The sequence below is a fragment of the Lactuca virosa genome, chromosome 7, assembly GCF_052849685.1.
Source record: "Lactuca virosa cultivar CGN04683 chromosome 7, Lactuca_virosa_CGN04683_v6, whole genome shotgun sequence".
Lineage (NCBI taxonomy): Eukaryota > Viridiplantae > Streptophyta > Magnoliopsida > Asterales > Asteraceae > Lactuca > Lactuca virosa.
In genome coordinates, this window is record NC_136432.1 from 95,450,142 (window position 1) to 95,522,230 (window position 72,089).

The 72,089-nt window shown below is 38.7% G+C and overlaps 1 protein-coding gene and 1 pseudogene across 1 annotated transcript; one reads left to right on the top strand and one right to left on the bottom strand.

Moving 5' to 3' along the window:
• Positions 1-20,370: 20,370 nt before the first annotated feature.
• Positions 20,371-21,771, bottom strand: LOC145123675 (protein IQ-DOMAIN 19 pseudogene; annotated as a pseudogene).
• Positions 21,772-35,295: 13,524 nt separating this feature from the next.
• Positions 35,296-36,093, top strand: LOC145126947 (uncharacterized). Its single transcript, XM_079062211.1, has 2 exons — positions 35,296-35,693; positions 35,757-36,093. Exons 1-2 carry the CDS (start codon positions 35,296-35,298, stop codon positions 36,091-36,093), a joined length of 735 nt encoding a protein of 244 aa, XP_078918337.1.
• The last annotated feature ends 35,996 nt before the right edge of the window (positions 36,094-72,089 follow it).

The following is a 72,089-nucleotide window of genomic DNA, read 5'->3' on the forward strand; positions in this document are numbered from 1 at the left end:
CTAGCCTAATTAACCTTGTTGGGCCATAACTAATCTAATTAGCCCTAATGGGCCACAAACCTAATCTTTTATGCTAATTGGGCCATGAACCACCCTAAGGGCCCAATGGGCCAAAAACTTCTTCTACTCTCGGCCGAGAGCATCAACACACACACACACACACTTAATTCACTTCCAAATACTTCCAAATCCTCTCAAGAACACCTTCATTCTTCCATCAAAATTCCGAGATTTGCAAGCATTCCAAGAAGGTTCTTCACTCATATCACAAATCCTTGGTAAGTTTTTACTTAGATCCATGGATTAACTTCTATATATTTTAAAAAATCTACTCTTAATTCATTCAAATTCATGATCATGCTTCTTAGAACCCATCTAAGCCCAAAGATTTCTCAAAAAGCTTGCTAGGGCCGAGAATCACCTCAACCCCTTCCATTTCTTCTTCAAAACCGTGAGCAACAAAGCAAGGTGAGTTCATACCCCCTTGTTTTTGGTTTTTACTTGTTTTTGGGGGAGAATGCAAGTACTATTTGTTTATCTATGTGTGTATGCTTGTTATATGTGATTTCTTTGGTTTATGTTGTGAAAATATGATATTATTTGCTAAATCTTGAAATCTATGGCTAAAGTGTGAAGAATACATAAACAATGTACATAATAAACAACTTACTTCAAAGATCAAAGGATCTTTAGGCTTAAGAAGTGAAAACAAAGTCAAAATCCTTATAAGTGTCATTTTTGCAAAAATAAGCAAAGTTTGGGTAAAATATGATATTTTCGGTTTTATAAGGACAAAATAGTATTATTTACATAGAAATCTAACTTTTATGAAAATAACACTTATCTAGGGGTCAAAAACATAAATTTTAGCTTAATGGGCTTTAAATTTGGGCCTCACGAGTTTTGGGCCCAAAGTTGCAAAAAATGAAGTATTTGAGGGGCTAAAATGGAAAAGTTAACGAACTATGAGTTTAAAACGTGAATAAAACTGTTTTAAGGGCTGAAAATGACTTTGATGTAACAATTGGACTAAAAATGCAAAGTTTTCGACTTTGGGGTCAAAATTGTAAAACTTACGAAAATTGAGCCAAAAATGTAAACTTTTTTCAACTAAGGGCTTGAAATGGCAAATACAATAGTTTTGGGCTGAATTTATTATTTCAAATAAAGTTTGGGTCTAAAACGTCAAGAAAAACGGTTTAAGGACCAAAAATGTCAATTTTCATAAAAGGGGACTAAAAGTGCCATTTTTATAGATAAAGGAGCTGAAATGGTCAAACTAAATGTTTTTGGGCCAATTAGACGAATATTAAATTATTGGGTTAAAAATATTAAGTTTATAACGCATGGTTTTAAATATATATATATATATATATATATATATATATATATATATATATATATATATATATACGTATAACCAAAGCTTCGTTATAAATCAAACGTCAGAGTATTTTAATACCTCGAATAAACATTTCGCTTACAACAAATAGCTACATTACGAACTTAAGATCAATAAATTATAAATGATTCAATGGTTGAGCTCAAATATCTTCTATTCGTGCTATTGGGCCTTTATGACCCAATATCATGATTATTGGGCCCAATATAATCACACATGTTTATTGGGCTTCCGGTGATCCAATTACATACCGAGTGGGCCTTTATCAGCTTTAATATGCTATTAGGCCTTAATGGTCCATTTGCATTGCTAATAAGACCCTAAACATTCATAATATGCTTAATGGGCTATAACGTGTCCGTAGCATACTCGACAGCCTGTAATAACATACAAAGTTAGTGGTCCTCTGTTGTCCTCTTTTCTTTGCCTGTTAGGCTTACCTTATATTCAAGTAAACATAAATCGGGTTGTAAAACGATGTTATTCAATTTCATTTGGATTTAGTGAGAAATAACGGGTGACACCAATAAGTGTCGGTCGTAGTCTGTAGTTATAATCAAAGTCTCCTGGAGGGAGAGCGAGAGTTTGTGTATAGATCTATATGGGGGTGACTCCCCCACACCTAAGCTGTTTGCTACAGTTAGACTCGGCCAGTCTAGGGTGACAAAATCTTAATTCAAGACCGGTATTCAATAAAATGCCAAGACAGGCGAATTAGTCATAATTATGCATGGTTATAACGACTCACATAGAGATCCATTACCATCTAAGTAATCATTGTGAAATCATGTTCATATGCTGTGACGATACAATAATACAAAACTATCATACTATTTATATCGGAAAACATCGGGTTTTCCGGGGGAACGACATTATTCACTTTTACTTACAACAACTATAATACAAGAAACTATTATGAAAAACATTTCATTTTTACATGTTTTGAAATCATTCACACGTATACTTATGGATCATCACACCTTTTTCGTAAACAATTTCTGTTTCATAAAATATCGGCTTTTCTGTGTTTTACAAACAATGCAAAACATTTTCATATCAAACCTGCTTATGAACTCACCAACATTATATATGTTGACCGTTTTCAAAATAACTTGTGTTCTCAGGTAACCGTTAGAATGAAGAATTATCAAACGTGTGTCTGAATGTCTTTTGTGTGATGTCATTTGATAAACAATTTATGTTTGGGATTATGTAATGTAAACAATGTACTTGATGTGAACAATGACAGTTGTAATGTATTAATGCATGGTGATGTTTATGTTATGTTTCATGTATAGTCATTGTGATGATATTTCAATTTAAGTCACACGAGCCCTCAGACGTTTCCGCCGTCTGGTTCGGGGGTGTGACAGGTTGGTATCAGAGCTTTGTTTATAGTGAACTAGCATATCTAACCATACATGATATGCAACTATAAACACAATGGGGCTAAATAACTCTGAACAGAGTAAATAAAATACTTACCTATATGCGCGTTTTAGAATAACAACATAATACTAAACAATAAAAGTCTTTGGGGGATTTAAACGTTGCGATTTAACCTGGGCAGTTATGTAATCGTATTGGGGATCAATGTAGCCTGATCAACTACATTCATTCAAAGTAAGATCAACATATGTTTGGGAATAATCGTGATGGTCAATAAACCGAAAACTTACCATCTAACTATTCAAATAGGTTAGAGGAACTAAACCTAAGAAAAATAAACATTGTAAGAGTATTTTAAGAATACTATCCTTATACACCCCAATGCACACACTTTTCACACCTACACTTCCTACGCAGGCGATATGGCAGGAATGCAGCAAGACGGCCCCTACTATCAATCTCTAGTAGTCTATGGGGAGATTGAGGTGGGTCTAGATGACAATCCTGAAGAAAACCCTGAAGGAGGCCCTGCAATGGGTCAGGAGGTGGGACCCAGAATGGAACTGGAAGAGTACGTGGTAACTGATTACGAATATGACGAATCTGACTGGGAGTCAGATGAAGGAAAGGACGTTAAGGAGACACCTAGTGAACCCCACCCATCGGAAGCCCTATCAGACCCACACACGATTCAGGAAAGTGATACAGACTACATACGCTCTCTTGAGAAAGAAATAGCCAATCTCAAGCGTCAACTCTTTGTGGCCGAAGCTAGAGCCGTTCGAGTCGAGCAAAGGGAATAAGTAATCACCCAGGAGGTGAATGAACTGGCTGAACTCCTGATACGCCAGCTTGACGATTGAGTGTCATCTTCATCATAACTGATAGAACGCACTCTAATACTTGTTATTATAGGTCCTACAGTATGTAGAACCAGCTGTATCTCCTACTAGTATTGTGTTTCTATGGATATTATGTCGTAATACTGTCAGATCGTACATTTTCCCATGGAATGTATGCCCTTCAGGCAAATTTTCCTGTATTAAAAATGGTTATTTCTAGTAAGAAATGCTATGTGTTTCAATATGGGGTTTCACTTATGTGCACAAACAAACCATCGAAACCGTTAGATACTCAAGAACCTTGAAACCAAAATAACCAATGAACTCTATGAATAAGACTTAATATTCGTGACAAGTTTACAAATTATCTACTATCATAAACACACCACAGGGATATAGATCGAAACATTGTGAATCATACGACAGAACGCGAAAGTTACAGAGTACCACCGGAAATGACCGTCGTTACTTACGATCCTGCTTATCATCATGCCGCAGAAGATGTCATTCCATAGAAATAACAAGCACACCCGTGAAGCACCACTCTTGCAGATGGACTTTACTACATTCCAAGTTGCTATCACCGCTGCCGTAACCGCTGCTATGGCACAAATCAACACAAACAACACCAACAGAGGTGGAAATAGCGGCGACAACACCAGTCGAAGTAACAACCCCGAAAACCAACGAATGACAGCTTATCAAGGCACTCCAAACCCCAAACCTAAGAGCAGGAAGCGAAAGTATGGGGGTAAGAGAAAGGGGCAGCCAACCCAAGAATCCTCAAAGAAACGACGTTCTGTAGCTGTCCCTATGACTATGACACCTGCTACATTGAAACCAGCAAGACCATATGCTGGGAGCCTTCCGAAATGCAACAAGTGCAATCTCCATCATCAGGGAGCCTATCTAAAGCCGTATTGTAATAGCTGTAACAAGAAAGGACACACCACCCAATACTGCAGATCTCGACCACAACAGAACCAACAGCCAAACAACAACAACAACATCAACCGCAATACTGGGGCTAGCCACACCTGCTATGGGTGTGGGAGAACCGGACATTTCCGCCGAAACTGCCCCAACATTTATAACCAAGGAAATGGAGGAGCGGAAAGGGTTCTGGCTATGGGTCAAGGCGAGAAAATTCAAGACCCAACGGTTGTTACTAGTACGTTCTCACTTAACAACTCTTTCCCCTCGCATCTTACTCGATAGTGGAGCTGAGCGAAGCTTCGTTAGTAACAAATTCGAACACACACTAAAACAACAATCCCAGAAGCTAAACGAAACCTTTATGGTGGAGAGGGCTAATGGGAAAAACCGAATCAACCAAAGATACTTATGTAGGGTACACCTTTACACTAAATAATCATTCATTTCAAATAGAGTTGATACTAGTAAATATTAGGAGTTTTGATGCTGATACTATGTGTCGCGAGAAGGCCGTTTGCCTTCGCCTCCCTAATCACGAAACTCTAATAATCTATGGTGATAAACCTGACGCCAATCCTCGTCCTATCTCGTGCATCAAGGCACAGAAGTGCCTGCACCAGAAGAACTACGTTTTCCTCGCTCATGTTGTGGACAAGACCAAGGAAGAGGTAAGCATACAAGGTATTCCAGTGGCATGCGATTTTCTGGATGTATTTCCCGAAGAACTTCCGGGAATACCCCAGAGAGACAGGTCGAATTTCGAATCGACCTCATACCGGGAACCACATCAATTGCCAATTCACCCTATAGGTTGGCTCCTGCGGAGATGCAGGATTATCAAGCCAATTAAGCGAACTCTTGAGCAAAGGATTCATCACACCCAGCTTCTCACCATGGGGAGCTCCGATTCTTTTCGTTAAGAAGAAATACGGATCCTTCAGGATGTGCATCGACTGTAGAGAGCTGAATAAGCTCACTATCAAAAATCGCTACCTACTCTCTCGGATTAACGACCTATTCGACCAACTTCGAGGAGCAAATTACTTCTCTAAGATAGATCTGCGATCCGGCTATCATCAACTCAAGGTCCGGGATGAGGATATTTCCAAGACCGCTTTCCGAACTCGCTATGGACATTATGAATTTGTTGTAATGCCCTTCGGTCTAACAAATTCCCCTGTCGTATTTATGGACCTGATGAATCGAGTTTGCCGTCCATTCCTTGACAACTTTGTAATCGTTTTCATCGACGATATACTGGTCTACTCTCGAAGCGAAGAAGAATATAGTCGACATCTCCGACAAATTTTGGAAACCCTGCGAAGTGAAAAGTTGTACGCGAAACTCTCTAAGTGTGAGTTCTGGCTCCGTAGCGTAAACTTTTTAGGTCATGTTATCAGCCAAGAAGGGATACATGTGGACCCTTCCAAGGTTAAAACCATTGAAGGATGGGCAGTCCCAACGACACCCACAGAAATTCGTCAATTTCTGGGTCTCGCATACAGAAGATTCATCCAGAACTTCTCTAGGACAGCCAAGCCTCTTACCACACTTACACAAAAGGGCGTACCATTTGAATGGACCGAAAAGCAAGAGGTTGCCTTCCGAACTCTGAAATGAGCTCTCTGTAGTGCACCAGTACTATCATTACCAGAGGGAACTGAGGACTTCGTAGTTTACTGCGATGCTTCAAATCAGGGTTTAGGCTGTGTACTCATGCAACGTGGGAAGGTGATAGCTTATGCATCCTGACAACTAAAGACACATGAGCTGAATTATACCACCCATGATCTCGAATTGGGAGCTGTGGTCTTTGCTTTGAAGATTTGGAGGCACTACCTTTATGGTACAAAGTGCACCATTTTCACTGACCACAAGAGCCTCCAACACATTCTAAATCAAAAGGAGTTAAACATGAGGCAGCGAAGATGGGTTGAGCTGCTAAACGATTACGAGTGCAAAATCAAGTACCACCCAGGCAAGGCTAACGTGGTAGCTGATGCCTTGAGTCGGAAAGAATACTTAAATCGTTGTGTGAAAACTCTTTCAATAACCATTCAATCCCATCTGTCCTCGCAAATCAAAGAAGCCCAGTTTGATGCCATGAAGACAGAAAACAGAACAAGCGAGGCGTTACGTGGAATGGAAAAGAACTTCGAAGTCAAGGAGGATGGAGCATATTATTTCATGAACCGAATTTGGGTTCCTAAACGTGGGGGATTCAGAGAGGTAGTCAAGAATGAGGCCCATAATACACGATACTCCATCCATACGGGTTCAGATAAAATGTACCTGGATATCAAGCAACATTATTAGTGGCCTAACATGAAGACAGAAATTGACATTTACGTTAGCAAGTGCCTCACTTGCACTAAAGTGAAGGTAGAATATCAGAAGCCCTCAGGACTATTACAACAACCGGTAATACCCGAGTGGAAATGGGAAAGGATTACCATGGACTTTGTGACCAAATTACCCAAGACAACTGATGGATTGGATGCTATATGGGTAATAGTTGATAGGTTGACAAAATCCACTCATATCCTGCCAATAAAGGAATCATACAAGATGGAACGATTGACGAGAATCTACATCAAATAAATTGTGAGACTCCATGGAGTACCAATATCTATCATCTCAGATCGAGATAGTAGATTCACTTCACGCTTTTGGCAATCACTTCAGAAAGCTATGGGAACACAACTCGACATGAGCACTGCTTACCACCCACAAAAAGATGGTCAAAGTGAGCGAACCATTCAAACGCTTGAGGATATGCTTCGAGCATGTGTGATAGGCTTCGGAAGGTCGTGGGATACCCACTTACCTTTAATTGAGTTTTCGTACAACAACAGTTATCACACATGCATCAAAGTTGCTCCTTTTGAAGCATTATATGGGCGTAAATGTAGATCACCGTTGTGTTGGGATGAGGTAGGTGACACTCAGCTAGCAAGAGGACAGACACCAAACAATGCATTAACAGGACCAGAAATCATATGTGAGACGACAGAGAAGATGGTTCAAATCAGAGCTCGACTTCAAGCATCACGAGACCGACAGAAGAGCTATACTGATAAACGGCGAAAGCCCTTGGAATTTCATGTCGGGGATCAGGTGTTGCTAAAGGTCTCTCACTGGAAAGGGGTGATTCGTTTCGGGAAACGGGGAAAACTAAACCCACGGTACATTGGGCCATTCGAGATTCTTTCCCGAATCGGTCCAGTGGCCTATAGGCTGCAGCTACCTGGTGAGCTCAGCAGTGTACACCCCATGTTCCATGTTTCCAATTTGAAGAAGTGCTTATCCGACGAAACTCTTGTCATCCCATTGGAAAAATCGAAATCAACGAGAATCTCATGTTCATCGAGGAACCAGTTAAAATCATGGACAGGGAAGTGAAGCGTACTAAGCAAAGTCGCATTCCGATTGTGAAAGTTCGGTGGAACGCAAAACGTGGACCAGAATTCACATGGGAACGCGAAGACCAGATGAAGCAAAAGTACCCTCACCTATTCTCACATTCTCAAATCCAGCTTCAAAAAGAATTTCGGGACGAAATTCCCTCTAACGGGGGGATGATATCACAACTAGGAATTCTAATGATTTTGTAAACATTAACAATGATAACATTTGTGACTAAAACTTGAAAGTATGCATGATGTTTATTCAATAACACCAAAGTTCCATTAATCACCCTATGCAAACACTTCAAATAGTCAACAAAAGATTGGAAAACCTAAAAATACCGGTTTAAGTCCATTATGGACTAGGATTTCCTTATTGGGCCTTGTGGACCAATAAGTTTCCAATTTGACTAGTTTTGTCTTAGAACCCTTAATTGGGCTCTAATTCAACCCACCTTCATGAGATTTGACATTTTTGGGCCATATTGGGCCTAAAATGGAAATAAACTACTCCAATAAGCCTTATTGGGCCATAACTAGCCTAATTAACCTTGTTGGGCCATAACTAATCTAATTAGCCCTAATGGGCCACAAACCTAATCTTTTATGCTAATTGGGCCGTGAACCACCCTAAGGGCCCAATGGGCCGAAAACTTCTTTATGGACCTCATGATTTCAAGTAAGGATCAAGAATTGGGCCAAAATGAATCGTCTTCCCTTCTTAATGCAATTCTCGGCCCATTTAAAAAGAAAGAAAAGATTAGAAGAAGAATTAAGATAAAATGGATTAAGGAGGAAAATTGTGAGCATGCCACCTCCTTATTGCATGGTGGACATCCATGCAATGTCACCTCACCCTCGCTCCCCTCTTCTTCTTCTACTCTCGGCTGAGAGCATCAACACACACACATACACACACTTAATTCACTTCCAAATACTTCCAAATCCTCTCAAGAACACCTTCATTCTTCCATCAAAATTTCGAGATTTGCAAGCATTCCAAGAAGGTTCTTCACTCATATCCCAAATCCTTGGTAAGTTTTTACTTAGATCCATGGATTAACTTCTATATCTTATCAAAAATCTTTTCTTAATTCATTCAAATTCATGATCATGCTTCTTAGAACCCATCTAAGCCCAAAGATTTCTCAAAAAGCTTGCTAGGGCCGAGAATTACCTCAACCCCTTCCATTTCTTCTTCAAAACCGTGAGCAACAAAGCAAGGCGAGTTCATACCCCCTTGTTTTCGGTTTTTACTTATTTTTGGGTGAGAATACAAGTACTATGTGTTGATCTATGTGTGTATGTTTGTTATATGTGATTTCTTTGGTTTATGTTGTGAAAATACGATATTATTTGCTAAATCTCGAAATCTATGGCTAAAGTGTGAAGAATACATAAACAATGTACATAATAAACAACTTACTTCAAAGATGTAAGGATCTTTAGGCTTAAGAAGTGAAAACAAAGTCAAAATCCTTATAAGTGTCATTTTTGCAAAAATAAGCAAAGTTTAGGTAAAATATGATATTTTCGGTTTTATAAGGACAAAATAGTATTATTTCCATAGAAATCCAACTTTTATGAAAATAACACTTGTCTAGGGGTCAAAAATATAAATTTTAGCTTAATGGGCTTTAAATTTGGGCCTTACGAGTTTTGGACCCAAAGTTGCGAAAAATGAAGTATTTGAAGGGCTAAAATGGAAAAGTTAACAAACTATGAGTTTAAAACGTGAATAAAACTGTTTTAAGGGCTGAAAGTGACTTTGAAGTAAAAATTGGACTAAAAATGCAAAGTTTTCGACTTTGGGGTCAAAATGGTAAAACTTACGGAAATTGAGCCAAAAATGTAAACTTTTTTCAACTAAGGGCTGGAAATGGCAAATACAATAGTTTTGGGCTGAATTTATTATTTCAAATAAAGTTTGGGTCAAAAAAGTCAAGAAAAACGGTTTAAGGACCAAAAATGTCAATTTTCATAAAAGGGGACTAAAAGTGCCATTTTTATAGATAAAGGGGCTGAAATGGTCAAACTAAATGTTTTTGGGCCAATTAGACGAATATTAAATTATTGGGTTAAAAATATTAAGTTTATAACGCATGGTTTTAAAAATACATACATATATATATATATATATATATATATATATATATATATATATATATATATATATATATATATATATATATATATATATATATATAACCAAAGCTTCGTTATAAATCAAACGTCAGAGTATTTTAATACCTCGAATAAACATTTCGCTTACAACAAATAGCTACATTACGAACTTAAGATCAATAAATTATAAATGATTCAATGGTTGGGCTCAAATATCTTCTATTCGTGCTATTGGGCCTTTATGACCCAATATCATGATTATTGGGCCCAATATAATCACACATGTTTATTGGTCTTCCGGTGACCCAATTACATACCCAGTGGGCCTTTATCAGCTTTAATATGCTATTAGGCCTTAATGGTCCATTTGCATTGCTAATAAGACCCTAAACATTCATAATACACTTAATGGGCTATAACGTGTCCGTAGCATACTCGACAGCCTGTAATAACATACAAAGTTAGTGGGCCTCCGTTGTCCTCTTTTCTTTGCCTGTTAGGCTTACCTTATATTCAAGTAAACATAAATCGGGTTGTAAAACAATGTTATTCAATTTCATTTGGATTTAGTGAGAAATAACGGGTGACACCAATAAGTGTCGGTCGTAGTCTGTAGTTATAATTAAAGTCTCCTGGAGGGAGAGCGAGAGTTTGTGTATAGATCTATACGGGGGTGACTCCCCCACACCTAAGCTGTTTGCTACAGTTAAACTCGGCCAGTCTAGGGTGACAAAATCTTAATTCAAGACCGTTATTCAATAAAATGCCAAGACTGACGAATTATTCATAATTATGCATGGTTATAACGACTCACATAGAGATCCATTACCATCTAAGTAATCACTGGGAAATCATGTTCATATGCTGTGACGATACAATAATACAAAGCTATCATAATATTTATATTGGAAAACATCGGGTTTTCCGGGGGAACGACATTATTTACTTTTACTTACAACAACTATAATACAAGAAACTATTATGAAAAACATTTCACTTTTACATGATCATTCACATGTATACTTATGGATCATCACACCTTTTTCATAAACAATTTCTGTTTCAGAAAATATCGGATTTTCTGGGTTTTACAAACAATACAAAACATTTTCATATCAAACCTGCTTATGAACTCTCCAACATTATATATGTTGACCGTTTTCAAAATAACTTGTGTTCTCAGGTAATCGTTAGAATGAAGAATTATCAAGCGTGTGTCTGAATGTCTTTTGTGTGATGTCATTTGATAAACAGTTTATGTTTGGGATTATGTAATGTAAACAATGTACTTGATGTGAACAATGACGGTTGTAATGTATTAATGCATGGTGATGTTTATGTTATATTTCATGTATATTCATTATTAATGATATTTCAATTTAAGTCACACGAGCCCTCGGACGTTTCCGCCGTCTGGTTCGGGGGTGTGACACATCATGGTATACAACGCGTAACGAGATTGCCCCGAATTCCCTTTCTGATGAAGCTGCGTATGCGGGGCGTAATGGATGGGTACGCATGGCGTACTCATGAGAAATCCTTTTGGGTCATTTTTGGGCCTTGGTTCATTTTAGGTTTGGCTCATGGTTAGATGGGTCAAGTAAGGGAAGGGTAAAATAGTCTTTTACCCCCTTAGCATGATGAAATATGATTGGACCTTGGATTATGGGTGATTACCCTAAATATTTATTAGAATGATTTTGGTTATGTTCAGTGTGAGGAGCCTTGTAGCAGCAGTGTGTGTGTGTTTCAGTTATCTTTAGATTAAGGTGAGTCTCCTCACTGTATGTCACAACTAACATTTTTAGCTAGGAAATTCTATTTTCATGTAAAAATCAGCTATTGTAAGGCTTGTACTCTAAGTGAATATCATGCTATATGCAAAAATGAAATCATCCATTTGAATCCAAACTCCTGAGTGAAGTTCAAAACCAAATACAATACATCTCATATATTCAACTATGAGTTGAAAACCCTAAAAATCCCGGTTCAAGTTTATAGTGGACTAGGATCCTCTTATTGGGCCTAATGGACCAATAAACTTTCAATTTGGCTATTTTGGGCCAAGGAACCCTATTTGGGCTGTAGTTGGACCCACACTCATGAAACTAAAGTATTTTGGGTCATGTGGGCCTAGAATGACTCATCTTATCCCTCATAGGCCATGATGGGCTGTAAATGGTTTCATAAGCCCTAATGGGCCGTAAACTATTTTCTCGGGCTTCATTGGGCCGTAAACCCTTTTCCTTACCACTAATTGGCAGTGAACCCTCATAAGGGCCCAATGGACCAAAAATCTTCATCTTGGGCCTCATAATTTCGAACTAAATCAAGAAAAGGCCCAAACTCTTTCATTCCCTTTTTCCTTTTCCCCATTCTCGACCCAATTAAAAAAAAGGAAGAGATAATAAGAGGATTGAAACCATGACACCTCAGTGTTGCATGGTGGTCATCCATGCACAATAACCACCATACAACAATGTAAAATCACATACTTCTAAGCACTTACATCTTGAACCACCATGTATTAACTAATTTAATCACCTCTCTTTTCTTCTTATTATTCTCGACCAAGACTTCAATTCCCCCCATTCATTACATCAATTTTCTTCAAGCACTCTCTTATACTCCCTCTCAAACACAAGAATATTTCATTCATCCAACCTTTGCAATTTTCGTGATCTTGTATGTGATACCAAGGATCTTACATCAAGTATCATCTACTTAGTAAGTTATCATCTTACATAAGTTATTGTTTTCATTATATGCTAAGAATACTTCCTTACAAGGCTTCATTTCTTGTTCTAAGCTCCCTAGAACCATCAAGTGTCGAAAACCTCTTCAAGAGGTTTGGTAAGGCTGAAATCTCCTCAAATCTTCTCATCAAACCCGAAACCATCACCCCAAAGTGAGTTCATACCCCTATTTTCGATTTTTACTTTGTTTTGGGGGAGAATACAAGTTGTTTTGTGTAGATCTATGTATGCATGCATGATTTGGTGTGCTTTTCTAGTTATGTATGCGTTTATGTGTTATAAACTTCATGGACTTAAGGATCTACTAAAAGATGATGATATTGGTTTGACATAACACTTATTTCAACTCATCTCACATGAAAAGGTTTAAAATACATTTAGTTTACTTGAAGCTAAGAAAAACTTTATGAAAGGGGCTAAAAGCGACAAAATGACAAAAGTATGGGTTATTTATGTAACTCACGGCTAGTAAGGGGTTCAAAAGGAAACTTTTGCTAAACAAGGCTAACCTCGACATTTGAGACCTTACAAGGACTAAAAATGTAAACATTTTTATAAATGGGCCTTATTTGGGCTTCTCACGGTTTTGGGCCCAAAAATTGTAATTTTTGATCTTTTGTGGGCTTAAATGTCATTTTCAAGAAAGTTGTGCCAAAAACATAAATTTTTGATAAGAAGGGTTAAAGTTGTGAAAATATAAAAATTTGGACCAAAAAGATAAAATTTTCTATAATGGGCCGAATATGTATATTTTCATAAAAATCAAGCCAAAAATGATATTTTTGACAAAAGCGAGTTAAAAATGTTATTTTTACAAAAACTAGCCTTAAATACAAGTTTTGTCCAAAAAAGGGGCCTAAAATGTTATTTTTACAAAATCGGGCCTTATTGGTAAATTTTTGGCTTAATGGGCTAAGAATGTCATTTTTACAAAAAGTGGACTTTTATGCCATTTTGGTAAATAATTGAACTAATACTAGCAATATAATAACAAACAGACTAATTTTGCCATTCTCATATTATTGGGCCTTAGTGGCCCGTTTTTATGCTTGATAGGTCCTGAATACTATTTATACGTTTATTGGGCCTCATTAACCCATTAACATGCTCGACGGACCATGGATACTCTTTGCGTGCTGTTTGGGACTGTAAATACCTTACATGTGAAATGGGCCTTAGTTGTCCTTTTACATATATTTTGGGCCCATGTTATATAATCTTATTCCTTTCGGTCCTGGAAATGACTTACATGTTTAGTGAGCCTTAGTTGTTCACTTACATGGTTCATTGGGCCTGGAATGTGTTTTATATGTTTCTCTTCACGTATATTCGATTAAGGATCTAGTGAGACGTGTCGGTTGACACCTATTGAGTGTACGATCGTAGCCTATAGTTATAACTAGAGTCTTTTGGAGGGAGAGCGGGGGTTTGTGTATAGATCTATACGGGGATGACACCCCACACCTGAGCTGTTCGCTACAGTTAGACTAAACCAGTCTAGGGTGACGAAAACCTTATTCTATTTTCCGTCGGCACCCATAAACGCAAAGACAGGCGAAATTGTCATTATCTAGTATGGTTATAATGGCTCACTTAGAGGAATTAACATTATGAAATTTATGGGAGACCATTCTCTTTTCTCTTTGGATTACTCGGGAACATTCTCGCGCCGGTACTCAACCCTGGGGTTTGATATACCAACATTCTCTTTACAGGCAACATAGGGTTGTCTGGGGGCATTCTCTTTACATTCTGTTCATTCAATTTTGACATTCTATTCATTCAATTTTGACATTCTATTAAACAATAACATACATGCATTAATACAAGATCGGAAACAAACATACCAAACTATTTTAAGAAAATACAAGATTTTCATGTGATTACAAAGTTATACAAATCATTTTCTCAAACATGCTTATGAACTCACCAACATTTCTATGTTGACCCTTTTAAATTAACTTGTATTCTCAGGAAACCGTTGAAGCAGGTTGGGCTGAACAAACTAATGGATGTTTTGTTATATTTTGTTTCATCATACTTTAATTATTTTGGCATGTAATATTCAAACACAATACTCAATGTAAACAATGTATGTTGTTATATTACATGTGTGATGATGATGATGTTATGTTTCAATTATATACTATGTGATGATACTACAAGGATGAAGTCACGCACAAGCCCCCAGACGTTTCCGTCGTCTGGTTCGGGGGTGGGACACTATACTTGTGGGTCGAAGGCACCAATGTCGGCCCACTGGAATGTGTTAGGTAGAATGTTAGCTGTCTTTGTGACTCTTGCATTGTATGTTGGGCTGGGCCCATGGACATGCATGTAGGGCTAGGCCCAATTTCATGAGAGGGTTGGGCCCATTGTATGTTGGAATATGCCTATTTTATGACAGGCTAGGCTCAAATATATGTTGGGTTGGGCCTATTATTTAGGAAGGGATAGGCCCATTATTATGGGTTGGCCCAATGTGCGGGCTAGGTCCAATGTTATGTATGATATGTAGTAGTTTATGGAACCCACTAAGCTTTGTGCTTACAGTTTTATGGTTATTGTTTCAGGTACTTCTAGTTCGAAAGGGAAGGGCCCGACGTGACTGCACAACATTCCCCACAGTTTTGTTCCGCAGTAGCGGTTTATGACTTTTACTCTAATGTTTAAATACTATTTTTTACCTTGAATGATTTTGGGAACAAATTATTATGTGGATTAATGTTTTAAAAATGAAAATTTTTCCATGGATTTTTGGGACGTTTCATATAATCAATTATTCAACTATTTGTTTGATTCGATGTTGTGAATAGTTTAGATATTCATGTTGTAACTAGCCCTACTTTGAACATGCATGAGTTAGAATGTTAAAATGAGTATAGGTTATACCAACAAAGGAATTATGGAACACTAAATTACTTATAGTGGTACGGTTGTGTAAACGTGTTAGGAATATATATGACTGGTAAACGGATAAACATACAATTATGACAGTCAGATATATGTTAGGATAAACAATGGAACTAGGTCACTTAGTGGTGAAATTGAGGTCGTTATAATTTTTTTTAATACAAATTATGAATAAAATGATCAATAAAACGTATAACAGATGCTTACATGAATGTAATTTACGAAAGGTATTATGCATGCCAGGAGAAGTTCTGTAGGCCATTGATCATGTGCCCCATACAAGGATAATAAAGTTAATGGAGCCTTGATAGCATAATGAGCTATTATAAATGAAGATCAGATCGTGTAATCAAAACCATATTATCAGCTTCTAAAAAATCTTTTGTGCAATATGTTCTACCAAGGGAAAAATTGTCCATATTTGTAGTGTGAGCATCTCAACCAAACAAAGTAGAACCATTCGTATTAAGAAGACCCATATAAATTCTTCCTACCACCTCCTGTGGCAACTTCATTGCTTTTTATACTCCATAAGCACTTATATAAAAGGATGATAGGAATATGAACATCGTTGATGAATTTAACCTCTAAAGTTTCGCCGCATCAACAACACGCTCGGGATGAAGTGGCTTACAGGCGGCACGATACGTGAGAGGTAAGTTTTGCAGTGTTCAGTCCATGAAAAGAGATGAATGTTTCTTAAACAGTTTGACTGACATTTTGACCAAAGTTGTTTGTTTGCAACGAGTTTTAGGCTATGAGGAGTGGTTATACCCAAACCACTCAAAAAGTGCTGCCAACTCAGCGTCACGTCAGCTACACTACAAACTCTCCACCAAACCACTAGACATTGGAAATTGTTACAACTCCACAATATTTATCTTTTTTTAACATTAAATTAAATAAAAAAACATATTTTAAAACATAAATAAATCTTTTACATTAATTAAAACCATATTACATTAATTAAAAACATTGAATTTTAAAACCTAAATTACTAAAAAAACATAAAAAACATAGAAAAATAAACCTAAATTACTAAAAAAAACATATAATCTAGTTGCTATATTTTTCGTTAACTTGTTGTTGAATTTTTAAAAACGCAGCCATATTTTCTGGGTCGAGATTCGGTTGCGACTTTGTGTTTAAAATTTGAAGATCGGTAAGTGCTATTTTTCGACGACGAGCTTCCTCCGTTGATTCAATTTTTGTTTCTAAAAAACTTAGAGTTTTGTCTATTTTTTCCGCTAGTGTATAATGTATGTAAAATAAGTGTTATTTATAGTTCTAGTATATGGTTTTTAAATTGAAATTTTTTTTTTGGGTCCAACGGTAAAAAAGAAAAAAAGGAACAAAGGAACCGGTCAAAATTTTGACCGTTGTTGTTGCCCTCCTTCTTCCTATTGGTTGTCTTCGAGCATCTTCCCATACCCATCACAGCCAAGCCAACGGACACTGAGGCGGTGTTCATGCATGAGTTGGTTGTCCATGTCAGCATCACGCGTCTTCTTCTACCCCCATTCCGAATAGTCTTAATAAAGCGTTTAGGATTGATTTTTGGTCATGGGGATCGATGAGTAAACCGTTGCCGAGTACCTGCAATAATAACGGGCTGACCTTTAGGTTGACCAAGATAAAAAGGTCGACTTTGTTTAAAAGAAAAAAAGTTTAGACTTTGTTGAATAAGTTGGAAACTTAAATAATGGTTTAAATTTTAGAATGAAACTCTAACACAACGTAACACCTTTAATTAAAGAGACTGAAAATCGCAACCCAGGTTGTTAATTTTTTGCTGAGTTTTTTTTTTGTGAAGTCTAATAATAATAAGTATTTATTAAAAGAATGTGACTGGCACGATTAATGTCTACCGGGCCTCCATTTTTTTGTAGCAACCATTGGTAACCCATGAGCAACGACCTCTTTGATGAAAAACAATGAGTTAAGGTAATGGTTTTATACTTTTATATACTTATTTGTGCATATTTTGATTAGGGATTTTGGCACCAAAACCCTACAAACTTTTACTTTTGTGTTTAAATGGTTACTCAAGTTAATTTTTAATCTCATACACTATCAAACTTAAAAATAACCTGTTAAAAAAGTCAATGTATACTATATCTACCGATTACCATGTGGACATGTGGGAAATGAAGGGACATGGAAAAAAATAGTTGAAGTGGATTGCTTACTCATCTCTATAAAAAACGGGTAAGGGTTTGAAGAGATCAAACCTATAAAATTTGTTCCCCTTTTACGCTCTAAGCCTTCTCCTTAGAACAACTATGTCGAGTTCAAGCTCATCTCGTTCTCTCGATATGGAGGTCTTACCTCCTGTTGAAAAATGCAAATGCATTAACCCCGTACAAGCGAAGTTGTGCGAGTCATGAAGTAGCGATAACCCAACTTGAAGATTTGTAAACTGGCTAAATCCATGGTAAGGGTTGATTTCTTCTTATCATTCTTATATGCCGATTATAGTGTATGTTTTCCCTTTCTATTTAGTAAGTGCATCAGTACAATCATCGATTTGAGCATGCCCTTGTTGTGCGAAACCCTAACTATGTGAAACCCTAATTGACTAAAAAAGGAAGTCGATGGGATTAACTGCTTTTAGCTGTGAAGCGTATTCATTTGATGTTGTTTAATGATATGATAATCGCCAAAATCACAATGTAGCAGCCAATGTTGATTTTGATTACTTTCTTTAGCATGATCAAGATTTCTTAGCAATGTTTAATGTTTGATTTGGTTTAATTTAGATAACAAAAAATTCTTACAAATATGTTAGGTGGATTGACCCTGAAGTGATCATGCATTATAAGGAAACATTATTGAAACTTCACGCGGATTGACCCTCATACATAAAACTGGTTTTGTTACTTCCAATGATAGGCATGATTAAAAATAAAATGGACTACAACATTTGCATTCACTCCCTCCTCACGATTGTCCATGACTAGATCCTCATTTGTGTCATTGTACTACCTATCTGGACACAATTTATTCAAGAAGTCATCATCAATAGTCTTGTTTAAAGGAATAAAATCGTCTGGAATGATTTCATCTTCCAAACCAATATCTTCAAACATAAGATCTATTTTATAAAGTTCTTTATCCTCACCCTAGATTACAGAACCAATTTCATCACTACCTGATTTGATTTGAACTGATACTCTAAATCATCCCCTATAAGGTCAAAATATATGGATATTAGTATTTCTGTCTTCATAAGTTGTATCTATAAAGTGGGCGCAATCCATTTTGTTTTATATGAACCTAATGCCAGTCGCTAAAGGACGATTACGTAAGGAGTAATATAAATTCTCAAAGTCTACTCCAGTAAATCGTTCTAGGAAAGTCACACATCTAGCCAAGTCCATTTCAACAAAATCGACATCAATAAACAAGTAATGATCACCTCCAACATAAGAACATGGGTGGCGCACCGATCTACAAGAAGAAGAAAATAAACACCAACCGGAGAAAGCTTACTCTAACCAGAGAGAATATCATCTTGGAAAAAGCCCTAGGTATCACCGATCTTCTTCGCTTGACACTTCACTTCATCATTTTGACTAATTTAAGAGGGATATCAACAACTATTATCTTTTTTTATACACCCAAAACACACGTGGAAAAGCTTACTAGGATAGTCAATAACAATAGGAAGTCAAGGGCCACATCATCGATAACCGGGTAACCGACCAACTAAAGTAGACATTAATAGGTTATTTTTTGACTTTGATGGTCTATGAGGTCTAAAATTAACTTAAATAACCATTTAAACATAAAAAGTAAAAGTTTGTAGGATTTTGATGTTAAAAACCTATTCCATTATATTTGTAGTGTAAAAGTTCACTGTCTTCGCTTCGGATTAAATCCTTATTCTAATAAATGAATAACTTTATTTTCATATTGACAAGTGTCAAACTATTAGAGTTTGCCATTAATAATATATGTTACATATCATGCCACTTGTCAATCTATTAATTATGAATTTCAAATTTCAAAATTTAAATTTTCTTACTCTAATTACATTAAATTAATAATTGATTCTCCATTTTAAATTTCAAATTTTAAAATTTTTCACTCTAATAATATTAAATTAATAACATTAGATTAAAAAACAAAATAAAACTAATACATATTATATGGTGATATAACTTTATGTATTTATTTAAATAAACGATTATAATTTTATATACCTAAAAAAATTGATTAATAATTTAAATAAACGTATTTATTTAATTTATTTAAATAAATGATTAAGAATTTTGATTTTTTAATATAAAAGCTTAATTAATTTTATAACCGTGGTTCTCACGGTTATAAACTAGTTAATAATATATAAGTTTACAAGCGACACCACCTTATGCATACTATCATAGTCTAGAGACTTCTTGACACGTATAAATTTCAATTATAAAAGTAATGGTGTCGTGGATGTTTTTGGTGCTATTTTCCTAACCCACTCTCCGCACAATTTCAGCTCATTTGACGTATGATTCGCTTGTTTTAAGAACCTCTTCATTAATTTCCTTTTGTACCATCAATATCTTTTTCATTTTAAAAAAAGTTACAAGGATAGAAAATGATGAAAATAAATAAATAACATTATCTTTTAGATTAGATCAGTTCCACATCACAAATCAAAACGTTTATTTTTTTGTTTTTGAAATATCACTAACATGATGGAAATGCTTTTAATTAACACTTATCTACTGACACACAAACGATACTCTTTCAACATGGTCGTTGAAGCTACATGATTTCACATGGATTAACTGCTAATGATGTCTTCAATATCCATATCCAACCACTGACTTGCTATAATAGCCATTGGTTAGAACAGTACTCGTGGAGCCACATTCACTTTCCATAAGAGAAACACTTGACCTGTCGAGCTTGATTGACCACGGATAGTGATTTGTGTTAGCACCCGCACCAACATGAGACGATGACCGTTGCATCCTGATAGCTCGTGGCACATTCCTCCCCTCAAGAGAAGGTCTCCTCTTAATACTACTTGTAGACTGTCTCCCGTGGGCCCAAGTCTGATCCACAGGACGCTGTTTAGGAGCACTCTGGGATCGAACTTTGGCCCTCGAGGACTGGGTGTTAGCCATATAACTTGGGCACACACCCAAATCATTGATAGTTTCCGTATAATCAGCAATAGAATATGTGGAATGTGGTCTAGAATGATCGGGTTTCGAGTAGTATAGTTGACCAGATTGGTCAAAGTCTTCCGGAGGCTCCGGGGAGACACACGGCCATGCATGAGCATGACCCATATCCATTTCAACAATCTTGATGTTTTCTTCCATTAGTTCTTGATTATAGACACCTTGAAGAGATCTATGATCTTTGGTTCTTCTTTGAGCACGAGCTCTAGCTTGAACCATCACTAGTGCATGCATGCACCGAAGGGTTTCAGCTGCCTGTTTTCGCACTAGGTGACCTCTAACTAACGCTTGCAGCTTCACTAGTCCTCTCAATGCATGTAAAGCTTTTCTTGCTAAGTAAGAGCGGAAAACTGATTGAATCTTTATGGCGGAAGTAGCCTCCTTGACATCAATGTTGGTGAGACGTATCATGGTGGTTGCCTCACCTTGTGGTGCTGCCATTGCCGGAGCATGGTTCTTGTGTTCAAAATTTTCAGGTTGGAAAGAGGGGAGTGTAGTGGATGCAATGTCGGTGGAGTTGGGAGTTGTGGTGGAGGTAGCGGATGATCGCCGGAAGCTCCATCTGCTCTTCTCCTTGGGAGTTGTGGGATGGGTGGAGATGGGGGTTCGTGGGGTTCGATCTTGGGTGGCGATTGGTGGCTGATTGGTGGTTCTGTCTTTCTTTCCGGCCAACAAATTCTTGATCCATTTGGTCGTCTTCCCCATTCCTAAACTGTCATTGGATCACCAAAAGTCAATAATTTGTAGATCTGGATCTATATTTCTCATTGATTTCTTGTTCTCAAAATCACCCACCTATCTATTCAATTATTTGTAGATCCCAAGGGAATACTTATATGTTTTCTTCAACCACCTTCTTTCTTCTTTTTGTCATATTTTAGGTTTATTTAAATCTTGGGCATTTTTGCACTAGTCTAAAATATTTTAGTTTAATATTTATGTACTTTTCTTTTGCTTTCTTTGTTTTATACCAAACTTATTTTACTTCTATTTTATGGTCCGTTTCCCATAAACGTTTTTAAAATTTGCACATAGAATATGTGTTTGCTTAAAATTAGAGTAGTAATTTTAGGATTGTAAACGAACATAAAGTTTGATAAATTATTCAGACATCACCTTTATTTACAAATATAAACAATATCTTTTTGTTTGTTCACCAATAATAGGTCTCGTATATACGTTTATTTATGTTTGTTTATTAATGTTCATTTATTTCGTTTATTTATGTTTGTTTATATTTGTTTGTTAACGTTGATTTATGTGTGTTTATGATAATATATATGTTGTTTGCTAGCGTTTATTTATTTATGTTTGTTTGTTAATGTTTATTTAACATTTTTTAAATTATTGATATGATATTAGTGTTAATAAGTGGTCTAATAATAGATTATGAATTTATACACGACAAGCCTAAGGTGTGAAAATTTTTAAGTTTAATTTTTTGTGTAAAATATTATGATAAATATGATATTTAGACTTTATTTTTGAGTTATTTTTAGATTTTGGACGTTTTACATTCTAGGATTCACATATAATTTTTTTATGTATGGTTATTTGTTTGAATGATTATGTATTGTCTATTCTTTTATGTTCATTGGTATTCGTTTGTTAATGTTCATCGATGGTCGATCTTTTGTGTTCATCCATTTACGTTTGTTAATTTGTTTATGTTTGTTCCCGTTTAACATCTTGATGAATAAATACAAGCACAAACAAGAAAATATGATTGTTTATGTGTTCGTGTTCATTTATTAGTTCAGTTGAACTTAGAGAGTTTTTTTTTCTAGTAACTCCATGTCTAATTAGTTTTTATATCTGAGTTCTTTATAACTTTAAAAATCAACAAAAGCTAGCAAAACCATTTTAATTAAACAACACCAAATTAAATGTTACTACTTCAAGTAATAATAATTATTTTCATGATACATACAAAGATTCTTATAATTTTGTAGAAATCGAAAACTTGTATTTAAATAGGCGAGGCTTTTGTTTATGTTTTTACTGAAAGTACATATACAAAAATTTTAATCATGAAGATAGTTGAAAGAGGGAATATGCAATGTATTTCCAACGAAGGGTGGAAAATAAAAATAAAACTAAAATAATAAATTTTATTTTATTGATATTGCCAGCCTCAAGATGCATGTACGTAGGTAGCTTGGGCTAGATAACATGCCCATGTTCTTCACTAAGCCATCTACAAAGAGATATAAAAAAAATTCACTACTCTATGTCGTATACAAAAACAAGTAAGTACGAATAGATCTCGATATATAGTCATAAAACCGGTAGATAGAATTATGACCGTATTAAATAGAACTAGAACCATATATATTCAACCTATACTCTCTTTTCGTTATAGTAGAATTATGACCGTATTAAATAGAACTAGAACCATATATATTCAACCTATACTCTCTTTTCGTTATAGCAAAAAAAAAAAGATTCTTTGTTGTGAAAGAAAAAAAATAGGTTGTGCTTCCTATGTAACTTATTAGGCGTATTTTTGGTGCGCTGCGTAGCAAAACAAATATATGGTTAAAACATATTGACATTTATAATTTTGTCCATGGTTTTTGGTCATTTTTTATATATAGGCCTTTTAAAATTGGAACCTACGACTCTAGAATATTGGAACCGATATTCGAACATGTTATGTCGGTTTTCAATATTTCAAAACCTCTCCTAAAATTGTCGATATTCGGGTTTTAATTTTTTATTACGGAATAAATTGATTGACTATTACAACATATGAAAATTTAATTAACCATATAAATTATTGATAACGTAAATACAACGAATTAAAGGAAAAGTTAAAATTATAAATAAAATATGTTTAAAATTGATGTCAAAATAATTATAAAATCAAAAATGAGTTTTAGCCCTCCTATGTTATTAGCATAACATAAAATTAGAGGTGCAAATTGTGCTTTTCATTAGCATAACATAAACGATTTGTATTTTGTGAGAGTCTCATGCCATTGTGCTTTTCATTAGCATAACATAAAATTAGAGGTGCAAATTGCAATGACTAAATCTTATTTCACTTTTAATTACCTTACAGTTAAATCATAAATGTCTTGTTTAAAAAGATCATGAATGATTAAATGATTTATAATCAAATAATAGTTTGTAATGATATATCAACAACTCAAATTTACCATTTTTATGGAATATAACAAAATCAATTTTAATAAGCTTTATCAACTACATAATTGTTATCTACAGGAACATTTTCATGTAAGCAATTGTGAACATCCAACAAAACATGAAGACCTAAAAAATTAAACGACGACATGCACTTCATTACAACATCCTAGAAATTACACCCAATGAATATTTTTAAAAGTCTAGTTATACAATTTGAAGTGGAATGAACATTAACACCTGCACCATTTTGCAAACTCCATTATAATTTATACGACATGGATCGTTGGGTTTAGACTTTAGACGGTTAGTTGCATAGTTTCGTTTTGGGACCCCGCTGAACATGATTATAACTTTTGTAACACCCATAATTTTTTTTCAAAATTTAACTTTCACACTCATTTCAAATTCATCAAAAACATTACATACTGGTTTTCAAAACGTATAATATCAGAGTTTTCCCAGAAACATAAACAAAACATGAGGAGCTGTACGATCACTCATTCGCCTTGCCGCGATCCCCTGATGTACCTGAAACAATAAACTGAAACTGTAAGCCCGAGAGCTTAGTGAGTTCCCCCAAAATACCGATACACTTCACATTACACATATATAAACAACAGCATGTACTGGGTCCACAACTTTACAGACTGGATTACCCCCTGGGCCCACAGTGTGAGTCTGGATTGCCTTACGGGCCCACAGCTCACATCTGGCTTGCCATCGAGCCCACAATACGAGTCTCCCTTAGCTCGTAACTGGAATGCTCCCGAGCCCACAGTACGAGTATCCCTTAGCCCGTAACTGGAACGCTCCTAGGGTTTGTTGGCTACCGCACGGAGCAGTAAAACCTCAACCCATCCCACATAACATATATCATACAACATCACCACTGAGCATGCAATAATCATATAACATCACAGGTAGTCCTACAGGTCTACCTAACTGGCATAAATACTAGCATGCAACACTAACTCATTTTCAACATCTAACACTGCTAGGATAACATATCCAATGGGCCGACCTTGGTGCCTTAGACCCCTTAGTATAGTGAGGATAACTCACCTCGCAACTGTCGTCTGAAACTAGAAAGCTCAACTCCCGGATCACCAACACGAACTCCACCACCTAGAATTACCATAAAACCCTTTTTCATAAATTTCCAAATTACCAAAATACCCTCAGAAGTCAACTGGTCAACTCTTGGTCAAAGTCAAAGTCAATAGTCCATGTTGACTAGACTCGTTGAGTGCAGTTCACCGACTCGTCGAGTCCTTCCTGAACTCGAGATGTCGTGAAATCCTTGGTTGACTCGTCGAGTTTCCTCGCAACTCGCCGAGTTCACGCGTATCAAAGGGTTTTGGAAAAACCCTAGCCGACTCGCCGAGTCATACATCTGACTCGCCGAGCCCAAGGCAATCTTCATCGGACTCGCCGAGTTGTTCATCCAACTCGTCGAGTACATGGCTATCTTCATATGACTCGCCGAGTCGACCTTGCGACTCGCCGAGTCCCTTCAATCCTTTAACCATACAAATGCTTTTTAAGTCATGCAAAGGCTCCATATTGCAGATCCACCTTCCCAAGGCATGTTTATCACGTAAAGTTGCAAACTTTACGTGCATGCATGGCTCTAAAGGCTCTTAATGACGAATCCAAGCTTACAATGGAGTTTTTCACTCAAGGAGGGCTTTAAACATGACCAAGCTCGAAACTTTATGAACCTAAAAGCCAAGAAGGGTCCAAATCTGAAGTTGCAACTTCAGATCTAACTCATACACCACAATATAATCATAACCAAGCCAAAACAACCCTAAACCTCACCCAAATGAGATCTAGAAAGAAATGAGGTAAATGTGACGACTTGATACCTTCAAATGATGCTAACTAAGGTATATTTCTGATCCCCCACACTTTCCTTGCTTCTAGTCTCTTGTCCTCCAAGTTCTTCTATCAAAGATCCACTTTCCAAAGCTTAAAACACACAAGAATGAAGCACTACACGGATTAGGGTTTTCTGGACTCTCAAGGGACTGTAAAGAGGCCGAAGGAGGCTTATGATTCTTTAAAGAGGGTGCAAAACCCCGAGATTTAGGGTTTCATCTGCCAGCTCCTACTCGTTGAGTCCCTTCTTGGACTCGGCGAGTTGGTCACTAAATTACATGGACCAATCCGCTGCTACTCGACGAGTAGGGCAACCAACTCGTCGAGTAGACCTTGAAATCAAAGAAATTCTTATTTAATCAATACTTGAGAATCGGGGCGTTATAATTCTCCCCCACTTGAACTAGATTTCGTCCTCGAAGTCTGCCGTGGCGAACAGTTCCGGATAGTGCTCCCGCATCTCTGCCTCTGGCTCCCACGTCCACTCGGACCCCCTACGATGCTCCCACTGTACCTTTACCAAAGGTATCTCCTTGTTCCTCAAAACTTTCATCTTCATCTCCAGTATGGCCACAGGCCTCTCGACATAATTCAGGCGTTCATTGACCTGAATATCATCCAGCGACACCACTGCCTCCTGATCCATAATGCACTTTTGCAACTGCGAAACGTGGAAAGTGCTGTGGATCCGACTAAGCTCCTCCGGTAGCTCTAGCCTATACCTTGCCAACCCTGCCAATGATCCTGAACGACCCAATGTAACGGGGACCAAATTTCCCCCTCTTCCTGAAGCGGATCACACCCTTCCTGGGTGAGACCTTCAGGAGAACCATATCACCCACCTAAAATTCTAACTCAGATCGACGTCTGTCGGCGTAACTCTTCTGCCGACTCTGAGCGGTCTGCAATTGCTGCCTAATCTGCTGAATCTTCTCAGTAGTCTGCAAGACTACTTCTGTCCGCCCCATCACCCTTTCTCCCACCTCACCCCAACAAATCGGGGTGCAGCATCTCCGTCCATACAGCAGCTCGAAAGGCGGGGCGCCAATGCTGGAATGATAGCTGTTGTTGTAGGCGAACTCAGCAAGCGGTAGGTGGGAATCCTAGCTCCCACCGAAGTCAATGACACACGCCCTCAACATGTCCTCGAGGGTCTGAATGGTCCGCTCGCTCTGACCGTCAGTCTGCGGATGGAATGTTGTGCTGAAGTGCAACCGCGTGCCCAACTCCTCGTGAAACTTCTGCCAGAAACGGGAGGTAAACCTAACATCTCGGTCGGAGACAATGGAGACGGGAACCCCATGGCGAGACACGATCTTGCGAACATACAGGTCGGCCAACTTCTCGGCCGACGAACTCTCCCGAATAGCCAAGAAATGGGCACTCTTGGTCAATCGATCCACGATGACCCATATAGCATCAAATCCCTTCGCCGTCCTCGGCAAATTGGTAATGAAATCCATCGTGATATGTTCCCATTTCCACATGGGAATCTCTAGAGGTTGCAGCTTACCATGCGGCCTTTGATGTTCGGCCTTGACCATCCTGCAGGTCAAGCACCTCTCGACATACCAAGCGATTTCTCACTTCATACATGGCCACCAGTAACTCAAACTCAGGTCTCTATACATCTTGGTGGCCCCCGGGTGAATAGAAAAATGAGACTTATGAGCCTCCTCCATTACTGTCTTCCTGACCCCACCAGACATCGGAACCCAGAACCAACCGCATCGGGGCAATAATCCCCGACTATCCTGCACAAACCGGGTATTCTCACCCTTGATCCTCTCCAGCTTCTAATTCTCCGGTCGCATGCCCTCAACCTGGGCATCTCTGATCAAACTCACAAGCGGAGAATCCACCAATATCCTCATACAGACTGCTGGGGTGGAAGACCCAGCTGACTTGCGGCTCAAATCATCCGCAACCACATTCGCTTTACCTGGGTGGTAAAGGATCTCACAATCGTAGTCCTTGACTACATCCAACCACCTGCGCTGCCTCATGTTCAGGTTCGGCTGATCCATGATATGTCTCAAGCTCTTGTGATCCATGTAAATGGTACATCGGACCCCATAAATGTAATGTCTCCATATCTTGAGGGCGAATACCACCGCTCCCAGCTCCAAATCATGCGTAGGGTATCGCGTCTCATGCGGCTTCAACTGCCGCGACGCATAAGCTATCACTCGTCCCCTCTGCATGAGGACTGCCCCTAGACCTGTGATGGATGCATCACAGAACACCACAAAGTCCTCAACTCCTTCCGGGAGTGTCAAAACTGGGGCCTCACACAACCGCTGCCGGAGGGTCTCGAACGCCCTCTGCTGCTCAGAGCCCCACCGGAAATCCACCCCCTTCCTCATCAGACGAGTGAGGGGTACTGCAATCTTGGAGAAATCCTGAATGAATCTCCGGTAGTATCCCGCTAATCCCAAAAAGCTCCTGATGTCCGAGGGAGATTTCGGAACCTCCCACTGCATGACCGCCTCGATTTTGGCTGGAGCGACCAAAATCCCCTCCTGGTTAACGAGGTGTCCAAGGAACTGGACCTCCCGTAACCAAAACTCACACTTCGAGAACTTGGCATATAGCCGCTCTTGTCTCAGAACTCCCAATAGCTCCCTGAGATGCTCCTCGTGCTGCTCTCGGGTCTTGGAATACACCAAGATATCATCTATAAACACGATGACCGAGCGATCCAACATCGGTCTGCAGACCTGATTCATCAGGTCCATGAATATCGCTGGCGCGTTGGTGAGCCCAAACGGCATCACCACAAACTCATAATGTCCATAACGGGTTCGAAACGCAGTCTTCTCTACGTCCTCCTCTCTGACCCTGACCTGATGATACCCGGACCTCAAATCGATCTTGGAAAACCAAGATGCGCCCTGCAACTGATCAAAGAGATCATCTATCCTCGGGAGTGGGTCACGGTTCTTCACCGTTAACTTATTCAACTCCTGGTAATCAATGCACATCTGGTGCGAACTGTCCTTCTTTCGGACAAAAAGAATCGGTGCTCCCCATGGAGAACTGCTTGGTCGAATGAATGCTTGCCCAACAATTCCTGTAGCTGTGACGACAGCTCCTGCATATCTGGTGGTGCCAATCGGTAAGACGCCTTAGCGATAGGGGCCGCACCTGTCACCAGGTCGATCCTGAACTCGACCTGCCTCTCCGGAGGTACTCCGGGTAATTCCTCCGGGAACACATCAGCAAACTCTCTAACCACGGGGACCTCTAAAACTGGAGTCTGATCCCTGTCCCGCGTATCCATCACATATGCTAAATAACCCGCACACCCGTGCTGAATGTACTGCCGAGCCCTGGCAGCCGAACAAAACCCTGATCCCGCTCTAGTGCCCTCGCCATATATAATCAACTCTCCCCCACTTGGGGTTCGAACCACTACCCGCTGACCCTCACAATCAATCATGGCACCGAAACGACTGAGCCAGTCCATCCCCACAATCACACATACATCCCCCATGGGGATCGGAATCAAGTCTATCGGAAAAGGTACCCCGAAGATCTCTATCTCGCACCCTCGGTAGGTCGAAGAAGCAGAAACCCCGTGTGCGTTGGCGATAGAAACTCGCAACGGACACTCTAGCTCGCCTACTGGCACTCTGAACTCCCTACTAAATGTCTGAGATACAAAAGACCGACTCGCCCCCGAGTCAAATAAAACCAATGCAGGTAAGGAGTTCACTAGGAACGTACCTAATCACAAGTATAACGGATAAGCATACAAAATATATAACTAATGGGAGTAAGGATAGAAACATATCAGCAACTACATCCGGTGCTGCCCTGGCCTCCTCGGCTGTAAGCTGGAAGGCACGACCCTGAGTCTTCGGAGGCTCTGCCCTGACTGGTCTCCTATCCGTGATCCTTAAGGTAGTCGGCGCTGGAGTATGCGCCGGCTTGGCGGCTAGCAATGGACAGTTGGCCTTAACGTGGCTAACCTGATCGCAGTGATAACATAACCTCATACCCTGAATTGGGATTGCCTGGCGACAGTCCTTCGCGTAATGCCCCTCCTTGCCACACCTGTGGCACCCACTACCAGCTCGACACACCAAAATGACCCTTGCCACACTTCCCACAAGTGCGGCTCTGCTGACCCCCGGTCCTAGTATCAGCGGTCTTAGACCGATTCGGCGCCGGCTGAGACTGTGCTGGGGCCTGCCGCTGCTCTTTCAACTGCAGCTCAATCTCCAACTCACGCCGTCTGGCAGCCTCCTGCAGCTCTAGAAGAGTATCACATCGCTGGGTAGACACAAACTGACGGATATCCGTCTTGAGCATGCTCAGATAACGGGTCATCTGAGCATGCTCGGAAGCAAACTCCGGGCAAAACATCGCCTTCTCAGTGAACATACGAGTGATCTCCGTCACTGACTCCCCATCCTGTCTCAAACTCAGAAACTCCTATGCCAAACGTTCCCACTCAACCCGCGGAATGTAACAGGCGCGGAACATGTCCCTGAACTGCTCCCAAGTAACACCATCTCTCTGATCATCAGTGTACGACCCAGTCGCAAGTCTCCACCAGTACTTGGCCCCGGACCTTAGCAGGTTCAGAGCACACCTGACCTTTTGGTCAGTAGGACACGAGCAGGTGAAGAAACACCCCTCCACATCTGAAATCCACCTCATAGCCTTGATGGGATCCTGTGTCCCATCAAAAGTAGGGGGCTTCGTGTTATCGAAGTCCCTGTACTGAAAGCCCCTACCAACTCCTCCCCCTGCCGCGGATACAGCTGATGCAGCTGTTGCGGCAGCTGTCTCTGCAAGGGCTGAGTAGTGCTCATCAAAATAATCTACCATGGTGGTCTTAATCGACCCGAACATCTCCGACAACTGTGCCCGGAACATAGCAACAACCTAATCATGCAAGATCTCTCGAATCCTGGCATCCAACTCCTCTGTACCCATCTGCACCACCGACTCAGGTGCTGTTGGCCCCTCCTGGCCTCTGTCCCCTGATCCTGATCTCGAACCGGATCCAACCACAAAGCGTATCGTCATCACCATTCTAAACCATACCACAAGATATCAGATAATCCATATAAATAACTGGGAGCCAACTCCCGACTAACCCTAGGGATTGTGACTTACTTGACACGTGTATGGGTCCTGTGCTTTTAGTAGTACGGGCCCATACTACCTTCCACACCTACCCATTTTTGTCTGAAGTATCACCACAACGCCCTAACTGAATACACAACATGGCGAGCGCTCAATCCTCACTCCTAGAGGAATGCTAAATATCTCATAACTGGCCTCTCGGCCTCACACAACCCACCTATCCAAGAAACTTCCACGAACCCTGCAACACTAGTGTATGCTAGCCATACATAACGTTGGACCCTATAGACTTTTGAATATCCAATCCTACCCTAAGCTCCCAATCAAACAAGAACAAAACATAAGGCGAAATCGAACATTCTCAGGCTATAAGATCTTAATTATGTATAACCGTGATGCATACACTAAGTAACTATAGTAATGATGTCAATCTCATTTAAAGGAAACCCTAGGCTAGCAGGCATCACGTAATCAGACAATTCTATCATACCATTCCTGAAGATCCTTAGCCTAGTACTAACATGCTGTTCTAACATATCTCATAATCAAATAACCTGTATGGTATTTTGGGGTCTACTTACTGGCTTCGGCTGATCGTACACCCTGCATCCTCCTTTACTTATTTTGAAAACCTTTTTGAAAAATTATTTTGAAAACCTTTCCTTGATTTGAGACTGGAGTTACACTAGTGTTCCTCCAATTCACTCAAACCAAGGCTCTGATACCAACTTGTAACACCCATAAAATTTTTTCAAAATTTAACTTTCACACTCATTCCAAATTCATCAAAAACATTACACACTGGTTTTCAAAATGTATAATATTAGATTTTTCCCAGAAACATAAACAAAACAGGAGGAGCTGTACGATCACGCCTTCGCCTTGCCGCGATCCCCTGATGTACCTGAAACAATAAACTGAAACTGTAAGCCCGAGAGCTTAGTGAGTTCCCCAAAATACCGATACACTTCACATAACACATATATAAACAACAGCATGTACTGGGTCCATAACTTTACAGACTGGATTACCCCCTGGGCCCACAGTGTGAGTCTGGATTGCCTGACGGGCCCACATCTCACATCTGGCTTGTCATCGAGCCCACAGTACGAGTCTCCCTTAGCTCGTAACTGGAATGCTCCCAAGCCCACAGTACGAGTCTCCCTTAGCCCGTAACTGGAATGCTCCTAGGGTTTGTTGGCTACCGCACGGAGCAGTACAACCTCAACCCATCCCACATAACATATATCATACAACATCACCACTGAGAATGCAATAATCATATAACATCACAGGTAGTCCTACAGGTCTACCTAACTGGCATAACCACTAGCATGCAACACTAGCACATTTTCAACATTTAACACTGCTAGGATAACATATCCAATGGGCCGGCCTTGGTGCCTTAGACCCCTTAGTATAGTGAGGATAACTCACCTCGCAACTGTCGTCTGAAACTAGAAAGCTCAACTCCCGGATCACCAACACGAACTCCACCACCTAGAGTTACCATAAAACCCTTTTTCATAAATTTCAAAATTACCAAAATACCCTCAGAAGTCTACTGGTCAACTCTTGGTCAAATTCAAAGTCCTCAGTCAAAATCAACAGTCCATGTTGACTCGACTCGTCGAGTGCAGTTCACCGACTCGTCGAGTCCTTCCTGAACTCGAGATGTCGTGAAATCCTTGGTTGACTCGTCGAGTTTCCTCGCAACTCGCCGAGGTCACGCGTATCAAAGGGTTGTGGAAAAACTCTAGCCGACTCGCCGAGTCATATATCTGACTCGCCGAGCCCAAGGCAATCTTCATCGGACTCGCCGAGTTGTTCATCCAACTCGTCGAGTACATGACTATCTTCATATCACTCGCCGAGTCGACCTTGCGACTCGCCGAGTCCCTTCAATCCTTTAACCATACTGATGCTTTTTAAGTCATGCAAAGGCTCCATATTGCAGATCCAGCTTCCCAAGGCATGTTTATCACGTAAAGTTGCAAACTTTACGTGCATGCATGGCTCTAAAGGCTCTTAATGACGAATCCAAGCTTACAGTGGAGTTTTTCACTCAAGGAAGGCTTCAAACATGACCAAGCTCGAAACTTTATGAACCTAGAAGCCAAGAAGGGTCCAGATCTGAAGTTGCAACTTCAGATCTAGCTCATACACCACAATATAATCATAACCAAGCCAAAACAACCCTAAACCTCACCCAAATGAGATCTAGAAAGAAATGAGGTAAAGGTGACCACTTGATACCTTCAAATGATGCTAACTGAGGTAGATTTATGATCCCCCACACTTTCCTTGCTTCTAGTCTCTTGTCCTCTAAGTTCTTCTTTCAAAGATCCACTTTCCAAAGCTTAAAACACACAAGAATGAAGCACTACACGGATTATTTTTTACTGGACTCTCAAGGGACTGTAAAGAGGCTGAAGGAGGCTTATGATTCTTTAAATAGGGTGCAAAAACCCGGGATTTAGGGTTTCATCTGCCAGCTCCTACTCGTCGAGTCCCTTCTTGGACTCGACGAGTAGGTCACTAAATTACGTGGACCAATCCGATGCTACTCAACGAGTAGGGCAACCAACTCGTCGAGTAGACCTTGAAATCAAAGAAATTCTTATTTAATCAATACCTGAGAATCGGGGCGTTACAACTTTAATGAAAAGAAAATGAAAACTTTAAAATAAATTGAATCACCAAAGTTTTAAAATCAAGAAGCTTGAACTACACTAGTTGTATCCATTCTTGTTTTCTATTGTTGTGAAGTAGGCTTGTTGCTCATGTGAATCTAAAGGAAAAATTAGAGCATCTTCATATATAATATTTTTCATTCCAACCAAAATCATAATTATATAGTATAAATTTGGATAATAAGAAAGAAGAAAATGAAGCAATATTTCTTACCATAAACTTTTATATTTCCTTCTCATCGCCATCTTCCTCTTTCTTATTACTTATGCTCTCCATCGACAATCTTTTTATATGAAGTTTCTAATCTACCTCTCAACCACTCATGCAACTCTTTAAACCATTCTAATAAAAATCTACCATTGTATATATATATATATATATATATATATATATATATATATATATATATATATATATATATACAATTTAATCAATTGGTGTCATAAGAACCATTAAGTATCATAAGTTAAAAAACTATTGACTGTTAGTTGTTAATTGGATGCTACTGAAAAGTTATATAAGTTTAAATAGATATTAGGCCGGACGGAGTGGTGAGCGGGGAAGCCACGGGAAACAATCCCACACGAAGAAACACCGCACCGGGGGTGCGGGAAAGGAAACGCAGGAATAAGATGGGGGGAGGGAGTCCCGCACTCTCTCTCTTCACATGATTGGTTGTTTATTTATTTTTCTTTTTTTTGATTCCAAACGGTTATATAGCAGTTATATATATATATATATATATATATATATATATATATATATATATATATATATATATATATATATATATATATATATATATATATATTCTTTCCCTTTTCTTAACCTATAAATACTACAACATTCTATCTTATTTTTAACCCATAACCTATATTTCTCTCCAAAAAATATTATTCAAAATGTCATCATCTTCATCATCCGATTCGACGGCTATAGAGGAGGCTATGTTTATTGGTTTTGTCATGGCGAAAACAGTTGCATACTATCAAAACCGACTAGGCGAAACATCATGTGCACGATCTAACCCAAGAAAGTCGCCGTTGCGTAGAAATCGCCTTATGGAAGATTATTTTGCAGATGACGCCATCTATGCTGTAAAGTTTTGACGTCGGTTCCGGATGAGGAAGGAACTATTCTTACGTATTGTTGGCGATTTGGAAGGCCGCTTTCCATATTTCCAATGGAAAATGGATGCAAGGCGGAAAAAAGGTTTCTCTCCCATTCAAAAATGCACGGCTGCAATTCGTCAGCTAGCATACGGCATGGGCGCAGACAAATGGGACGAGTATTTTAGGATGTCAGAGCGTACCGTGCGGGAGTGTGTGTACAAGTTCTGCAAAACGTTCTGTTTGGTTTATGGGCAACGATATTTGCGCAAACCAACTATCAACGATATCCACCAATTGTACACGCTGCATGAAGGCAAGCATGGATTCCCGGGAATGCTAGGTAGTATCGATTGCATGCATTGGAGTTGGTCATTATGCCCCAACGCATGGCGTGGTCAGTAACATGAGAGGCGACCACAAAGAGCCGACGATCATTCTAGAGGCTATCGCATCACATGATCTTTGGATATGGCATGCATTCTTTGGTCCAACTGGTGCAAACAATGACATCAATGTGCTATACCAGTTGCCGGTATTCAACGATATCTACCTTGGAAAGTCGCACGATGTACCTTTTCAAGCAAATGGGTTAGCATATAAGCGTGAATACTATCTTACTGACGGTATATATCCTCCCTTGTCTGTTTTTGTGAAATCGTTTACATGTCCTAACGACCAGAAAAGGAAAAAGTTTAAAGAATCGCAAGAGTCAGCTAGGAAGGATGTGGAGCGAACATTTGGTGTACTTAAGAGACGTTGGCAAGTACTAACGGTCGGGGCAATGTCATATGAGGTGAAAAGGTTACAACACGTAATGTATGCATGTATCATATTGCATAATATGATTCTTGAAGACGAATGAAGAGCGATATGCGTGTACAAAGAAAATGAAGTTTTGCCAAATGTCGAAGGAGTGGCCGTTGGTACACAAGAGTATAGGATGAATAGAAGAGAAGTACACAATCGCGACATTCATCACGCCCTTCGTGCTGATTTGGTGGAGCACATTTATAGGGCTCATGTTCAGCCCACGTTAGAGTTTTCTCACGATGATTTGTTTGACGAATCAGACGAGGATTCTTATATGTTCGTCGAGAGTGAAGATTCCGACGACGAGAGTGACGCTGGGGAGAATGATGAAGACGATCAAGGCGATGACGGGGACGATGAGGGCGATGACGAAGACGATGATTCTGAGTGACGTATTTTGGTTTAAATAAAATTAGGATATTAATTATGTTTTCTATGTTGTGGGTTGTTTTATTTTTTTTTGCGTTTTTTTTATTTTTCTACTTATTTAAATATTAGGTTTAATGTAATTTTTATTTTAATTAATGAAATGCATTTTCTTTTTAATTAAAATTTTTGGTTATTTTTAATCTAAAAATTATAAATCATAAAAATCAATTAATTTTATTAAAAAAAATAAAAATAGTGAGTCCTAGCCATTCCTTGGGTTTTAGGTGAGGGAAAGAAAAGTGAGGAAAGGAGGGTATGACCCATAAAAAGTGAGGGAAGCTTCTCTCCTACTTCCTCCAGTCTTATGAAATCATTATTATAAAGAAATATGAAAAGACATAGAAGTTTCAAATGATTGTGGTGATAGAAAAAATGTTTCATTTATAAGCATAGTCTGATAAGCTAAACTAAAATATCATTTTTTAAGGTGTGTTTGATTAGGTGGAATAGAATGACAACTGAATGAAATGGAAATGGACAAGGTAATTGACTGGTAAATTACCATTCTCTTGTTGGTTACGGAGTCATTCACTATGTTTTTTGTATGCACAAAAAGAGAAAGAAATGGAATGAAAATACTTGACAATGAAAAAAAAATACATTGATAACACAAAATTCATAGAATTCAATATTTCAACATTATATAGTAAACAAATATACTTTCTATTGTAATAAATAGTTATTGCTTATTTTTTAATAGCAAAAAAAAGCAACGGACTTTCACCAAATAGCGACTGCCTTTCACCAAATAGCAATGAACTTGCACCAAAAGCAATGAAACTTCACCGAATAACAAGAAAATTAAACTATCACATAAAGGTAATTATATAAAGATGAAGTTTTATTTATAATAAAAACTCTAAAAAACTAATCTCATAAAACCATATCACTATTAGTAAAGTAGTGAGAGGATGCAAAGAATCCAGTTTGACTATAAAAGCAAACTGTAGCTAAATATTATTTGTTTACCATATATAATGCGGCTTCACAACCATTTTTGTGTATGTTGATACTTGATATTGTGTTGCTTGCATATGCAAATAGAAAAAAGTATTCAGATAGTTTTGTTTTATTTCTAAGGTTGGAGGGTACAACCCGTTATCGGGCGTTAAGGTTGACGTGGACATGGCTTAACGTCGTGGTAATGGGGAAACACCGTCCCTAGCCATCATGTGATGCTTTGTGGTGGCGATAACAGGATGCAACGTGGAAAATTTGAACACTTTTCATACTTTTGACCGTTCAAACGATTATATTGAATTAAAAAAATATTTTACCGATAAATAGAAACAACATATATCAAATTCATTCACCCCATTATTTCCTTTCTCTATATTTCATAAACTTTCAACACTTTTAGAAAAAAAAATCTGTTTGATTTGTTCCACATGTGCAATGATGATGACGATGACGATATCTTCACCAGTACGATGTACCATTATTGTACGAACGTACAACTACAACCAGATCCATCTCCTCTATTAACCAGACATGCAGCGTTAAACAGAGATCGCGAAGAAGGGCATATACATCTAGTTCACGATTATTTTACGGATAGTTATGCCTACTAGCTACGTGATTTCAAAATAAGGTTCCATTTGGGAAAAAGTGTTTTTACACGGATAGCCATCACCTTGGAAAGCATGTACTGTTTCTTTCAAGTTTTGTAATTTATAAATATAGCTTTTACATAAATTAAATACATTTTTTACATAAATTAAATACATATTAAATATACATTTAGGTATAAATATTTCCAAATGAGATATGATGCTAGAGGTAAGCGAGGATTCACAGGGTTGCAGAAATGTGTCGCAACAATTAAGCTTATGGCTATGAGGGAGTCGTCTGATTCGATTGGCGATTATATGAGAATGTCAGAGAGAAATACAAGAGAAAGTTTGTATAGATTGGAGAGAGGTGTTTTCGAAACCTTCAGTGGTGTTTATTTGCACAAAAATTCGTTGAATGATAAGCAACAACTATATGTGGTACATGAAGAAAGACAGGTTTTCAGGTATGTTTGGAAGCATTGATTGCACACACTAGAACTGGAGAAATTGTCCCATGGGGTGGAAAGGTCGATATGCAAGTGGTCATCATGGAATGTCATCGTTGGCATTAGAGGTTGTTCTTTCCCATGATTTATGGATTTGGCATGCTTTTTTCGGGGTTGCGGGTTCCAACAACGACGTTAACATTCTGATGGGTTTTATACATAACAAAAATCATATTTTTTAGGCAGAAAAATAAAACCCTAAGTTTACATACACCTTAAAGGATCTGTGTTCTCACTATTATTTTCAAATAACAATTTGAATTCAAGAAACCCTGAAGTACATTGCTATTTCCGAAATCGAGAAGGGTTATTAGAAAAACATACCTTTTAGTTTATTATTGTAAATAAACTTGAATTCCTTCTTTGTAGAACTTCAGAATGTAACATCCCGGTGTTCAGGTACTTCTAAAATCAACCTTGGAATATTTTTATATTGCATTTCGGTCCCTAAGAAGAAGGAAATGCCCATTGGAAGCCCTAGTGGCGAAGTTGTAGTTTTGGAGAAGTGGGAGTACGCCATGCGTACGCTTAGCGTACTAGGGCACACTCTAGTACGTTAGACGTACATCAATGTACGCGTACGCGGGGCGTACTTGATGTGTATTTTTAATGCACTAGTTTTTTATTTATAATTCCTAATTTATCGCATCTAAACCACACCTTACAGGCAGTGAACCCGATCGAGTATAGTATAGCTTTGATAAGCAAGGGTGTCGAACACAAGGGGAACGATAGTGAATTAATTTAAAATGCTTGATTATAGGTTACACAAAACACACGAAAGGAATAAAGAAATGTATTATTAAATCTCAAACGAACAACTAATTAGCAAATCTTGATAAACTGACAGGAAAACAAATCTCTTCAGGTACTTTGGTTTAGATAAATTACACCTTAAAAGCATAGACAATTGCATACACAAATTCATTTATTCATGTTCACCGATTCCTAAAATGATTAGATTCGCGTTCACTATTACTAATCCTTTAGCAAACAAGTCAATTCAAACAGTGATCAGTTGATTAAACTAACGTGCTTCCTAGTGTTCAATTCGTATCAAGCAAGACTTGTAATAATAGTTAATCAAATTACTAATTCAATTAAACCTCTTGTTGATGGTTTATCACACAAGGCTCACACGTTAACTTACTTATTTCCTAGTTAATCCTAGTTTCACATTCGTTATTCATAGACATATAATCTTGATGGTCATCAAAATCATAAGAGACAAGCAATCAAGCAGATGTTCATACAACTCAATTTACTTGACAATTAACAGCAAATAATTATCATTAACACGTAAGGATCTTTTAACAAGCTTGGCAAGATAAATTAAACATGAATCAAATAATCCAATATAGCAATTAATCCAATAATCAAGGTTTTATTTAATCATAAACTCAAAGCAAATGGTTTTAACACCAAAATCAGAAAGTAAACACATAATAGTATCACAGTGGAATGCTAAATATGGTCACGATAACAAACCACATGATTACCGACACGAATCCGCTCTCTAATCCTTCAGATCTTCGCTCCTTTCAGCTTAACGGCCTTCCGGCCGCCTTCTAGACCCTCAAAACGGCAGTTATGAAGTTTTCTTGTCGCACAAGTCGAAGTGGAATATTATAGATTATGAAAATGGGTGAATGATATGGGGTATTTATAGTTGAATGGAGATGGAATTAATATGGAATATTAGAGTTGGATAGGAATAAGGAAACTAATGTTGGCTTAGGGATTAAGCAAATAAAAATAAGGTAAGTGGTGCTTGGGGAATAAGTAACTTGGAGGGAATTTCCGTCCAGCTTTTATGCTTTATCTTCAAGGCCGATTTTGGATAAGATAAATCCCGAATTAGCAAAAAGGCCCTCTCACATGAGTCGTAGTAAATTTCGTCTAGTTTCTAGAACATTTTGAATCTCCTAAATCGGAGTTATGAGTCATCAGATATACCCGAAACATTGAAAAGGGGTCAATCTGCCAGCAATATCATTTTTGCATCTTTTCAGCTCCATTCTCTTCCTTTTGTATTCCAGCTCCCATTTTAACTGTAATTGAATATTTAAAAACATATTAAGTATCTTTTAGTTCTAAATAACATAAAAACATAGTATAAAGTAATAAGAAAACATCATAAATATATGCATAAAATAGACGTTATCAGTACTCAATAGGTGTGGAAACCCTAAATTTTAAGCCTAAGCCCCTATATAATCATCCTTATAGCCTCATTTCCTTCACCTTTTTAGCCTCCCCTCTCCTTGTGATGTTTTTGGCAAACCCTAGCCATTGAGTGTGTGTTTTGAGCTAAAGTGTATGCTCTTGGTGTGTAGAAGAAAGAAGAAGGTTCATTGAGGAGCATTGGTGTCGAAGCTAGCTTGTAGATCTGAGATCCTTACCTCCTTGGGAAGCTCTAGAAGGTATAAAGCTCTAACCTTTACTTGTATTTCCTTAAGATCTTGCCATGGGAAATTTTATGTGCTTAAGTCCCTTTTCTTGGCCTTGATGAGTTTGAGCCACTCTAAGACCAAAGGATCTGTCCTTTCAGAAGATTTGAGGTGTTTTAGGTTGTAAAAATGCTATCTTGGCCCATTTAGTGGTTGCATGGATGTTATAAAGGTCTTAAGTGGTTAAGACAAACTAGGGTTTTGGGTTTAAGGACTTATTAAGGCATGCATAACCATAAAGTTGGAAACTTTATGGTTTGGGACACCTTTTTAGGCTTAGATCTGAATTGAGACGTTTGGACTTGATGTATTAAGAGCTTAAAGGAGGTTTGCATGGCCACATCGTATGTTGGGCGTACGAAGGCATACGTTGGGTGTAGATGGTCAGTTGCCCGATTTTTGGTCAAGGCAGAGTACGTCGGGCGTAGAGGCTGAGTATGATGGGCGTACTCAGCTGGGTTGGCTTTTTGTGACCAGTGATTTTCCTTTGGCTTTTGACCTAGGTTGACCCTAGGCGTAATTTGGGTTTGTTGTGAAGCCTAAGGTTGGGTCTTTCCATGTGTATAGGCGATCTGTAGAGTGGACTCGTGGAGCAGTATTCTTTTCTTCTATCTGTTCGGATTTGCGAGGTGAGTTTTCCTCACTACACTTACGAGTTGAAGGCACCAAGGCCGCCCTTTGGATTGTTATCCTGGTTTATCGTATGATTGTGTATTGTGGTGATCTGTTAGATTTGTATCCTAGTAGATAGGATGTTAGCATGCAGTGGTGATCTGTAAATCTGCCTGTTTGTCTAATGCTTAGTTATATGTTTATTAGTTATTTATATGTCGACATGTTGTGGTTGGTTGGGTTGCGGCGGTCTTGCTTTGTGCTGAAGGCCAAGATACCTAGGGCGTACCGGATAGACTATACGCCTTGCAAGGTGGTCCAATCAGACTGAAGGCCCGGAGGAAAGTCCAGATAGGCTGAAGGCCCGTAAGGCGGTCCAGTCATGCTGAAAGTCCTGTGGGCGGTCCAGATAGGTTGAAGGTCTGTGAGGCGGTCCAGTCATGTTGAAGGCTCTATATGCACGTTGTTTGTTATTGTTATATGTATTGTGTGTTGGTAATTTGGGGGAAATCTCACTAAGCATTGGATTATAGTTTTGGGTTATGTTTCAGGTACTTCAGAGGATCGTGGGAAGGCAAAGGCGTGACCGTACACATCCTCACGTTTTGGACTTATGATTTTTGGGAAAACTCTGATATGGAACATGTTTTGAAAACTATGTTGCAAACGATTTATGTTTTTGGTTGATTTTAAAAGTTTAAATTTTTCATGGATTTTATGGATGTTACAAGTTGGTATCAGAGTCTTGGTTTGAGTGAATTGGAGGAACACTCATGTGAATCCAGTCTTAAACTAAGGAAAAAGGTTTTTAAAACAATTTTCAAATGGTTTTCAAAATAATCCAGGAGGATGCGAGGTATACGATCAGTCGGAGCCAGTAAGTTGACCCAAAATTACCACACATTTAATTGAGATTGAGTTATGATATGTTAGAACAACATGCTAGTAATAGGATAGGGATTTTCAGGAATTGCATGATAGAATTGCATGATAGAATTGCCGGATAAATGATGCCTTATCTCTTGTAGAGTACTTGATTGATTGTTGTATGACTCTATTGCGTGTGAACAAGCTATTGAGTGAATACGCTAAGTCACATACTACATTCTTTAAATGATCTTAGGATAAGGGATTTGTTCTTACCGCGCAACTCTTGTCTGAGTCTAACCATTGTAGGATTGATTCTTTTAGTCTAAGATTATTTAAGCTGTGCGACATGTGATTGTATTCATGCGATAGTTATCTGGCACCAATGGAGGGTCGTGTGGCAGTTAGTGGTAGGATGAGTTGTGTGGGGTCAGCCAACCAGTCTCGAGATGTGTAGTTTTCCTCTAGGATGTGAGGACCTCGTATGTGCGTGTGCTATTATATATTTTTAGGGTTGTTATGATGATCCTTGATACAAATATAGGTAGGTGTGGAAGGTAGTATGGGCCCGTACTACTGAAAGCACATGGCCCATACGCGTAACAAGAAAGTCACAACCCCTAGGGCTTTGTTTGTGAGTTGGTTCCCTGTTGATATGTGTGTGTTATCTAATATCTCCCTAGTACATTTTCAGTATGGTGACGACGAGACGATTTGAGGTTGGATCCGGGTCAGGATCAGGAGCTGGCAGTCGGGGTGGGCTAGCTGTTTCTAAGGACAAGATTAGGGAGATTCTCCATAAGGAGGTTGTGGCCATTGTCAGGGGTAGATACCAGAGCTATTTAGGTCTATCAAGACCACGATGATGTATTTCTTTGATGTCAAATATGCTGCTTTGTCTGAGGCTGCTGCTGCAGCAGCCACAACAGCCATCGTGGCTGCAGGGATTGGTATTGGGTGGGTTTATCAGTATCGGGACTTCGACAATATGAATCCCCCGACTTTTGCTGGAGTTCAGTACCCGATCATAGCCATGAGGTGGCTATCTGATGTTAAGGGATTCTTTTTCACCTGCTCTTGCCCAGCTAACCAGAAGGTCAGGTGCGCTCTGAACCTTCTGAGGTCCAGAGCGAAGGATTGGTGGAGACTTGTTACGGGATCGTATTCTGCTGAGCAGAGAGCTGTTGTGCCTTGGGAGCAGTTCTCGGAGATGTTCCGTGGTAGATATGTGCCATAGGTGGAGCGCAAGAGATTGGCCCATGAGTTTTTGGATCTGAGGCAGGGGACAGAGTCGGTGACAAAGATCACCAGGATGTTCACAGAGAGGGCCACATTTTATCCTGAGTTTACTTGATAGCATGCTCAGATGACCTGTTACTTGAGCATGCTCAAGAAGGATATCAGGCAGTTTGTTTCCACCCAACGTTATGATACCTTGTTGGAGTTGCAGGAGGCTGCCAGGCAGCGTGAGATTGAGATAGAGCTTCAGATGAGGGAGCAGAGATCGGCCCCCGACACAGTCACAGCCAACGCCGAAGCGGTTCAAGGCCGCTGATATAGATCGGGAGGGCAGAGTGGCTGCACTTGTGTAAGGTGCGGCAAGGTTTATGAGGGGGCTTGTCGCCCAACCAGTCGATAGCCACAAATGTTGCAAGGAGGGGAACTATGCAAGGGAATGCTGTCAGTCGGCCCCAACTCCGAGTTCTAGGATTTTCTATCATTGTGATCAGGTTGGCCATATGAAGGTCAACTGTCCATTGCTCGCCGTCAAGCCGGGGCAGGCTCGACGCCAGCCACTTTGAGAATCACCGATAGGCGCCAGGGGAGGGAGGAGCCCCCAAGGCTTAAGGTCGCGCTTTTCATCTCACTGCCGAGGAGGCCAGAGCAGCTCCAGATGTTGTGACTGGTATGTATCTATTCATTATTCCGTTGATTATGTTTTGTGTTATGCTTATATATATATATATATATATATATATATATATATATATATATATATATATATATATATATATATATATATATATATATATATATATATATATATATGCCTCGGATAGGTAGGTTCCTAGTAAACTCCTTGCTTGCTCTTATGTTGTTTGACTCGGGTACGAGTCGGTCATTTGTATCTCAATCTTCCAGTAGGGAGTTTGATATGCCTATTGGGGAGTTGGAGTGTCCGTTTCGAGTTTCTATCACCAACGAACATGGGATTTCCACGTCATCAGTGTATCAGGATTGTGTATTGGAGATCTTCGGGGTTCCTTATCCGATCGATCTGATCCATATTCCCATGGGGGATGTTTGCGTGATTGTGGGTACGGATTGGATGAGCCAGTTTGGTACCATGATTGATTGTGAGGGCTAGCGTGTGGTAGTTCGAACCCGAATTGGGGGAGAAATGGTTATCTATAGAGAGGGCACTAGGATGGGTTCAGAGTTTTGATCAGCAGCCAGGGCTCGATGGTATATTCAACATATGTGTGCGGGTTACTTGGCTTATGTGGTGGATACTCGTATTGGGGATCAGATTTCAGTTTCAGAGGTCCCGGTTGTCAGGGATTTTTCATATGTGTTTCCGGAGGAGTTACCCGGAGTGCCTCCCGAGAGGAAGGTCGAGTTCAGGATTGACCTCGTGCCAAGTGCGACCCCTATTGCAAAGGCACCGTACCGCTTGGTACCGCCTGCGATGCGGGAGTTGTCATTGCAACTGCAGGAGCTGCTAGGCAAGCAATTCATTAGGCCAAGCAATTCTCCGTGGGGATCGCCAATATTCTTCGTCAAGAAGAAGGATGGTTCACACCGGATGTGCATTGATTACCGGGAGTTGAACAAGTTAGCTGTGAAGAATCGTTATCCCCTTCCACGGATTGATGACTTATTCGATCAGTTGCAGGGTGCATCTTTGTTCTGCATGATAGATCTCAGGTCTGGGTATCATCAAGTTATAGTGAGAGAGAAGGATATGGAGAAGACCGCGTTCCGGACTCGTTATGGGCATTACGAGTTCGTGGTGATGCCATTTGGTTCACCAATGTGCCTGCGGTGTTCACGGATTTGATGAATTGGGTATGCAGGCTGATGCTCGATCGTTCTGATTGTGTTTATTGATGACATTTTGGTGTATTCCAAGACAAGAGAGCAGCATGAGGAGCATCTCTGCGAGCTTCTGGGTGTTTTGAGGCGATAACGGCTTTATGCTAAGTTCTCGAAGTGAAAGTTATGGTTATGAAAGGTTTAGTTCCTTGGACACTTCGTTAACTAGGATGAGATTTTGGTCGATTCGGCCAAGATCGAGGCCGTGATGCAGTGGGAGGTTCTGAAATCTCCCTCAGATATCAGGAGTTTCCTAGGTTTGATAGGGTACTATCAAAGATTTATTCAGGATTTGTCCAAGATTGCAGTACCCCTCACTCTTCTGACGAGGAAGGGGTGGATTTCTGATGAGGCCCTAAGCAGCAGTCGGCATTTGAGACTCTTCGGCATATATTATGTGAGGCCCCGATATTGACCCTCCCGGAGGGAATTGAGGATTTCGTTGTATTCTGTGATGCTTCCATCACAGGCTTGGGGGCAGTCCTCATGCAGAGAGGGCATGTGATTTCTTATGCTTCACGGCAGCTGAAGCCGCACGAGACGCAATATCCCACCCATGATCTAGAGTTGGGGCAATGGTTTTTTCTCTCGAGATTTGAAGACACTATTTGTATGGGGTCCATTGTACTATCTACATGGATCACAAGAGTCTGAGGCATATTATGGACCAGCTGAACCTGAACATGAGGTAGCGCATGTGGCTGGACGTAGTCAAGGATTATGACTGCGGGATCCTTAACAATCCGGGTAAAGTTAATGTGGTGGCAGACGTTTTGAGCCGCAAGTTGGTTGGATCTTCGGATAAGGAGATGTGTATGAGGATCTCTGTTGATTCCCTGCTTTTGGTATTGATCAGGGACGCTCAGGCCGAGGGTGTTCGGGAAGAAAATTGGAAGAAAGAGAGGATCATGGGTGAGATTGGAAAATTTGTCACAGATAGTCGTGGGTTGTTGACCCGAGTGGATGGGTCTGGGTTCCAATGTCTGGTGGGGTCAGACAGATTGTGTTAGAGGAGGCCCATAAGTCTTTGTTTTTCTATTCATCCGGGGGCCACCAAGATGTATCGGGATTTGAGATTGAGTTATTGGTGGCCGTGTATGAAGAGAGAGATAGCCTGGTATGTGGAGAGATGCATGACATGCAGGATGGTCAAGGATGAGCATTAGAGGCCACATGGAAAGCTGCATCCTATGGAGGTTACCATGTGGAAATGGGAGCAAATTTCGATGGATTTTATCACCAAATTGCCGAAAACGGCAAAGGGGTTTGATGCTATCTAGGTCATCGTTGATCGATTGACCAAGAATGCCCACTTTTTGGCGATCCGGGAGAGTTCTTCGGCTGAGAAGCTGGCCGATGTGTATGTCCATGAGATCGTTGCTCGCCATAGGGTTTCGGTCTCCATTGTTTCAGACCGTAATGTTCGGTTCACCTCCCGTTTTTGGCGGAAATTCCATGAGGAACTGGGCACGAGGTTGCACTTCAGCACTGCTTATCGTCCATAGACCAACGACCATAGTGAGCGGACGATACATGCCCTTGAGGATATATTGCGGGCATGTGTTATCGATTTTGGTGGGAGCTGGGACTCCTACCTGCCTCTTGCGGAGTTTTCCTACAACAACAATTATCACTCCAACATTGGTGCTTCGTCTTTCGGGATCTTGTATGGGCGGAGATGTCGTACCCCGGTTTGTTGGGGCAAGGTGGGCACAAGGTTATAGGGCAGACCGAAGTGGTCCTTCAGACCACAGATCTGATTCAGCAGATCAGTCAGACTGCAGACCGCTCAGAGTCAGCAAAAGAGCTATGCCGACCGACGCCGATCCGAGTTGGAATTTCAGGTCGGCGATATGGTATTACTGAAGGTCTCACCTTGGAAAGGTGTGATACGCTTCAGGAAGAGGGGGAAGTTGGGCCCCCGATATATTGGGCCTTTTCGGGTAATTACCAAGGTTGGCAAGGTTGCTTACAGATTGGATCTTCCTGAGGAGCTCAGTCAGATTCACAACACTTTCCATGTTTCGTAGTTTCGAAAGTGCGTATTGGATGGGGATGCACTGGTTTCGTTGGATGATATTTAGATCGATGAGCGCCTAAATTATGTCGAGAAGTTAGTAGCTATCCTGGAAAGGAAGATGAAGGTTTTGTGTAACAAGGAAATACCTTTGGTAATGGTACAGTGGAAGCACCGGAAGGGCTCCGAGTGGACCTAGGAGCCGAGGCCGAGATGCGGGAACATTATCCAGAGCTATTCACCACAACAGACTTCGAGGACGAAGTCTAGATCAAGTGGGGGAGAATTGTAAGATCCTGGTGTTCAAGTACTTTTAAAATCAACCTTAGAATATTTTTATATTGCATTTCGGTCCCTAAGTAGAAGGAAGTGCCCATTGGAAGCCCTAGTGGCAAAGTTGTAATTTTGGAGAAGTGGGAGTACGCTAGGCGTACATCAATGTACGCAGGGTGTACTCTCCAGGTGTGGAAACCCTAAATTTTTAGGGTAAGCCCCTATATAATCATCCTTATAGGCACATTTCCCTCACCTTTTCAGCCTACCTTCTCCTTGTGATGTTTTTAAGAAACCCTAGCCCTTGAGTGTTTGTTTTGAGCTTAAGTGTGTGCTCTTGGTGTGTAGAAGAAAGAAGAAGGTTCATTGAGGAGCATTGGTCTGGAAGCTAGCTTGTAGATATGAGATCCTTGCCTCCTTGGGAAGCTCCAGAAGGTATAAAGCTCTAACCTTTACTTGTATTTCCTTAAGATCTTGCCATGGGAAGTTTTATGTTCTTAAGTCCCTTTTCTTGGCCTTGATGAGTTTGAGCTACTCTAAGACCAAAGGATTTGTCCTTTTAGAAGATTTGAGGTGTTTTAGGTTGTAAAAATGTTATCGTGGCCCATTTAGTGGTTTCATGCATGTTATAAAGGTCTTAAGTGGTTAAAACAAACTAGGGTTTTGGGTTTAAGGACTTATTAAGGCATGCATAACCATAAAGTTGGAAACTTTATGGTTTGGGACACCTTTTTAGGATTAGATCTGAATTCGGACATTTGGACTTGATGTATTAAAAGCTTAACGGAGGTTTGCATGGTCACATTGTACGTTGGGCGTACCAAGGTGTACGATGGGCGTAGATGGTCAGTTGCCCGCTTTTTGGTCAAGGCGGAATACGCGGGGCGTAGAGGCTGAGTACGCTGGGCATACTCAGCTGGAATGACTTTTTGTTGACCATTGACTTTCCATTGACTATTGACCTAGGTTGACCCTACGGGTAATTTTGGTATTTGTTGCGAAGCCTAAGGTTGGGTCTTTCCATGTGTATAGGTGATCTATAGAGTGGACTCGTGGAGCAATATTCTTTTCAGCTAGCTGTTCAAATTTGCAAGGTGAGTTTTCCTCACTACACTTACGGGTCGAAGGCACCAAGGCCGACCCTTTGGATTGTTATCCTGGTTTATCGTATGATTGTGTATTGTGGTGATCTTTTAAATCTGTATCCTGGTAGATAGGATGTTAGCATGCGGTAGTGATCTGTAAATCTGCATGTTTGTCTGATGCATGGTTATATGTTTATTAGTTATGTGTATGTCGACATGTTGTGGTTGGTTGGGTTGAGGCGGTCCTTCTTTGTGCTGTAGGCCAAGATACCCAGGGCGGACCGGATAGACTGTAGGCCCTGCGAGGCAGTCCAGTCAGACCGAAGTCCCAGAGGACGGTCCAGATAGGTTGAAGGCCTGCGAGGTGGTCCAGTCATGCTGAAGGACCTGTGAGCGGTCCAGATAGGCTGAAGTCCTGCACGGCGGTCCAGTCATGTTGAAGGCTCTGTATGAATGATGTTTGTTATTGTTATATGTATTATGTGTTGGTAATTTGGGGGAAAGCTGACTAAGCATTGGCTTATAGTTTTGGGTTGTGGTTCAGGTACTTTAGAGGATCGCGAGAAGGCGAAGGCGTGGCGGTAAACATCCTCATGTTTTGGACTTATGATTTTTGGGAAAACTCTGATTGGAACATATTTTGAAAACTATGTTGTAAACAATTTATGTTTTTGGTTGGTTTTAAAAGTTTAAATTTTCATAGATTTTATGGATGTTACACAAAAAGCCAGCAATAGAAATCTCGTGCCTCTGATGGCTCACACCTAAACACTAGAAGTTGGAGGCTATTGAAGAGAGAGAAAAGGGGAGAGGATTTTCGGCTCTAGGGTTCCTTAGAATGAGATTCGAAAATATGAGGCTTAAGGACCCTTTATATAGGTGACAAGAGGGGCTTGGATAAGGCAGATATCCTTAGATAAGCCTTATTCCTTTTCTTTCCCCCAAAGTTTCCTTAGAGCCCAAGAAAGGCTCTATAAACTATCAAGAACTCTTCCTAGATTTCTTCCAACCCTAGGAGGTTCTAGAATTTTCCCAATCCTCAACTTTTGAACATTGTCACCTTTAGTCCTTCCACTTTTAATTATTCCTGTTAATCCTAAAATTAATTCCAATTGATTTCTGATTAATTTATAATTAAACAATATAATTTCTAATTAATATATTTTTCTTAAAACATATTAATAAATTATTTATTTTGATTTCTAATTAATTTATTAATCATGTAATAAATTAATAAATTAGTTTCTCTCTCCAAATAGCATTCTATTCTATTACTAGGTTTGAGGGCAACCCAAAAGCACTTTGCTAATAATTTAAGTTTATAATAATTTAGTTAATGGATTAGACACCTAATCCAACAGTCTCTCACTTGGATAAGTCTATAAATAAATTACAACTTCCAAATTAAACAACAAAGTGTGCTTTCTGAAGCAACTGTCAACTCTAATTTAAACATATATAGGTCCTTAGATAAGTGATCAATTATTCCTCCATTCTACTAGATATCGTATAGACATGAGACATGGATTAGACTCAATATCATTGTCCAAATTTTGTTTCCAGGTTTCCTGATTTACGATGACGACATAAGACATCAAATTGAACACATCAATTGAGTCTTGGCTGGGCTCAACACTATAAGTCAGCACCAAATCACCGAACTCCCCACATATATCTCTTTTCCCGTTAGGGCAAAAGGAACGAATAAACTTTGACTTATATGCTTGTATCCTTTACTCACAAAATCATACATGATACCACATTTTATAACATCATGTTACTGATGCGTTTACGCAACATCAATGCACAACCGACTTGTAAATTACAACTCATATATCTCTGTTTGAAGATTATAAGATATTAACATCTCAGAATTACTCGTGATATAATCCATGAAGTAATTCTGTGAGCGTGGGTTTATCCAATACTTAAATCTCCATTTCTAAGTACTCATGAATGTTGTAGCAAGACAATTGCTATGTCTAACCTCCTTAGACAATCTACAATCCAATTCATGACAGTCTTAATTCACTACTTACTTCCCAAAATATGAACGACTGTGGAATTTAAATAAATAAATTATTTGGGAAGTAAAACATGAAAAACGAAACACAAGAATAAATAATTGACAAATGCAGTAAACAAACTCATAAATAATCTCTATTATTTAATCACCAAAAGTCAATTACATTTATTTTGTTACAAGTTTCAAACTAATCATCTAACTACTAAAACTAATGTCATCTTTCAATCCAATGCTCCTAGCATGTTGCCAATGCTTAATTCTACTCAGAGCCTTTGTGAGAGGATCTGCAGGATTATCTTCTGACGAGACTCTTTTCACTATGAGATGACCTTCTTCAACTCTATGTCTGATATAATGGTATTTTCAGTCGATATGTTTTGATTTGTCGTGATCTCTCGGTTCTTTGGTTAAAGAAACCGCTGCTTCATTATTGTAGAAAAGTTCCAGTTGCTCCTCAATGGTTGGAACAACTCCAAGATATCTGATGAAGTTCTTCAATCATGTTGCTTCCTTTGATGCTTCACTTGTCTCTATGTACTCTGATTCACAGGTAGAATAAGCCACTGTGTCTTGCTTGGAACTTTTCCAAGTAACTGCTCCTCCATTTAAAGTAAATAGCCATCCAGATTGAGAACGAAAGTTGTCTCAACCTGTTTGAAAGTTGGTGTGACTATACCCAGTCACTCTCAATGTATCACTGCCACCAAGTACTAGAACCATGTCCTTTGTCCTTTGCAAATACTTGAGAATGTTCTTAACTACTATCCAATGAGCTCTTCCAGGATTTCCCTGATAGCAATTGACCATGCTTAAAGCAAATGACACATCAGGGAGAGTACATGTCATAACATACATTATCGATCCTACAACCAAAGCATAAGGGACTCGACTCATATCAGCTATCTCTTCATTCGTACTTGGGCTTTGAGTCTTACTTAATTTGGTATTCCTCTGAATAGGCAACTCTACTTTCTTGGAATTTTCCATACTAAATTGTTTTAGTACTTTATCCAAGTATGTACTTTGACTAAGTCCAATTAGTCTATTCTTTCTATCTCTCAAAATTCTTATGTCGAGAATATAGGCTGTCTCTCCTAGATCCTTCATAGCGAAACACTTTCCAAGCCAAGATTTTACTTCTTGCAAGGTTGGAATGTCGTTTCCCATGAGTAGTATGTCATCAACATACAACACTAGAAAAGTTACAATACTCCCACTAGCTTTGACATACACACAAGACTCATCCTCGCTCTTAGAGAGACCATATTATTTGACTTTCTCATGGAAGCAAAGATTTCAGCTACGCGATGCTTGTTTCAATCCATAGATGGATTTATCAAGCTTGCACACTCTGTTGGAAAACTTTGCATCAACAAAACCCTCTGGCTGACTCATGTAAACATCCTCAGCCAACTTCCCATAAAGGAAAGCGGTTTTGACATCCATTGGCCAAATTTCATAATCATGAAAGGAAGCTATGGTGAGCATTATCCTAATAGATTTTATCTTAGCCACTGGTGAGAAGGTCTCATCATAGTAAACTCCTTGGGTTTGAGTAAAGCCCTTCACAACTAGTCGTGCCTTGAAAGTGTGCACATTTCCATCCATGTCGGTGTTCTTCTTGAAGATCCATTTGCAACCAACTGTCTTTCGACCAGGTTGTTGCTCAACCAAATTCCAAACTTGGTTGTCATACATGGACTTGATCTTGCTGTCCATTACCTCTTTTCATTTCGCTGCTCCAGGGCCTGCCATTGCTTCCTTGTAGTTAGTTGGCTCATCCAAATCTATCAGTGTTTGATCACTGATAAACGTATCACCTTCTGCAGTTATATGGAAACCATAATTTTGAGGTGGCAAGCTAACTCTAGTAGAACGACGAAGAGGTAATGAATTGTCAATTGGCTTAACTGGAATTTCTTCCTCTGGTTAAGTGCTAGTGTCTTCTAAGGTTCCTTCATCGGTTGACTCTCGAATCTCTTCAAGGTCAATTGTGCTCGCACTATCCTCTTCGCATATGAGCTCTCTCGCAAAAGAATCCTATTCGTGCTACAAAAACCACATTTTCACTAGGCCTATAGAACAAATATTGTGACATCCCGGTAATCACGGCCAGAAAAGACCGGTTTCATTTATGCTTTTAAAATAATTTCAGAGTAAATCCATTGATTTAAAAGAGTTGCGGAAATTTGTCCCCAAAACAAAACATGATAAAATAAATTTTATCAAAGCATTTCTTAAAGAAATGTATTTTCATTATATATCAAATATACCCTCACTTGATCAGAAGATGATCGGACAACACTACGGCTCTAAGAGTAGTGTTCTTCGGTGAAACTAGAAGATCTTCACACACCGGGCTTCTCGCAAGCAGAGCTTCGACTCGGAAACTTTACTTCTCGGGATCCTCGGGGCTTCGGGACTTGCTTCGGGTCTCGGGATAATACCGGGGCTTTGGGGGTATTTCTTTTCATGTAAAACGAGGCAATAAGGAGTGAGAGAGAAGAAATGAGCAACAAATCCCGGAGACCTTGCATTCTATTTATAGGGGGAGGCTGACCCTCCGAACGCAGCGCGTTCCCTGAACGAACGCAGCGCGTTCCCTGAACAAACACAGCGCGTTCCGCCGTGCATCATTGCTTACGAACTTCGGACTTGACAGGCGACGGGACAGGCTCTGGGCTCCGAACGTGGGGCGTTCCCCAATTGAACGCGGGGCGTTCCCCCTTTGGGATGCGCGCCTCGAACTTCAGAAAATCATAACTGTCGCATACGATCTCCGATTTCGACATTCTTTATATCCACGCGTAGGTGAGATTATGCTCTACAACTCTCGTTTAGACTCTGTTGGCTAATTTTGACTTTATTTTTATTATATTATTTTTAGTAGGCCGGGACAGGAAAACTCCGTTAGAAATTCATAACTTCTTCATCCGACGTCCGTTTTCGTCTGTCTTTTTACCGTTGCACTACTATTGACGAGATATTTGATTCTCTTTTAGATTGTTTCGGCTAGAAATCACTCGATCTCAAAATCGAACTTCGGGCTGCATACTGCTAAGCTGAAACTTAGAAAAATCATAACTTCCTCATACGAAGTCAGATTTAGACGTTCTTCTTATGCATGCTCTCGGTTTAACGTATTATACGACTTTCGTTTAGATCACTAAAGCTAAATATCGCTCTATCTTAAATTCATATTTTACGTCATTCAGCGTTGTGCCGGTTCTGTCGCGAAACTTCGACATGTCATAACTTCTTCGTTGTAACTCGGATTTCGGCATTACAGGCTCTGGGCTCCGAACGTGGGGCGTTCCCCAATTGAACGCGGGGCGTTCCCCCTTTGGGATGCGCGCCTCGAACTTCAGAAAATCATAACTGTCGCATACGATCTCCGATTTCGACATTCTTTATATCCACGCGTAGGTGAGATTATGCTCTACAACTCTCGTTTAGACTCTGTTGGCTAATTTTGACTTTATTTTTATTATATTATTTTTAGTAGGCCGGGACAGGAAAACTCCGTTAGAAATTCATAACTTCTTCATCCGACGTCCGTTTTCGTCTGTCTTTTTACCGTTGCACTACTATTGACGAGATATTTGATTCTCTTTTAGATTGTTTCGGCTAGAAATCACTCGATCTCAAAATCGAACTTCGGGCTGCATACTGCTAAGCTGAAACTTAGAAAAATCATAACTTCCTCATACGAAGTCAGATTTAGACGTTCTTCTTATGCATGCTCTCGGTTTAACGTATTATACGACTTTCGTTTAGATCACTAAAGCTAAATATCGCTCTATCTTAAATTCATATTTTACGTCATTCAGCGTTGTGCCGGTTCTGTCGCGAAACTTCGACATGTCATAACTTCTTCGTTGTAACTCGGATTTCGGCATTCTTTATATATTCGGAAACCTCGTCACGACTACTACGCCTTCATGTATCAATATCGGGTTTATCTAACATTTCATTTTTACGCTTATTTTTATTCTTAATTCAATTAAGTCACACAATTAAGCATAAAACACATAATACTCAAATAATACCTTCTTATTATTTCAAAACGAGTTACAAAGGTTCACCTAAACTATTACATCAATATTAATGCTTAGCCTAGAAACGCGGACGTTACAAATATCCAAAAGACTTTTGTGGGTAGCCAATGAAAATATATCTCTCACTTCTGGCTTTTAGATTGTCACGAGTCTCTCATCTAACGAAAGCTTCACAACCCCAGACTTTGATATGTGCTAACAAGGGAACTTTCCGTGTCCACATCTCGTGAGGTGTTTTGGCAACGTTTTTAGTAAAGACAAGATTGAGGATATGGGCGGGTGTCTCTAAGGCATACCCCCAGAAGGAAATGGGAAGAGTGGCTCAACTCATCATGGAACGAACCATGTCCAACAAGGTTCGCTTACGCCTCTCAACTAATCCATTAAGTTATGGTGTTCTATGAGGAGTCAATTGTGAAAATATTCCACATTCCTTGAGGTAGTCGTGGAACTCGATACTAAGATACTCTCCTTGTCTATCAGGTCATAGCATATTTATCTTCCTACCTAATTGATTCTCGATTTCATGCTTAAACTCTTTGAACTTTTCAAAGGTTTCTAATTTATGTTTGATCAAGTAGATATAACCATATGTATTATAGTAATCTATAAATGTTACATAAAATTGATTAGCATCTCTAGTGGTGGATCTGAAGGGCCCATACATATCTATGTGTATGAGATCCAACAAACCTTCACCTCTTTCACAAGATCCTGTGAAATGTGATTTTGTCATTTTGCCCAAAATATAAGATTCACATTCATCATTTGTCCTTAGGTCAAACAATTCCAAAACTGCATCCTTTTTGGAGTTGGGCGATGCGTTTCTTGTCAGTGTGCCTAAGACGACAATGCCACAAGCATGCTTTGTCTAAACCATTAGACGAATCAATGTGAAATACATTGTTGCCTAAGCTATCAACACATGTCATAGTTTCATACACACCATTACAAGGTAAAGCTTCAAATATAAAAACATCATTTTTATAAACTAGAATTGAACCATTCAAATCATCGAAAGAGTAGCAAAAACCTTGTCTAAACAATGCATGAAACCAAAATAATGTTTCATGTTATTTCTGACGAGTAACAACAATCAGTTAAAATAATCCTAACGTTACTAATAAGCACGAGCTGATAAGTCCCAATCTTGGTAACAAGAAGATCGCCTATTGCCCGTGATCAGATTCATCTTCCCATGCTCCACCTCCTCACTTTCTTTTAGCCCCAGCAAATGAAAACATATGTGAAAACCACATCGTGTATGAAGGAGCCAAGAATGAGTTGATGGTGAGTTATTAGTTTGAATAGTGTATATACCTGCTGACGATGGCTTCACCATGCCATCCTTGATGTCTTGCAAATATTTAGGGGAAACTTCTCTTCCAATGGCCCTTGTCATTGTAGTAGTAACAGGTGGCCTCTTTGGGGTCACTAACGGCTGGAATATCTGAGTTGGGCTTCGCCTTTGGTCCATTGCTTGATGACCCTATATGGGCATTGTTCTTCCAGTTAGCTTTGGGAGCAACCATCCTTTTCTTCCATTTACCTTTTTCAATGGCGAGAACAGGAGCATTAGCAGGAGGGGTCGAGTACTTCCCCTTAAATCTCGACTCAGCAGTCTGTAGCAAGTTTTGTAGTTGGGCCAATGTGGTTTTTGTGTTGTTAAAATGATAAGATAATATAAACTGATCATAACAACTTGGCAAAGAGTTTAAGACCATGTATATGGCCAACTCCTCTTCAAAGTGCACATTGAGCTTAACAATGCTCTACACGTATATTTGCATTCTCTGCACGTGGTTGCAGACAAACTCTCCCTTTTTCATCTTGCAATCCATGAGGGACTTGACCACTTCAAACTTTTCTTGACGAGCTCTCTTGTGGTACTTTTCCACAAGGTCATTGTTCATCTCAAATGGCCAGTAGTCCTCATAGAACATTTTCAACTCAGGATTCATTGTGTCAACCATGATGCAAGAAACTTTTGTTGCATTATCGTAGTGTTTTCTATAGGAAACTAGTTGTTCAGGGGTAACAGTAGCTTCATCGACTTCAACGAGTTTCTCTTCAAGGACATATTCTTTTCCTTCAAATCGAAGAGCCATTCTGATGTTGTGCATCCAATCATTATAGTTGGGGCATCAAAAGTCACTTTGGAGACGATGGGGAGAAGGGAGAAACCCGAGTGGTGGGTAGATGATGATGGAGCAGAAGCATCAACAGGAGTAGATATCTATAGAGAAAAATAATAGTTTTAGTTAGATGATAATAATCCTTAATATTTAAATCATAATAAAAGAAATTAAGGCTAGGACAAGTCACAGGAGTAGATATCTATAGAGAAAAATAACAAGTCACAACTAAGAAGAGGGATGTCGTAATCTTATTACAAATTTATGAAGGTAGGTAAAAGCAATTCACTAAATTCGAACAATGAAATTCCTAGATCTTTTGAGATTCACCGAATATATCAATGTCATGTTTAATATCAGATTATGCTCTACTATTTGTGACTGAGATACTGAGGATCACAAACTAGATGTGAATAACCATACTAATATGATTGTCACTCTCAATGTCTCATCTCATTTTAATGTATCGGTTAACCACACACGCTTCATTAACCAATGATAATTTTCGAGATGCCCATTATTACTCTTAATAGTCACTATTAGTGTGTCGGTTAACCACACACGTTCCACTAACTACTATAAAGTATAATGTGAAATTTTATGGATTAGCATACTTTTCACATTTTCCTAAAGTAACTAAAAAAAGTAACTAAGAGTGTGATTTTATAAAAGTGTTTTAGTTACTTTAATTGCATTATACTTTTAATGAAATTAATGTCCTATCAGATCCGTTCTGCTAACGACCGTCCACCAAACAAGGAAGCGGTGGGTGAGAGTGGACACCCATTCAACTACCATTTTATATGCAGTTTCTTATACCCCCTTATAGTTCGGCTTCGTGAATGAGACATACTAGAGATCCGACTGACTTAGTCTTATACATATAGTAATTAACTTTTAATGTTATGTGTGTGTGTGTGTGTATATATATATATATATATATATATAAGGTGTATTTTAAAACTTTTCAAAATACTAAGTTTAATTTATGAATTTCGAAATTAATTCAATTTAAATTAAACCAATAAGGATTAAACAATTTATTTACTATCAATCAATTAATCAAATAAATTGTATTCCTAATCCAATACCTCTAATTTCGAAATTAGGGTTTGGGATTTACCAAATTTATAATTATCCAATTTTAAGGCATTTAAAACTAATAATTATCCAAACAAGGAAACCCTAAAGAACCCTACCAATTTCTAATAAAAAAAAACAAGAAGGAGGCTAGGGTTTCTAAACCCCTTGCCCAAATCGAAAATCACCAAAAAAAGGGTTTTTGACCTTATTCAACTTTGTGCAAGATCACAGAGAACATGCGCTCTGATACGACTGACGGGTTTTATACATAACAAAAATCATACTTTTTAAGCGGAAAAAATAAAACTCTAAGTTTGTATACACCCTAAAGGATCTATGTTCTCACTATGATTTGCAAACAACAATTTGAATTCAAGAAACCCTAAAGTACATTGCTATTTTTGAAATTAAGAAGGGTTATCATAAAAACATACATTTTTTCCTTTTCTTGAATAAGGCAGGTTTCCTTGAATAAGCCTTAAAAACATACCTTTTTTGAAATTGAGAAGGGCTTGGATAAGGTATGTTTCCTTGGATAAGCCTTATTTCCTTTTCTTTCCCCCAAAGTTTCCTTAGAGTCCAAGAAAGGCTCTAGAAACTGTCTAAAACTCCTGTTAGATTTCGTCCATCCCTAGGAGGTTCTACGACCTGCCTAATGTTCAACTTTTGAACATTGTCACCTTTAGTCCTTGCATTTTTAATTATTACTGTTAATCCCAAAATCAATTCCAATTAATTTCTGATTAATTGAATCGTACACAACAATTCGAATGAACACAAGTTCAACTTCATATATTCAATAATCTGGTTCTCATTACTACCTTACAAATGAACGAGAATGGCTTTATAGCCTTACAAAGATAACGTAAAAGTAATCAAAAGACACCTAATTATTATGCCAATTAATGGCTTATTAAAAGACTTATAAAATACTTAAATGCTGTAACGACTTGGGAATTTATGTCTTGGGAAATGTTGACTTAGGAAGTGGAAAAGGTTACATTTCAACTTCAAAGGTTCCCAGAAAGATGCCACCTGTAAAGTAAGCTCGTATCCTAAGGCTTTTCATCCACAAGCATTTGTGTTCCTCGGGACAACCAACCTCCTTCGTATCATGGTCAATCACAACCAGTTCATCATGCACATCTATATGTCCCATTAGTACCGTGACAACCTTCTCATCCATTCGCCCCCTTGCAACCGGACTCTCCCTTGCATCGAGTCACTAGCAAATATGAACCAAACCTCACTGGTATAACCCAGATCGTAACGATCAGCAAAACCATACGACAGGATGCAACTGTTCGCAATCAATTGCACTTAATCGTATCCAGCCACCAATTGCAGTTGTTCATATTTATCTAATACCCGTTCACATTCAAAGCCCTTCTCGCATTCACATTCCAAAACATGGCATTGCGACTCATTGCGACGGTTCGCACCCAGTTGCACTTGTTTGCAATTTAAGTGTCTTTTGGAGCTGATAACTTCACTTCTCATCGTGATTGACGTTCGGATCCAATTGAGTTCGGGTCAGAAATAGTTATTTGGAGGACCGCCATCCAAATACGCATCAATCCCTCCCTCTTCAAGAGGAATTGTCCTCAATTTAGAAAGATTTGCTTCAACAAGATACAAACTTCTGGACACTTCCACAATCTCCTTCATAAAACCCAAATTATTTTAATAAAAAGATCCAACATTACTAACAGTAGTCATAGGTTTAACATATTTAGTCTAGTTGGCAACATTCTTTAAAATTGTATTTAGGCTTAACCAATCATCAACATTAGCAGGCCTTGAACAATCATCAGATGACCCACTTGGACTTGACTTTTTTGTCTTGTGAACTTTTCCCTTCAAATTCCATCCCCCATTTGAAACAACAGGGAATGAAGTATTCTCCGGTTTTCCATAGAATCTTTGAGATTTATGGGCTTCAAATACCTGTTTAAAACTCACCAAAAGTTCTTCCCTGTTTTTGTGACATACCAAAATGTCATCAAGGTATACATCCATGAACTTGAAAAGATAGAAGAGATTTGGCCAAATCAACATAGGAGCAACAACCATACATTTCACATTCATTCCCAACAACATTGTCACATACCGATTGTAACGAAAGTAACTCTCTTCTGATCGCAACAATGCAACTAATCCAATCGCATTGATACAACTGTTCCAATCGCAACGACGTGACCGATCGCAACAAAATTGCATTCCTTATGTTTACAGCAACTCAACTGATCCAATCGCATCGATACAACTAACACTATTGCAATGATAATGTTTCTCTTTCGATTGCAATGACTTCACGGTTCCATTCATAATCCGTTCGCAAGGATGTTGATTGCCTTCCAATCGCAGCGATGTTTCCCCTTGTAACGAACCAGAACAATTTTGGCTTCTCTTCTTCACCAATTCGTTTCTCTTCCATTCACACTTGTTTCTCCCCAATCTGCCTTCCATTTGTGGCACAAAAACCACTTTCACATCTTCTCAGGAACAAGATAAGGACCCTGCAAATTAATCTTTTAAAAATTGAAATCGTTAACTATATTCTTTTGAAGGGTTGGATCATGGTTCATATCATCAAAGTGATGAACAGTACGTCCCAATTTCAGTGATTCCCAACTTATGGAAAACCAAAAGAATAAGAATCCAAACATTATGAATTCCTTCCCATATGAATACTTGGGACCTAACTTTTTGTGATTATTCACTCCTCCGTCTTTTCTCTTAGAAAGATCGTTCGTAACAACGTAAAATCCATCCTTTTTCATTCTTACATCATCAAATTCACTCCAACTCTCCTGATGTTCTTGATCAACAGATGCAAAATTAACAACCATATCGGTTGTTTGTGGCCAACAAAAAAATTTAGTATTGCTATGCAATGCTGTTTCTCATGTCTAATCGCAACCACTAAGAACATTTCTTTGTGAAACCTTCCTCATATCGTATTCTGGAGGGTACATCATTATGCCATCATCCAGTATCAATTGGTCTTGCAGTCCTTGAATCACGAATCAAAAATCACCATTTCCAATCACACAAAACCTCACATCAAAAGTAATAGTGAAATATGACAAAACAGTAATAGTAACACAAGGATCCGAACATTCACGAACATAACCCAATGTCAAGGGTTCACACATTGGTTTCCGCACTTCTTTCTTTTCCTCTTGTGGTCGACCTGTTGGAATCACATCAACAATTGTACCTTCCTCATGCGAAACCTTCATATCTACCAGAATCACATGCTGAAAAACATTGGACAAATCAACATTTGGGTCGTCTTGATGCGAAACCTCCATCACTTTTGCATCCTCTTACACCACAATCACATCTTCACAGTTTGCTTGCTCCACCTTGATTTCACTCATCATCAAAGTGAAACTTGGATTTTGGACCTGTCCACCTTCTATTGGACACATTGTTGTAGATGACATAGGTTCTTGGAATTCTATTTGAGGTTCAATCAAAATCACCTCCTTCTCAACGATTTTGTTCGCATCAATAAAATTGTTTTCCTCCGCGATTTCCTCCACAATTTCAACAAATTCAACCATGGAGTTATCTCATTCTTTAACTAATAAATTCCTCCATTGCTTCATCCTTCTCATCTCTAATCGTGAAATTGGTTTCTTCAACATGTACTTCAACAATTTCGTCTTCAATAACGAAATTAATTGCTTCCTCCTTGACTTCTTCTTCCACCTTGATGTCAACAACATCAGCTTGGTCATCAAAGGTTTTTGAAGTTTCAAGTACCAAAACTGTGTCAATAGTCCAGGCTTCGTACTCTTTTACTTCCTCTTCGATCACAACATCCTTTGTCAACATCTCCAACCTTTTGTTCACATTAACAGTCTTCAAGGTCATTGGCACATACTTCTCTTGGAGTTTTTGTTTCAGAGATTCCTAAAAAGAGAGCTTCCCCTTGCCTTCAGGAGCTTTTTTTTCCTTCAACCCTTCATACCATAATTCAGCTTCTCCTCTCAACCTTAGAATTGAATATTTGCAACTCCATTCATCGTCCACGCCTTTAAACTGGAAAATTATTTCCATATCTTCCTCCTAATCCAAATATTTTTCCGGATTGAATCCTCCAACGAATTTAGGCAATTTCTTTATCTTCAACTCACCCACATTCCTTGGCTGCCCACGCCTAGTTTGCCTTCGATTTGATTCTTCGGCTACATCTCTCATGGCTTCACGAAGAAACTTCAGATCATCCCAATCCATCTGGAATGGACTCTTGATAACACTTGGTAGGAACTTTGGCTTGAGCAACAATAACATTAGAATTTTGAAAGAACTCAACAATAGCAAATCAATAACACCTCGACAAGAACTTTTCGGCTCTCGATCGAACTGGACTTTGATAAATGCAACAAGAAATCACTACAAATAAAATTACATTTAGTGGCACAGAAAAAGTGCCACTAAAAATTGAAAAAGTGCCACTAAAACCCCCCTGGGCAATCAGCGGCACAAAAAAAAGTGCCACTAAAAGCGCTGCCACTAAAGGCCTTTAGTGGCACTTGTATGTTGTGCCGCTGCAGCCTTTTTAGGTTATAGTGGCACTTTTCTACTATGCCACTAAAGCACTTATAGGATTTAGTGACACTATTTATATGCCACTAATTAACTACTAAAATAAATATTATTTTCATTCTTTTAGGGATGCTTTTATTATAAAAGATTTATATTTCTAAATTATGTCCAATTTTTTTACATTTTAAATGGAATATATAATAATAATAAAAACATTAAAATCATAAATGGAAACAAAATACCATTACATCAATTCAAACTTGTCTAACAACTAAATTCTTAATATTTAATACACAAACTTCTTCAAAATTTAGTGTCTAAAGGTTGTGACAATAACACTCAAAACTTAAAACTATCAAACTAAATACTTGTTCGGGGAAGAAACACGAAAGTTGATTGCATATGAACTTTGTACAATTTTTCCTCTTTTTTTTTCTGCAATTGTGTTTCTAACAACCTGTTGTGCTTGTCTTGCAATCTCCTATGCTTATCTCCAAAGAATTATCATTCATTCCCACAGGTTCTGAATGTCCATCCAAGTAGCAAGTTGATTTTACATGACCTGATAACCATGTAAAAGAAGTTTGTCCACTATAAAAAGTTATTAATATTTCACAAAAATTGACAACTTGTTCTTTTTATATTCTTTTTTCTGTTTTCTTTGTGATATAAAAAAAGAATATGATACTTTCGAATCCATCCCTCTATCATGTTAATGAAAAGTTCAAATACTACATAATATAAGGTAATCGTATTTAGAGGATATAGAAAACTTTTTGTCAAAATTAGCTACTAATGCAAAGAATGAATACCTTAGAGTTATAGTGATATAAACTCGTGGATGATATACAAAAAGTGTTGGTTTGGTATCCTTAGCTGTAATGAAAAAATAGAGATAAAATGTTAATAATTCACAAAATATAAAACATTACAACTACATATTATTCATACCAAGAACTAAAAACCGCTTTCCGTAAGCCGGGGACAAAACTCAAACAGTGTGGCAAAATCATCCAGTCTCGCCAATACTTTCCACCTAAATATAATCCTATAGATGATCATCTAGTAATAATCCTCAAACATTCTCATAAGACTTCAAACAACAACTTGGGTACATCAATAAACAAAAGTCCAACAGTTAGAAGACAAAGAATAAGAAAGGGTAAAATCGTCCATATTCAACACAAATTTCCACCTGCCAAAAATTATGTAAGAGACCACCTTATAACAACCTTAAAAATTATTCCTAACTGTATAAAATTCCTTGCAGGTCCACCAATACCCATATCCATAAGAAATACTAACCATACAACTTCCAAGGGCAATACCGTCCATACATATCACCAAAACCTCAAATGATACCCAAAATATTGACAATCACCCTATAATAGCATGGGAAAATGATAGAAATCCAACTCTTACCACCCCAGTTACCCACACCCACCATTAATAAGATAAAGATAAGGAATAGGGATAAGAATCGTCCATCCAGTCCAATATAACTAGAAAAATTGCAATAACTCTCAAGAAACTTGTATAAAACATTCTCTAAGATCTTCCTTCCTAATCATAGTATAATTCTTACCCCTTCCATTAAGCACAAAGTAAGATGAACAATTTAACATCTTCCATGACAATAGAGCCATTTGTACTCAAACCTGCAAAATAACTAAAAGTTAATCAGGACAACCAACCACCTACATATCCCGTCAATTCTCATTGTGATCATATTTAGAAAAAAACCCTAGAATAGTGAAGGAAAATCTTCTATCAAACAAGAAACGTAACAGATCTAACATCAAAAGTAATGAAATCAATATAGAATTACAGAATTTTCTTCATCCTTGGGTAATATCTGCAAGAAGAAAGTGAAGAAACAACACCGACAATAAAAGGAGTGTACGCACATATTTCAACTCAATCTGATTTAAACCTATATCTCAGTATAATTTAGAGTTTATTTTGAGATCATAAAAGTGCAAAAGATCAGTTGATAACGTTATTACCTTTTCAATGGAAGAGAAAATAAATGAACAAAAATGGAGGAGAGAGTAACGAATCTAACGCCATAAGTCAGGAGAAGAGAATGCTAAGATAGATAGGACATTCTTTCTGATAAGATCCATTATCGAAGTGAAAATTAGAGTCAATGATGGTTGTAATGTTGTACTATTCGCCGATGGTGGTAAATAGGCCATCGGAAAAAAAAGGAAGTTCTTGGCATTATAGATGTTGAACCAGGTGAGTGACCATGAAGAAACCGACGACGACATTGGCAGTGGTGAAACCATGAGCTTGAAAATCGATTTGGGGTTTATGGGAAAGGGAAACGATAGTGTCGATTTTAGTAGTGTGGGGAAATTAGGTCAAAATTTGGGAGAGGGAAAATGAAAATCAACTTTTTTGGGGGCGGACTTTTAATTTTTGAATGAGCGGTAAACCAAAAACAAAGATGATTTAGTGGCATAAACGGATATGTGCCACTAAAAACACCATATAGTGGCATAAAATAGAAAATGTCACTAAAGACTTGTGCCACTAAATGTAATTTTATTTGTAGTGAATTTTTTTTAAAGAACAAGAACTTCAACAACAACAACAATAATCAACAAAAACCCGACAGGAGCTTTTGGGATCTGATACCACAATTGATACGTATTTGGACCTCTCCAAAATCCACAACACGACTCGGATTACCAACATAACAATTGGTAAGAAAACTGGCGCTTGGAATCAAAATTTGCAGTGGAATAACACAATAAACAAGAAAAAACGACAAGAACAAAGAACAATGACAAAGTAACCGGATAGTATGAAGATGAAAATAGACCTATAGTTTTAAACTTCGATGAAACAAATCAAGACCTATTGATTTGAGTTCGGAATAAAAATCAAGAGACACATCCCAATAAATATCAAAGTTTGAATCGTACGTAACAATTTGAATGAACATAAGTTCAACTTCATATATTCAATAATTTGGTTCTCATTACTACCTTACAAATGAACGACAATGACTTTATAACCTTGCAAAGATAACGGAAAAGTAATCAAAAGACACCTAATTATTATGCAAGTTAATGGCTTATTAAAAGAGTAATCAAATACTTAAATGTTGTAACGTCTTGGGAATTTATGTCTTGGGAATTTATGTCTTGGGAAATGTTAACTTGGGAAGTGGAAAATATGACATTTAAACTTCCAAGGTTCCCAGAAAGATTCCACGTGTAAAGTAACCTCGCATCCCAAGGCTTCGCATCCACCAAGCATCCATGTTCCTCGGGACAGCCAACCTCCTTCACATCAAGGTCAATCGCAACCAGGTCATCATGTGCATCCATATGTCTTATTGGTAGCATGACAACCTTCGCATCCATTCTCCCCCTCGCAATCGGACTCTCTCTCGCATCGAGTCACTAGCAAATACGAACCGAACCTCACTGCTATAACACGGATCGCAAAGATCACCAAAACCATACGACAGGTTGTGACTGTTCGCAATAAATCACAATTGATCGTATCCAACCACCACTCAGAGCTATTCGCATCTATCCAATACCCATTCATATTGAAATCCCTTCTTTCATTCACATTCCAAAACATGGCACTGTGACTTATTGCGACGGTTCACACCCATTCGCAATTTAAGCGTCTTTCGAAGCTGAAAACTTCACTTCTCATCGTGATTGAGATTCGGATCCATTTGAGTTCAGTTCGGAAATAAATATTTCGAGGACCACTATCCAAATTCACATCAAATATAAGTTTGGGTATCACCTTATGGATGAAATATTTCCATCATATTCCATATTGTTGAAGACGTTTCGACACCCAGTAGAGCCAATAGACAAATTTTCAAGAGAAGCAAAGAAGGAACACGTAAGGATGTGGAACGTGCTTTTGGAGTTCTATAGTCGAAATGGCACATAGTTCAACATGCAGCACACCCATATCAGTTAGACATTCTAAAAAATATTATGTATGCATGTACCATAATGCATAATATAGTGATTGAAGATAAAAGACGAAATATTGTGGAGTATTCGGCTTCGGAGCCCAAAATATTTAAATAGAGTCGTTGATATTCAAAACGCACAAAAACACAGATAACTTCGAAAAGACTTGACTGATTATATGTACAATGGTAATGACGATGAATAATTTGATAGCAAACATGTAGTTTTTAAATGTTATTTGTTTTTTGTTGTAATGATTTTTAGGTTTTTAATTGTTATGATTAATAAAAAAAATTAGGTTTTATTTAAATAACATGTTTTATTAAATTAATTTTGATTTTATAAATATTAAAAATTAAATGAACCAAAAGAACAAGAACGGGGGCTTGTTAATGTTTGTGGGTGTGATTAGGGTAATAAACGAACCAAACGAATAAGAACGAGGGCGTGTTAACTATGTGGTGACATGGCATGTAATGTGCTAATTTTTTGGTGTGATTAGGGTTGTAAACGAACTAAACGAACAAGAACGGGGGCTTGTTAATGTTTGTTCGTTTAAGTTAGCCGAACTAATGAATGAACACGGACTTATAACCGAATGAGTTTTCTTGTTCATGCTCGTTCAGCTAACAAATTGCATTGTTCATGTTTGTTCATTTATGTTCGTGAACATGCTAAACGAACATAAATGAACAAAGATAAATAAACATAATTGAACCTATATGAACATATAATATGGTAATGTAATCAAACACAATTAAGTCTATATGAACATAAAAGGAATTTATATAAAGGAACATAAACGAACGTAAATGAACGACATAAACGAACGTAAACGAACGACATAAACGAACATTCACGAACATAATTGAACGAACGAGACTATTGTTCATGTTCGTTCGTTTAGTTAAACGAATGATAATTTGTGTTCATGTTCGTTCATTTATTAAATAAAAATAATATAAACAAACTTTCCGTCGAACGGTTCACGAACAGTTCGTTTACAGCCCTAAATGTGCTAACACCGCTTAACATGTTGTCCACACCCGCTAACCTAAATATTATGTTACATGAAATATATCACTATGCGATTTCATTGGATAGTGGGTCTTAGAGTTTTGGTTTTCTGGAGCCAGTTTTACGTTATTGGGCTTTAACACCAAGAATGGTCCTATATCATAATTCAATAACTATGGCGGTTTGGTGGTTTAACGCCATGATTAATTTTTAGCTTATATAATAGGCTATTTCAATAATAAAAAGAAAAGATTTTAACTTATAAATTAAGTCATTACGTGTTGAATTGTACTATTTTGAAACATTAATCGGGTTGAGATAACTTGAATCTAATATGTTCCGTTTAATTATCGTTACGTGTTATGTTGATTTCGTATCGCGTTGCAAGTTAGGATTTAGACTTTGTAAATATATTTTTATGACGGATTAAAACACTAAAGAGGTTGAAACAATATGATTTGGGTGGTAGAATGACAAAATTCATAGTAAGTTTTGAGAAAAAATGGAAATAGGAGAAGTTTGAAGAGGAGGAGGGAGTGGTTGATTGAGACTAGGGAGTATAACAAAGAAAGGAAAATATGAAAATGAAGTTTTGACTAAGGCATCTAGGTCGTTTCCACATTACAAAGTGATTCAAACAAAAAACTTTTCTTTTATATTAGGTTTTTGGTCTTCGGTCTTTCTAATTTATATAAAAAATTAAAAAAAAATACATATAAATAAACGGTCATCTTCGAGTTGGTGTTGTGTTATGCCAACTCATTTAATAAACCTGTTAAATTTTTTAACAAACCTGTTTATTTTGTGTCGAGTTAGCATGTCTTGTTAGGTTTCGCTGTCTCTAGGCTAAATATGGTGGGAAATATAGTCCACATACCCATATCTCCATATCTTAACCGCTAAATGTGAGAACAAGATCTATGCGCAGGGACAAGGTTTGAAAACTCAAACCTTGAGTGAATGCTTGAGATCAATGTCTGCTTGATAATGGATATTCAAGTGGAGACTGGAAAGACCAGTCAAATCTTAGATGATCAGTTCAACAAATGATCAAGACATTAATAGGGAACAAGTAGATAATGATCAAGGTAAAGTTAATAAATGAAGAACAAGAAGAATGATTTTAATGTGATAAGAGTAAATGCCAAAAGTGAGTGAAAGATCCGTAGTTGACTTGTATTGAAAGCTCCTATTTAAAGGAGAGAATGTTACAACGAATTAACCCAGATGTTTACATAGGACCGGACAAAAGACATAAGTCTGACATTCTGATTGTCCTAAAGTAACTTTAGACTAAGTCCTATGAAACGTTACATCACATACAAGACAAAAGTAATAAATGCACTAAAGACATAAAGACTTCATTCCGGACAAGTATTGTTCTGGAGATGCAGGTTTGATCCGGATCACTTACACATTCCGGACTTCAGGATTTACTCCGGAATGTGTTCCTCTTCAAAATGCTTCACTCTTCCTTCGGAACCAACATGCTTCAGAATATATACTTAGGATTACTAGAGGTTCACTTTCAGGTTCCAACAAGAAAGATTCACCTTTGTGGGCAGCATAAGCAAGAAAGATTCTGATAGCTTCAAGTCGTGCAACAGGAGCAAATGTCTCGTCGTAGTCAAGACCTTCAATTTGAGTAAAACCTTTAGCTACCAATCTTGCCTTATTTCGGATGATAACTCCTGCATCGTCTAGCTTGTTGCGAAATACCCATCTTGTACCGACAATGGGGTGATGTTGAGGAGGAGGTACGAGAGTCCAGACTTCATTTCGGTCAAATTCTGCTAGTTCTTCTTGCATGGCTGTAATCCAATCAGCATGCTCTAATGCTTCCTTGATGGATTTGGGTTCAACCATGGATATGAATGCTGAAAAATGACATTCATTTTGGATGTTGATAGCTGAGCGAGTTTGTACACCAACATTCGGATTGCCTATCACTTGGTTTGGAGGATGATCCTTCGTCCAAACATGCAATCGAGGGAGTTCTTGTGCAGCCGAAGATCCTACATCAACAGTGGAATTGATTTGCTCCCCCTGAATGATTTGAATATTGGGATGATGCTCCCCCTGAACTTCTGAACCGGAGAGGTTGACATCATCATTAGAAGGGAACTCAAAGAAATTTTCGTTTTCATCAATGTTGAGAGGATTAGAGTCATCGAAATCAGCAGCAGCATCTTGGAAGCCATCCACATTTGATTCAAGAGAGGGATTCGCATTATTCTCCCCTTCAACCTGAGAAGGTTGAAACGATTCGGAATCAAATGGAGGTAGGCTCGGAAGTGGACCGGAGAGGTTGTGAGAAACTGGGGCTCCGAAGGAGGAATTGGAATTAGAGAAGGTCTTGATCGTGATTCGGAATCAAGAGCGGTTTCTGAAGGACCAAAGAGGGTTTCAAAATCCACCTCAAGAATGGTTTGAGGGTTCGGACATCCTGGCGGAGGAGCCTCAGACTCCATGATGTGAGTTGTGATGTGATTGGGGCCAGAATTCCGAACAAAGTTATCATCAAAGGTAATATTAAAACTTTCTTCCAGAACACGAGTTCTTCGGTTGAGAACTCTGTAGGCCTTGGATTTGGAAGAGTGCCCAAGAAAGATGGCTTCATCAGCTTTAGGTTGGGACTTTGTAAGCTGATCACGGTTGTTTTTGATGAAGCATCTACATCCAAAGACATGTAGGAATGAGATTGTTGGCTTTCGACCATTCATTGCTTCGTATGGTGTCATGTTGAGACGTCGATTGATGATACTTCAATTTTGGGTGAAGCAGGCAGTGGATACAGCTTCAGCCCAAAGATAGAGTGGTAAGTTTGCATAGTTCAGCATTGATCGAGCGGCTTCAACACGTGTTCTATTGCGTCTTTCAACTTCACCGTTTTGTTGTGGAGTGTAGGGAGCTGAGAAGTTGTGATCGATTCCTTTTTCTGTGAGAAATTTCTCAATGGTGGAATTAACAAATTCCGAACCATTATCACTTCGGATTCTCCTGACTGGGAGTTTGATAATAACTTCTATTCCTTTGATAAAATTGATGAGCTCAGAGGCTGTTTCGGATTTCAGCCTTAGGAAGAACACCCAGGTGAACCTTGTAAAGTCATCAACAATCACAAGAATGTATTTCTTATGATGAAGACTTTCTATAGTGGATGGTCCACAAAGATCAATGTGTAGAAGTTCCAATGGATCCGAGATGGATTTTTCTATGATAACCGGATGACCCTTCTTGGATTGCTTACCACACTCACACGCAACACATAAATGATCATTTTCGAACTTGATAAGAGGTAAACCTCTTACCATTTCGCCTGATAAAAGATCATTCATGTACCGAAATTTCAGATGTGCGAGCCTTCGGTGCCATAACCAACTGACGTCAGGAACAACTTTGGAGAGAAGACATAGTTGCGGTTTGCCAATAATCATGTTGATGTCAAGCGGATACATGTTATTGTTGCGAAGTGACTTTATCAAACATTCTTTTCGGTCTTCAGTCATCACATAGCTATACTTTTTGCAAAATTCCATACGTCGACTTGAGTGAGTGACCTGAGCAACACTTATCAAATTATGTTTCAAATCAGCTACATAAGCAACTTGTGAAATAGAGAAGTTTCCATTGGTGAGAGTTCCATAACCACGAATTTGAGAATTGGAGTTGTTGCCATATGTCACGTAACCAGCATTTGGAGAAAGCTTTAGATCTCGCAGAAAATCCTTCTGCCCCGTCATGTGCATGGAGCAAGCACTATCAATATACCATATTGTTTCTTGCTCCGAAGCACAAAGTGCCTGCAAAATTAGTGAGCAATGGAGTTTTTAGGCTCCGAGTTAGACTTTGGGACGTGGGCATGGGCTTTGGACTTAGATTGTGACTTGGGAACAACTTTGTGTTTCTGGGTGATATTACTTGAATTCTTTGGAAATAGACAGAATGCTAATGTCTTTTCATCTATCCAGTAGTCATATTCAACTACTTGTGGGTTCGGAGCTGACTTCTTCGGATCTTTGGTATCCGAAGGATTGACAATTTTTGTTATCTACAGGATTGTTGTTTTGTTGACAGATGTTTTGATATTCCACACAATATTTTTGTTTGACGATTTTGAAACAGTGGTTTTTGAACTTGTGGATTGGTTTGATGACACATTGTTTCTTGAAATTCTCGTTTTAAAAATTGTGCCATCAGATTTTGCAATAAAGACAGATGAAACATTTCGAGGTGCCGACGAAGTATTTCAGATGGTTTTGACATTGACATTAACATGAGCTTGGGGTGATTTGGAGTTAATGACTTCCTTAGGTTCCGGATGAACAAGAGGTTCGGAAGGTCTTTTTAGGATCCTTGTGGGAACAAAAGAACTTGACTATGAGTGGAGACATGAGGATTCCGGGATGAATTTGGTTTAGAGTTAGCAAGGAACCTGAAATTTTGTCTAGTCTTAACTTCCTTTTTGTAAGCATTTCTAGCTTCTACCTTGGGATCTACAACATCTTTTCTATTCAGCATTGGTTTTCTCTTAGGATGAGGAGAGGATCTAGAGGTTTGTCCTTTGGATGGATTTGTAAACTCAGGAGTAATGGGAACCAATTTGGTCTTTGAAAGAACTAATGAGTCCGATTCACATGAATCAGAGGACACATTGCTTGAGA

What these genes read in the sequence shown, in the direction of transcription:
- LOC145126947 (XM_079062211.1), top strand. Translation starts at nt 35,296, where the DNA reads ATGAGAGGCGACCACAAAGAGCCGACGATCATTCTAGAGGCTATCGCA. An exon ending in ATGTCATATGAGGTGAAAAG is followed by an intron (nt 35,694 to 35,756) that starts GTTACAACACGT and finishes AGACGAATGAAG; the next exon opens with AGCGATATGCGTGTACAAAG.